Raw genomic sequence first — 72,089 nt, 5'->3', positions numbered from 1 at the left:
GCAGTCCCTTGATTTGCTTAGCATAAGTGGATATTTTGGTGCTAAGTGAGGAACACAATTATTCTAAAAGTCTCAGCTCCTGATAGCTATAGGATTATATTCTAAAAAGATATTATACATATTCATCAATTTTGTGGATAAAAATAAAAGCAGTATTTTTAATTTAGCATTTTTTAAATTAATATAACTTACATAGACTGTTTGTGCTTATGGAATTATTCATTGCAGGATGCATTCAGGAAAATATCAGTGTCTGTCAGACAAGAATTTCATGATAGAACCACTGCAGAAAGACAGATTACCGTTTTAGATGACCCAAGAGTGAGAGCATTCAAAGTTTGAAATCAGAGTTCAATCACACTGGACAAAGGTTTTAGGAAGTATGCAAATAAATCAAGAGGCTAATTAAAAAATTCTTTATAGCTAAAGAAATACTTGTACTATTTCATTGGAGTGTGATGATGTTAGATATGATGGATATCAGAATAAAAGCCACCCCCTTTTATTTTCTAAAAGTGTGCAATGAGTATGTGTGTATATATGCATGTTCTATCCTACAAAGTGAGGAGTTATGATGAATACGACATAAGATAATGAGTGCTATAGTTACACACATGCTTAAAAGAACAATCTTTTTTGTTCTGTCAACCCATAAAGTCCAACTTGAAAATGAAAACTGTAACCTATTGTTCCTGCCTTGGTCCTTAAAAATCTACCTTCTACATTAGGAGTTGGAAGTTTTTTTCTGCAAAGATCTAGATAGTAAATATTTCAGGCTTTGTGGACCATGTGGTCTCCATTGTAACTACTCCTCTGCTGTTACAGTATAAAAACAGTCACAGACAACACAGAAATGACTGCTACAATGTTCCAACAAAACTTTATTTTCAAAAACAAGTGGCAGGTGGAATTTTGCCCAGGGACAGTAGTTAGCTGACCCCTGTCCTAGGTTTTTGATTTCTGTTCATTAGGCAGCTCTGTCTTTTTTTTGCAGACACTTAGATTATTTCAAATTCTGCTTTAAGGATATTTTTAGAGGAAATTTTCAGTCCTTTTCAATCTATGTCCAGCCCAGAAGAGCCTTATTGCAGTAAGTTTTCCTTCAATGCCAGATAGTATCTCATTGGGAGAATGAGGTACTACTTTTCTTCCTTAAGTGCTAGAATTACTCCCAGAGAAGGCCTGCCATGAGTGGCAGAAAGAGGAGTGGCAAAAGATTCAGGAAACTTGAGAACCACAGACCTTGGTTTACTCCATGGTAAAGAAAGATATTGGGACTAGATGTTTTCCAAATTCTCTAACAGCTCTAGGATTTTATAATGTTAAATTAAGATTCTTGGCAAAGCTGATTCTGTACGCAGTCTTGGATCACTGTGTTTCACTCTTGAGCCACTTTCCTCAGACAGAACAAACTGTAGACACTGGTAACTTTTGAAGTGGAACACATTTCTTGTTTCTACCTCAGGAATTGATAAGAGCGGTCAAATTTGTTGGCAGGTTTTAACACAATTTTTGAGTCCATCATATATATTTTACTTACCTGCATGAGACTAACATCTCCCTCGAGGATACCTGTAGGTGGACTCAAACATTTTTCTTTTATTTATTATTATTATTATTATTATTATTATTATTATTTCGAGACTGCATCTTGCTCTGTCGCCCAGGCTGGAGTGCAATGGCATGATCTCGGCTCACTGCAACCTCTGCCTTCCAGGTTCAAGCGATTCTCCTGCCTCAGCCTCCCAAGTAGCTGGAATTACAGGTGCTGGCCACCACGCCCAGCTCATTTTTGTATTTTTTAGTAGAGAAGGGGTTTTGCCACATTGGCCAGGCTGGTCTTGAATTCCTAACCTCAGGTGATCTGCCCGCCTTAGCCTCCCAAAGTGCTGGGATTGCAGGAATGAGACACCGCGCCCGGTCTGCATTTTTCTTTTTAAAATGTGTAGCTATAGGCCGGGCGCATTGGCTCACGCCTGTAATCCCAGCACTTTGGGAGGCCGAGACGGGCGGATCACGAGGTCAGGAGATCGAGACCATCCTGGCTAATACGGTGAAACCCCGTCTCTACTAAAAATACAAAAAATTAGCCAGGTGCTGTGGTGGGCGCCTGTAGTCCCAGCTACTCGGGAGGCTGAGGCAGGAGAATGGCGTGAACCCGGGAGGCGGAGCTTGCATAGAGCTGAGATCCCGCCACTGCACTCCAGCCTGGGCAACAGAGCGAGACTCCGACAAAAAAAAAAAAAAAAAAAAAAAAAAGTGTAGCTATAATGCATATTTTTAAAAAGTTGGCTTGCACTTTATAATGTGATATATTTTATCATTTCTAAGAAGCACATTTATTTTTACATTTTAACATGTGAAAAATCAGAGTGTCATACAATTACTGTGATTTAAGTAGATATTGTGATGTAGTTCTTGTTGCCTATACATAGACATACAAACTGTGTATTTATACATTTTCTGCAGCTTGTAAGGGAATCCGAGAGACAATAGTGACGCACAATTCTTACAAATGCCATATCACTAAGGCTCTTGATAGCTCAGAGAATAATTTTATATAGAGAATTATGGATCTCAGTTACTCTGATTTATCAGTAATTTGGATTCTGAAGGTGAGAAAATTTTAGAAATACTCAACTAATTTATTTTGTTATTTCTTTTTACATACATGCTAGTGAGTGAGGTATGAAAAATATATGTTTAAATAATTTCAAATGGGCATTTTTAGTAATATAAAGTTAAACTGCAAGTAATAAAAAATATTATGACATAACTTAATTGGCATTATTTTGTCACTCAGTGGTACATAAAATAAAGTGTGTTTTTATAATTGGTGGCATGTTAGATTTATAAACACAATATTATTGAGTATAGTGGGAAATGTTTGACAAGAATTAGTGAAAAGAAATACAAAAAAGAAATAAGTAAATTACAGCAGAAAGCATATTTTATTTTTTACTTCAGCATTGAGAGAGGTAAAAGACGATAAAAATAAATTGAAATCTTTATATATGTCTGCGTTGTAAAAAATTGTAACAACTGTGGAAAAATGAATTTTCCTCTGCTCTCGCACGATAGCAATCAACAGAGAAAACTTCTGTGACCATATGTATGAGGCTTTTTCTGACCAACAAGAAAGAGATCAATTCTGTAGCAGATACTAGATGGGTATTCTCTAATTCAATTCACTTCTGAAACTTCTACCTGGAGATAGTGTGTGATCCCCAAAGTTGAGCGTTCATCCCCAAGACTGCCCCCTCAGTTCAGATACCAATCAGAAGGTCCAGGTTGTTTTGCCTGTGCTTCTAACCAGCTGGCTATAAATTGAGTCTTCTATGACCCCTTTCCTTAGGTGTGACTCATTTGTTAGAGCAGCTCCCAGAACTTAGGGAAATGCTTTTGTTTACTGGTTTATTATAAAGGATATTACCAAAGATACAAATGAAGAGATGTGTAAAAGTAAGTAAATCAACATTAAAGCTGTTGGAACTTTAAATTATTTTGAGTCTTAAAAGAGTGTGATCAGGGGACCTGAGTCACATGACGGGCAGCTATAACCTACACAGCTGTATCTTTATTTATTTATTTATTTATTTTGAGATGGAGTCTCGCTATGTTGCCCAGGCTGGAGTGCAGAGGCATGATCTCAACTTACTGCAACCTCTGCCTCCCAGGTTCAAGCAATACTGTCTACCTCAGCCTCCTGAGTAGCTGGGATTACAGGCACCTGCCACCATGCCTGAGGGGCTAATTTTTGTATTTTTGGGGAAGAGATAGGGTTTTGCCTTGTTGGTCAGGTTGGTCTTGAACTCATGACCTCAGGTGATCCACCTGCCTCAACCTCCCAAAGTGCTGGGATTACAGGTGTAAGCCACTGCTGCTAGGTAACTTTTGTTCCCCTGAGTATGGATTAGCCTTTTCTTTACCTACATTGTTTTGTAAAATGTGGTAAAAGGCTAAGGAGCATCAGACAAGATCCTTTTCCTCTTCACTGTTGATCTTCGTTATAGATTAACTTCCCTCTTCCCTTATACAAAGACCTTATGACTTTCACATTGTTTAAGATGAAATGTTAAATATACTCTTTTAAATTGGAAAAGGAAAACAGCTATAAGTAATCAAATTGCTGTAACTATAAAGCAGGCTTGTATGAAAAATGTAGTATAGTAATCTGGATAAATTTCTTTGTTTTCTGCCTATATAAGCAAGATCTTAACTTTGCAACTTTAGATCATTGACCCCATTCCTTTGGAGTATTTGCTACCTGAATGGTTATTCTCAGATTTACACTTGAATAAACTCTTCTAAGCTGGATTCTGATCATTTTGATTACTTCAGGTTGACAGACGCATAGCGTGAGGGACAGAAAGTGGCACAGAGCTTCCATGCTCTTCCCATGGGTGCTACTCTTCAGGAAACTTCATGTGTTTGGCTATCCAGAAGCTCTCCCAACCCTGTCTTCTTTGGGTTTTTATGAAGGATTTATTATGTAGGCATGATTGATCAAACCACTGACCATTGGTGATCAATTTAACCCTCGGTCCCTCTCTTCTCCTTAGATTTTGTGAGGTGAGGCGAAAAGTTCCAACCCTCTAATTATACCTTGGATTTTTTCAGAGACAAGCCTCTATCCTGAAGCTACCTAGAGGCTGCCAGCCACCATTCACACACATTCACATACATCAAAATATCACTTTGGAGATTCTAAGAATTTTAGGAGTTGTATATCAGAAAAATGGGGTCAAAGACCAAATATGTATTCTACAATGTCACAGAATGCCTCTATCAATGACAGACAAATAAACTAAGATTGCCAGAATTATGCATTGACGCCTCCTGAAGAACATGGACCTTGCCTGTATTTGCATCAATGTCCTGAGTGTACAGAACAATGCCTGGCACAGAGCTGGCTGCCCATTATGTTTTGTTGAATGTGAGTGAGGATAAGAGGACCTCTTGAGCAAAATTGGTACACAGTAGATGATAAATCTATGCAGCCCTTCATGATGACATGAAGAGTTGGGGAAAAGAGCCCTGGCCACAAATGTAAGTCTTCTTTTGGCTCTGAAGGGTTAAGAAGGTTTATAAAAAAGTTACTCTTACCCTTGAGCTCCGAATTCACATTTGACAAAGAAACATGAGTCAACAGCACTGATATTCAGAATTGTATGCATTTGTACTGAAACTGTGGCCTTGATAAAAGAAGTTATCTAACTTGAATTAAATGAGAACCACGTATGAGTTAGCATTGAACTTTTAAAAATAATTCATCAATTCAAATTCAAGCAAAACACTTTCTAATGGTATTGTAATGATTAAGCAATCCTTTACACAGTAGCCTTAGAGAAGAATTAAAAAGCTTCAGGATATCAGTTTCGATATCAATTCTGATAGAAGCAGATGGTAATGCACAGCATTCTTGTAGAACTTTTTCCATATGGTCTCCAGTATGTTTTGTTCCTGCAATTTTTAGAGTCTGGAATACTTTGGGAAGCTTAGGTGTCATCACCACCCAAGCAAAACCAAATTCTTACAAAACTCACAAAAGAATACGTATATAATAATAAAGAATATATATATATATATATATATATTGCTAGAGCAATACATTTACTTTAAAGAAGATGTTAAGATGTTGAGATAAAAGTCTTCCTGGGGTATTCAGAAGTTTAGTGTATGCATATAGGTCTTAGCTTCCTCCAATATAAAATTATCTAATTCTAAATATTTATTAAGCTTCTGTTTTGACATTGTATACTCTAGGAATAAATACATAAAAACACAAAAATATGTACTTGGGGTTTAGTTGAGAAGATGATGGTAATATGCATTAAGAAATTAGAATATTGTTCTATATATAAGGATTAACAGTTTGTGGGAGAAATTTTAAGTGAGATGGAAATGCTAAGGTGTGAAGGATTAGTGAGGGCAAGCGTTTTCACTGAAGTCTTGGAGGAGGTGAATCTTCGTCATAATTTTGATAGACCAAGATAGAAGGGTTGACTATGTCTATCAAGGGGGCTGAGTGAAATATCACAGATGGAGATAGTTTACATTGATGTAAATGGCCTGAAGGCAGTAGAGGAGAAGGATCTGGGAGTAGGAACAAATATTTAAGTGAGTAAAATAAAACTGTTGATATAATAACATTCCACAAGTAGAAATGACATGGATACCAACCTCCCCAGTGCTGGTGAGTCAATGGTAGACAAGACAGATGTGATCCCTTTCTTCATGCAACTGATATTCTAGTTGGGTTAAGCAAACAAAACAAAAACCCAGTAAGCAAAGAATGAATGGAAGCAAGTTTGTGGTGAGTCATTGTAACAACAACAACTAGGTGCTGCAGCAGTCAGTATTGGAGCTGAAGGACATTTTAGGTAGGGTGAGGAAAGCACCTCTAAGGAGTTGACTCTGAACCAAGACCTAAAGAAAGAAAAAGAGCCAGATAAGGAAAGCAGTGGGTAGGGAAGAGGTATCAAATAATTTGATGGGTTCTACAAACTAACAGAAGTTGAGAGCCTGGAGCAAAGTAAGAAAGGGACACATGGTTCAAGGTGAACTAACAAGTCAGACAGGAACTAGATCATGCAGGACATTGAGAAGCAGAGGAGAGAATCTGAGTTTTGTTTGAAGTGAAATGAATGGGAATTTTTTGGGGACCAAATATGACCACATATAATTTATGTTTTTAAAAGGTTACTTTGGTTTTTATGTGTAGGAAATTAGGAGATAATGTTTTTCAGAACCACCACCCCCACCATCATCATCATCAAGCTACCTACCATACCATACATGATAGCACTTACCATGTATCACATAATATTCTGTGTACTTAAAAAATGCTGACTCATTAATCCTTAAAACAGTCCCATGAAGTAGATACCATTATTATCCTCTCAATTTAGAGACAAAAGTAGAAAGGCACTAGGAGGTTAATTATTTTGTCCAGATTTACACAATTAATAAATGAAAAGTCTAAGCTTTGCACTGAGGCAGTTTATGCTCCTAATCACTGTGGTGTTCTAGAAGCAAAAACTGAGAAATAATATAGGCTTGACATAGTCTATGAGAAATACATTAGTATCTTGAACTTGGCAGTTGAATGGACAGGACTTGGTGATAGATTAAAGGTTAAATTTTTAGGCAGGGGTGGCAATAATAAGACAGAAGTCAAGAATGATGCCTAAATGTGTCAAGCTGGGTTACAGGAAACCCTAAAAGTGAGATAGAGAAGGTTTGTGTTGATGAATAGGAATATGGTGAAACACAATAATTTTGAGAAGTGTAGTGACAGAATATGCTTGTTTAAGAAGGATGCATTTGACATGGGGTATAATGAATCAGAATTTTAAAGGAGTGAAGGATATGCCATCTCAATGCATGATAATTGGTAAATTGATTATTTTGAGTTGAAAACCTTGGGAAAATTGTAGTTACAGAAATAAGTAGATGACCTATCTTTTCTTCCATACAGCAAGCCATAAAGATTCCTCTGGGAGATGTACCCTCACAGTACCAGGGAAAGAAAATAGCCCTTATCATCAGAGACTGGGAATTGGGGGCTGCAATGGACCTGAATAAATATACTTCCCAAAGTACCCCTTGTCTTCCAGGAGTTTTATACCCTTCTGTAGAGCTTCCAGTTAGATACCACTTCGTCTGTCATTTCTTCCCAAATTTATCATTCTTTGTCTAAGAAGCATAAAGGCATCTTGCTTTGGTCACTCCAGACTTCACTCTCTTGTGAGGATGCCCATGTACATGTAAAACTCATAAATTGTGTATGTTTTTCTCTTGTTAATCTGCCTGGTGTCAATTTGGTTTCTAGATTCAGCCACAGAGCCTAGATAAGAGCTAAAGGAGAGATTGGAGGTGATCACTCTCACTCCCCTACAATTACAAAATCTGAGAGTCAAGACATTTTGGAAGGAGACTGCTGCAAATAACTCTTCTGTGAGAAGTTGGGGGGCTTGCATCATGGAATTTATATTACATATACAATTTCTGCAAATATCCCTTAAATGTCAAGCCAACAAAGTAAAATATCCAGGGCCTTCATCTTAAGAGGGGGCCAGGTTTAGGATAATTTTTCTAACAGTCTCTTGAGATTTATTTCTGTTTGCATTTTGAGCAAAATGATTTCAAAACATGACATTAAAAAGTACCAAATAGCAACAAAAATTAAAATGTTTGCTTTCCTTAACACATATTGAGTGTTCATTTTCTGTGTTCTACAAAGTACAGATAATTATGCTTTGTCACTGCCCTGCAGGAGTTTGCTCTCCGCAGCAGATAACATTAACATGCCATTTCCAATTTCACACAGGACTAGGTCACATAAAGTCAGAAGCTGGGAAAAGTGCTTTTTTGAGGGGGACTTTAAATGTTTTTTAAATAAAGCTCGAGCAGAAGAAGCTGGAGGCAGCGTTGGGGGTGGTGTGTGAAATGAAATGCATTTGTTTCCATATCAGACAGCTCATGAAACCTCAGGGCGGGGGCCGGGTAGGACCAGAAAAGGGGAAGACTGTAAATGAGCCAATAATAAACTAAGTAGGAGTGGTCAGACCTGAGTGGGGTGGCACAAGACACATACAATCAGAGTCTTTTTTTTTTTTTTTTTTTTTTTTTTTTTTTGAGACGGAGTCTCGTTCTGTTGCCCGGGCTGGAGTGCAATGGTTCCCTCTCGGCTCACCGCAAGCTCCGCCTCCCGGGTTCACACCATTCTCCTGCCTCAGCCTCCCGAGTAGCTGGGACTACAGGCGCCGCCACCTCGCCCGGCTAGTTTTTTGTATTTTTTAGTAGAGACGGGGTTTCACCGTGTTAGCCAGGATGGTCTCGATCTCCTGACCTCGTGATCCGCCCGTCTCGGATAATCACAGTCTTTTTAATGAGACTCTTGGGAAAAGAGGCTGAACATTTTGGCTATGATCCTAAGAGCCGGGAGCTCTCAGAGAAGAGCGTGACATGGTGAGAGTGCTAGATGGAGAAGACAGCTATGCTTCCTGCTCCCTGAGACTATTGCTGTCAGGTAAAGAGAAATTGTAGCTGCCTAGGTGAGAAGTGGTCAAGTTTTAGGCAAAGACAGTGGCAGACAAAGGAAAGGAAAGGAGGGTATGCAATTGTCCAACTACAGCATTTTAGAGCTGGATGATAGATTAATCATAATCTTCTGGATGAGAAGTTGTGATTATATCATTTACTATTTGAGTGACATTGAGCCAGTTTCCTAACATCACTGACAACCAGTTTTACTAATTTGTAAAATAGTGTCCTGGGAATGTTGTGAGGCTCCACTGAGATGATGTATGTGTGTTGTAAACCACAATAAATAGTAGGTAGGAAAGGTATAATTATAGGAGTCATTTTGAAAAAAAAGAAGTGATAGGTTTTGGCAATAGATTCCGTGTGTGGAGTGAAAGAGATGAGTCAGAGTTTAGTCATTAACACATTCTGTTCTATTTTGGCCATATGTATTTATGAGACTCTATAAATGAAGATTAGCATTCACTAAGAGGTATATTGGTAAAACAGTTTTCTGTGTCGGCCTTTTGTACTATAACTCTCAAACATTTCATAGCTGGAAAATCAGTCATTTTAGTTAAGTTTGATTATTGGGTTCCATTAGTTTAGCACAAACTGATATACATAGGGTTTGAATAAGGGATTTGATTTTGTATGAAGACCTTGGTCTTGCTCTTCAATGTCATCCTTGGATACTCTTGTCACCTTCAGCAGTTATGGTTTACTGGTGATTGCCTTGCATAGGGAGCTTATTTATTTATTTATTTATTTAATTTATTTTTTGAGACAGAGTCTTGCTCTGTTGCCCAGGCTGGAGTGCAGTGGCTCGATCTCGGCTCACTGCAACCTCTGCCTCCCGGGTTCAGCCTGCCTGCCTCCCAAGTAGCTGGGACTACTGGCATGTGCCACCACACCTGGCTAATTTTTATATTTTTGGTAGAGACAGGGTTTCACCATGCTGGCCAGGCTGGTCTCAAACTCCTGATATCAGGTGATCCTCCCACTTCGGCCTCCCAAAGTGCTTGGATTACAGTTGTGAGCCACGTGTCTGGACAGGAATTAATTTATTTTAGCAGAGTATTTTATAGAATCATTATGTAGCTCTTGTTTCAAATCCACCATTACAAAAAGAGTTCAAATGCTGCATTACAGTTTGCTCAAAGAAACCATGAAACTGGATCTCTCCCACAGATAGGAACCAGAAGACAAAGTTAACTATTTAGGTATACACACTGGTGCCAATGTAGCAAAAGGATGTTTTATTTCCAAAAGAATACAAAAAGAAATTCCAGTTGATTGGCTGATAAGCCTGTTCACAGTTTACTTTCACTTTTGCTAAAGATATATTTAAGTTTCATCAGTTCTGAAATCTTCTGTATTCATCCTCACAAACCCCTACTACCTACATATCATATTCTTACAACGTTATGGCATCATTCCTCTTGAATAGGCAAAAGAGAAATAGGAGAGTCTTGTGACAACTATTGGTACCCTGAATATCCTGTTAAGGCCTAACTGGAAAGGACAGCTTGTAAGAGGCAGATATACTCAAACAAAGCTGTATGTGCCCACTTCTTAGATTTAGAAGCAAGGTTAACAGGTTCATATGCGCCACCCTGCAAATCTCACACAGCATCCTGCCTCTGTGGCATTTTAATGAACCTGAGTATTTGACTCTCCCAGTTGGATATATATTTTTTCCTGACTCATTGTAAATTTATGGAGGCGGAAGTATTATTAGGAAAAATAATTTTGTTAAGTAACAGTAGCAGTGGAGCTCCCTGTTGCTCTACCCAAATCTGCAAAGGAAGAGTGCACCTAGTTTGGGGAATATTTAACAACATCTCTTAAATATTAAGTAAAAGAGCAAATCATTCTGGTTCCTATAGAAACCTCAGACTGATGGAAGACCTTAAAGTTGAGCTCAAAAAGGGCAAACTTGTTTCTCTTAGCTACATCTAAGAAACTGATTTGCCTGCCTGACACAGTACTGTCTATCAGGATCCTGTCACTTAAAAAAATTATTTTTCCTGACAACACTTCTGCCTCCATAAATTTAATACATTCATAAAACACTTCTTCTGCCTTCCCTGCCTGTGATTATTCTACTTAATTTCATCATACAGGTATGCTCATTTGTTCTGTCAGCAATCTCTTCGTCATCCGAGAGATTGTTTTTTTTTTTTTTAGTTATTCATTCAACAAACATATGCGTGTTCCCTCTGTGAGATTCTCTGTTAGACTCGGTGTTTAAATTATAATTGGCTCATAATACTAGTTAGTAAAATAGGAACCATCTGCCATAGACACAGAGAAAAAAATCGAACTATACAACTGTGAATTTGTAATTTGGAAAAGGTGGGATCCATTCATGAAATGGCAAGGGGTCCGATACAAATACATTGTAATTATCAAGTGACCAGAGATGAGTTTTCTGATTTCCGTGCCAGAACATGTGGGTCTTCTGTGCCATGTAAAGCAAACTCTCACCTTCTGTCAGCCTTCCTGAGTTCACCTGCAGTTGCAGAATGAGACAGTTTCTGTAACATTGACAACTTTCCACCTTAGAAGTACCTGCTTCTCTCTTCTCTGCCTGAGATCTTTCTCTAGTATCATGGGAAATGATTATGTTTCAAGTAGCACAAATTGGAAGTGGTGTTTATATGACTAAGAGCACTCTCAACAAAAGGAGTTGGGAGTCAATGCTCCATCCCCAAGGCAATTGTAAGGTGTGTTTCAGACACAAGGGCCTATAGTGTATTTAGCTGCAGTTGCCTGTAGTAGTAATCTACTTACTAAGGCAGCATTTGTAGACTTTTCTCCCTTCCCTGTCAAACCTTTTTCATGCCATCATTTGTACTTCCGGGATCACCCTCAAAGAACAAACCTACACCCAGATCATTGTTTCAAACTATGACATTATGATAGAGTGTGGCCCTAATCCTTAGGTTATTAGGAGGCAGTTATGAATTGTAAATCAGGGAAAGATGTGAACTGAAAATCAGGGAAAGATGTGAACTGATTTCCATTTAGAGACAGAAAGTTCACGGTCTGAAGTGTGGAGAGTCTGTTGCAGCTAGACAGGACTGGAGGCAAGAACAGTACATGGTTGAGTAAATCTGGGCAAGAAATGAATAACTGTTTGGGAGAAGAAGACAAAGAAGATAATTCTTTTTTTCTCCCAGCTTCATTAAGGTATACAAATCAAAATTGTATATATTTAAGGTATACTATGTCATATTTTGAAATCCTTACACATTGTGAAATGATTACCACAATCAAGCCAATGGACATATCCATTACCTCAAATAGTTATTATTTTTTCGTGTGTGGTAAGAACGCTGAAGATCTACTCTTAGCAAATTTCAAATATAGGATTCAGTATTATTAACTATAGTCATGCTGTATGTTAGCTCTCTAGAACATATTGATCCTGCATAACTGACACTTTGTACCCTTTCACCAACATCTTCACATTTCCCCCACCAGGCAGCTTCAGCCAACTAATATTTTCCTCCTTGCTTTTATGAGTTCAACTTTTTTAGATTCCACATACAAGTGAGGTCATGAGGTATTTGTCTTTCTGTGTCTGGCTTATTTCAATTACCGTAATGTTCTTCAGGTTCATTCATATTGCCAAAAATGGCAGGCTTTTATTCTTTGTTGAGGCGGAATAATATTCCATTTTCTTCCACTTATCCATTGACACGTTGTTTCCATGTCTTGCGTATTGTGAATAATGCTGCAATGAACATGGAAATGCAGATATCTCTTTGACATGCAGATTTCTTTTCCATTGGATATATACCCACAACAGGGATTGCAGGATCATATAGTAGTTCTGTTTTTATTTTTTTGAGGAATCTCCATACCATGTTCAAGAATGACTGTACCAATTTACATTCTCACCATTAGTGTGCAAGGGTTCTCTTTTCTCTACATTCTCACCAACAGTTGTTGCTCTTTCTTGTCTTTTTGATAATAGCCATCCTTACAGGTACAAAATGATATCTCATTGTGATTTTCATTTGCATATCCCTGATGACTAGTGATGTTGAACATCTTTTTATATACCTATTGGCCATTTTTGTGTCTTCTTTGGAAAAATGTCTCTTCAGGTTCTTTGCCTATTTTTAAATTAGATTATATTTAAATTGGGTTAAATTTGCTATTGAGTTGCTTGAGTTCCTTATATATTTTGGATATTAACACCTTATTAGTTATACAGTTTGCAAATATTTCCTCCAATTCTATAGGCTGTCTTTTTAACTGGATTGTTTCCTTTGAGATGCAGAAGTTTTTAATGTAATACAATCTCTTCTTTTGACACCTGTGCTTTTGATGTCATATCAAAAATTGGTATGATGCTCATACCAATGACAGGAAGGTTTACCCTATTTTTTCTTACAAAAGTTTTATGATTTCAGGTCTTATATTTAAGCATTTAATCAATTTTGAGTTTAATTTTGTATATGATGTGAGGTAAGGGTCTAATTTTATTCTTCTGCATGTGAATATCCAGTTTTCCCAGTAACACCTCATTATGGTTTAACAGCATCTCCACCAAAAACTTACCTTAAATTGTAGCTTCCCAAATCCCCAGGTGTCATGGGAGGGATCTTGTGGGAGGTAATTTAATTATGGGGGCGGGTTTTTCCCATGCTGTTCTCGTGATAGTGAATAAGTCTCATGAGATCTGATGGTTTTAAAAAGGGCAGTTCCCCTGCACATGCTCTCTTGATTGCCACCATGTAAGACATGCCTTTACTCCTCCTTCACTTTCCACCATGATTGTGAGGCCTTCCCATCCATGTGGAACTGTGAGTCCATTAAACTTCTTTCCTTTATAAATTACTCAGTTTTGTGTATGTCCTTATAGCAACATGAGAATGGATTAATACAGTAAATCGGTTTCAGTAGAATAAATTGGTTTCAGTGCTGTGTAAAGATACCTGAAAATGTGGAGGTGACTTTGGAACTGGGTAAGAGGCAGAGGCTGGAACAGTTTGGAGGGCTCAGAAGAAGATAGGAAAATGAGGGAAAGTTTGGAACTTCCTAGAGACTTGGAGGACTCAGAAGACAGAAAGGTGTGGGAAAGTTCGGAACTTAGAGACTTAGAGGCTTGTTGAATGGCTTGAATGAACTTGGAGACTTAGAAACTTGTTGAATGGCTTTGACCAAAATGCTGATAGGGACATAACAATAAAGTCCAGGTTGAGGTGGTCTCAGATGGAGATGAGGAAGTTGTTCGGAATTCGAGTAAAAGTCACTCTTGCTATGCAAAAAGACTGGTGGCATTTTGCCCCTGCTCTAGAGATCTATAGAACTTTGAACTTGAGAGAGATAATTTAGGGTATCTGGTAGAAGAATTTTCTAAGCAGAAAGTGTTCAAGAGGAAGCAGGGCATAAAAGTTTGAAAAGTTTGCAGCCTGACAATGCAGTAGAAAAGAAAAAAAAAGAAAAACAATTTTCAGGGGAGAAATTTAAGCCAGCATCAGACATTTGCATAAGTAATGAGCAGCCAAATGCTAATCATGAGGAAACTGTTTCCAGTGCATGTCAGAGACCTCAGGGCAGCCCCTCCCATCACAGGCCCAAAGGCCCAGGAAGGAAAATTGGTTTCCTGGACTGGGTCCGGGGCACACTGGCTGTGTGCAGTATCAGGACTTAGTGCCCTGCATCCTAGTGGCTCCAGCTGTGGGTAAAAGAGGCCAAGGTACAGCTCAGGCCATGGCTTCACGGGGTGCAAGCCCCAAGCGTTGTCAACTTCCACATGGTGGTGTGCCTGCAGGTGTACAGAAGTCAAGAATTGAGGTTTGGGAACCTCTGCCTAGATTTTGGAGGATGTATGGAAATGCCTGAATGTCCAGGCAGCGGTATGCTGTAGGGGTGGAACCCTCATGGAAAACTTCTTCTAAAGCATTGCAGAAGGGAGATGTGGGGTTGAAGCCCCCACACAGGGTCCCCACTGGGGGACTGCCTAGTAGAGCTGTGAGAAGAGGGTCACCATCCTCCAGACCCCAGAATAATAGATCCACCAACAGCTTGCACTGTGCGACTGGAAAAGCCGCAGACACTCAACACCAGCTCATGAAAGCAGTTGGGAGGGGGCCTGTACCTTGCAAGCCACAGGGGCAGAGCTGCCAAGAATCATTAACCCACCTCTTGCGTCAGTGTCACCTAGATGTGAGACATGGAGTAAAAGGAGATCATTTTGGAGCTTTACAATTTGACTACCCTGCTTGATTTCAGACTTGCACGGGGCCAGCGGCCCCTTCATTTTGGTCAGTTTCTCCCATTTGGAATAGGTGTATTTACCCAATGCCTGTACCTCTATTGTATCTATTACAATGGGAGAAATTAACTTGCTTTTGATTTTACAGGCTCATAGGCAGAAGGGACTTACCTTGTCTCAGATGAGGCTTTGGACTGTGGGCTTTTGAATTAATGCTGAAATGAGTTAAGACTTTGGGGGACTATTGAGAAAGCATAATTGGTTTAGAAATGTGAGGACATGAGATTTGGGAGAGGCCATGGGCAGAATGATATAATTTGGCTGGCTTCCCACATAAAACTTATTGAATTGAAGCTCCCCAAATCCCCATGTGTCATGGGAGGGAGCTGGCGGAATGTAATTGAATCATGGGGGAGGGTTTTCCCCATGCTGTTCTCATGATAGTGAATACATCTCATGAGATCTGATGGTTTTACAAAGAGCAGTTTCCCTGCACACAATCTTTTGCCTGCAACTATGTAAGATGTGCCTTTGCTCCTCCTTCACCTCCCACCATGATTATAAGGCCTCCCCAGCCATGTGGAACTGTAAGTTCATTAAACCTCTTTCCTTTATAAATTACCTAGGTTTGGGGATATCCTTATAGCAGCCTGAGAATGGACTCATAGACACCTATTGAAGAGACGATTCTTTCCTCAGTGTGTGTCTTGACACTCTGGTCAAAGATTAGTTGAGCATAGATTGATTTATTCCTAGGCTCTCTGTAATGTTCCATTGGTCTATATATTTTATATCAATACCATAATCTTTGATTGCAGTAGCTTTGTAATATATTTAGAAATCAGGAAGTGTGATGCCTGCTGCTTTGTTCTTAGTATTATTTTGTGTGTTTTGTGTCTTTTGTGGTTTCATGTAAATTTTTGATTTTTAAAATTTCTATTAACAATGCCATTTGTATGTTAGTAGAGATTGTGTCAAATGTGTAGATCACTTTGGAAAATATGGACATTTTAACAATTGTAATTATTTCAGTCAATGAACATGGAATATGTTTTCATATATCTGTGTCTTTAATTTCCTTCATCAATGTTTTAAATTTCCACTGTAGAAGTCTTTTACCACTTTGATTAAGCTTATTCCTAGGTCTTATAATTTTTGTGCTATTATGAATGGAGTTGCTTTCCTAATTTCCTTTTGGAGAGATTGTTGTTTGTGTATAGGAATGCCACTGAGTTTGTATGTTGATTTTATATCCTGCAACTTTACTTCATTCATTCATTAGTTCTTGCTTTTTTGTTGTTGTTGAGTCTTTAAGATTTTCTACATATATGATGATATAATCTGTGAATGGAAGTATTTTACTTTTTTCCAATTTTCTTTCTTTCTTTTCCCTTCCTAAGTGAGGAAGGAAGGTAGTAGCCTTAATTCCTTACTCACTTCCTTCCGTCTCCTGCTTCCTGCGTGATTCCGTCCTGCCTCCTTCCTTTTTTTCATCTAGTTCTCTTTCCTTCCTTCCTTCCTTTCCTTCCTTCCTTCCTTTCCTTCCTTTTTCTTTCTTTCTTTCTTTCTTTTTTTTTTTTTTTTCTTTCTCTCTCTCTCTCCCTTCCCTCCTCCCTCCCTCCCTACCCTCCCTCCCTCCTCCCTCCCTCCCCTCCCTCCCCTTTCCTTCCTCCTTCCTTCCTTCCTTCCTTCCTTCCTTCCTTCCTTCCTTCCTTCCTTCCTTCCTTCCTTCCTTCCTTCCTTTTTTTCTTTCACTTATTGCACTGGCTAGGACTTCGAGTACTATGTGGAATAGAAGTGGTAGGAATGAGCATCCTTGCCTTTTACCGGATCTTAGAGGAAAAAATGTTTAGATTTTTCTTATTGATTATGAAGATTGCTGTTATCTTTTCATATATGGCTTATATTGTGCTAAATTCCTCTTTGCCTATTATTCTTTTTTACCTATTTTGTTGGGAGTTTTAATTATGAATCAATTTAAATTTTGTCAAATGCTCTCTCTATGTCTACTGAGATGATCATGTGGTTAATTTTTTTTTTTAAAATCTCATGTATCACGTTGGTTTGCATATATAGAATAAATGTTGCATCCCAGGGAAAATCTCACTTGGTCATGATATATAATTCTTTTAAGGTGGTGTTGAATTCTGGCTGTTAGCATTTTATTGAGGATTTTTGTGTCTATGGTAATCAAGGGTATTGGCCCACAATTTTCTCTTTTTCATGGTGTCTTTGTTTTGCTTTTGTATCAGGGTGATAGCAGCCTCGTAAAATGAGTTTGAAAGTACTCCCTCTTTTTCTATTTTTTGGAAGAGGTTAAAAAGGATTGATATTAATTCCTCTTTGAATGTTTGGTAGAATTTACCCATAAAGTCAGTTGATTTTGGATTTTTCCAGAAGGTTTTTGATGACTGATTCAATCTTCTTGTATTGGTCTATTCAAGCTTTCTGTTTCTCTTTGATTCTGGTTTGGAAGGTTGTATGTGTCGAAAAACTAATCATTTCTTCTAGATTATCCAAGTTGTTGGCATATAATCGTTCATAAAGGTAGTGTATGGTCTTTTTTATTTCTGGGGCATCTACTGTATTGTAATGCATCCCCTCATTTCTGATTTTATTTCCTTTTAATTTGTTAACATCTTTATTGAGATATAAGTCACATAATATTTTCCTATTTGAAGTCTATATTTCAATGATTTTTAGTATATTCAAAGTAATACCATCACTAAAATATAATTTTGGAACATTTTCATCACCTATCACCCAAAGAAAACCCATATCCATTAGCTGTTATTTTATATTCATTCTACCCCAGTCCCGAGCAAGCACTACCTTGCTTTATGTCTGGAGTAGGATTTGCCTACTCTAGACATTTCATATAAATGAAATGCTCTATGTGGCCTTGTGTATTTGGCTTCTTTCTACTCACCATGTTTTCAAGGTGTATTCTGTTATATTATCACTTCATTCCTTTTTCCGGCTGGATAATATTTCATTGTAAGGTAATACAACTGTTTTTTCATTCTTTAACTTTTGTTCAGGGGTACATGTTCAGGTTTGCTATATAGGTAAATTGCATGTTGCAGGGGTTTGGCGTACAAATTATTTCATCACCTAGGTAATGAGCATAGTACCCAATAGGTAGCTTTCAACCCTCATTCTCTTCCCACCCTCCACCCTCAAGTCAGCCCTGGGGTCTATTGTTCCCTTCTTTGTGTCCATATGTACTCATTATTTAGCTTCTACTTATAAAAGAATATGTGGCATTTGGTTTTCTGTTTCTGCATTAGTTTACTTAAGATAATGGCCTCTAGCTCTGTCTATGTTGCTACAAAGGGCATGATCTCATTATCTTTATGGTTACATAGTATTTTATGACATATATGTACCACATTTTTAAATCTAGTCTCCCATTGATGGGCATGTAGGTTGATTCCATGTCTTTGCTATTGTGAGTAGTGCTGCAATTAACATATGCATGATTTTATTTATTTATTTTTTTGAGTCTTTTTCTAGAGGCTCATCCCAAAGGCTTTAAGAACTGGAAAAACAAACAAACAAAACTTCAGAAAAGTTTCAGAATACAAAATCAATGTACAGAAGTTGTGGCTGGGTGTTGTGACTCACACATCTGAGGTCAGGAGCTTGCCACCAGTCTGGCCAACATACTGAAACCCTAGCTCTACCAAAATACAAAAATTAGCTGGGCATGGTGGTGTGCGTCTGTGGTCCCAGCTACTCAGGAGGTTGAAGCAGGAGAATCACTTGAGCCTGGGAAGTGGAGTTTGTTGTGGGCTGAGATCATGCCAGTGCCCTCCAGCCTGGGTGACAGAGCGAGACTGCATCTCAGAAAAGAAAAGAAAAAGTCACTATCATTTCTATATACCAGTAATGTATAACTTGAGAGCCAAATCAAGAATGTAATTCTATTCAAAATAGCCATGAAAAGAATAAAATACCTGTGAGTACAGCTAACCAGGGAGGTGAAATATATCTCCAGTGAGAACTATAAACCACTGCTGAAAGAAATCAGAGATGACAAAAACTCATGGGAAAACATTTCATGCTTACTAATAGGAATAATCGATATTGTTAAAAGTTATATGGCCAAAAGTTATTTGCAGATTCAATGCTAGTCTTATCAAACTACCAACCTCATTTTTCACAGAATTAGAAAAAACTATTTTAACATTTATGTGAAACCAAAAAATAGCCCAAATAGCCAAAGCAATCCTAAGCAAAAGGAACAAAGCCAGAGGCATCACACTATCTGAATTCAAACTATACTACAAGGCTACAGTAAGCAAAACAGCATGGTACTAATACAAAAACAGACACATGGACTGATGGAACAGGTTAGAGAATTCAGAAATAAAGCTAATTACGTACCAACCATTTGATCTTTGATGAAGTTCACAATAATAAGCAATAGGGAAAGGACTCTGTATTCAGTAAAGAGGGCTGGGATAACCGGCTAGCCATCTGCAGAAGATTGAAACTGGACCTTTTTCTTTCACCATATATGAACATCAACTCAAGACAGATTAAAGACTTAAGTGTAAGACCTAAAGCTATAAAAACTCTAGAAGAAAACCAAGGAAATACATTTTGGACACAGGTCTGGGCAAAGATTTCATGATGAAGTCTCCAAAAGCAAGTGCAACCAAAACAAAAATAGAGAAGTGGGACCTAATCAAACTAAAGAACCTTCGCAAAGCAAAAGAAACTATCAACAGAGTAAGCAGACATCCTAGAATGAAAGAAAACATTGTGAACTATACATCTGACAAAGGTTTGATATCTAAAATCTTTAAGAAACAAATCAACCAGCAAAAAACAAATAGCCCCAGTGAAAAAATGGGCAGAGAACACGAGCATGTAATTCTCAAAAGAAGACATACATGTGGCCAATAAGCACATGAAAAAATGCTCGAATCACTATAGAGAAATGCAAATCAAGACCACAATGAGATACCATTTCACACCAGCCAGAATGGCTGCTACTAGAGTAAAAAAGTAACAGATGTTGGAGAGGTTGCAGAGAAAAGGGAAGGCGACACACTGCTGGTGGGAAGAGAGATTAGTTCAGCCACTGTGGAAAGTAGTTTGGAGATTTCTCAGTGAACTTAAAACAGAACTACCTTTTGACCCAGCATCCCATTACTGGGTATATACCCAAAGGAATATATATCATTCACCAAAAAGACACATACACTTGGATATTCGTTGCAGCAATGTTCACAATAGTAAAGATGTGGAATTAACATAAATGCCCATCAGTGGTGGACTGGATAAAGAAAATGTAGCACATATACAGCATGGAATACTACACAGCCACAAAAAAGTGAAATCATGTCCTTTTCAGCAACATGGGTGCTACTGGAGGCCATTATCCTAAGTAAACTAGCTCAGGAACAGGAAAGCAAATACTGTATGTTCTCACTTCTATGTGGGAGCTAAACCTTGAGTACACATGAACATAAATATGGGAACAGTAGACATTAGGTCCTACTTGAGAGGAGATGGTGAGGATTAAAAACTACCCATCAGGTGCTATGCTCACTCTCTGTGTGACAAAATTATTTGTACACCGAACTACAATGACACATAATTTATCCCTGTGACAAACCTGTACGTGTACCACATGAAACCTAAAATAAAGACTGGAAAACAGAAAAATAATAGTTGTAGGATGACACCAGCCCTTTCCCTTTCATTTTGCCTTGAATGTGTGGAGCTGCAGTGGCCATGATGTCAGCACAAGGTAACAATCATGAAGATGAAAGGTCTGGCAGAACAGAAGTATGGAAGATTCTGAGCTCTTGTTTGAGATGTTGAACTGCTGAGCCAACTGAGAGAAACGCCTCTCTCTAAAATTCTTGTTATGTTGGAAAAATACATTCATATTTATTTATAAATTTTTTCTTTGTGGTTCATTGTTAAAGTGTGTTATTTAGTTTCCATGTATTGCAAATTTTGATTTTTTTCTAAATGTTACTGATTTCTGGTTTCATTTCATTGTTGCTGAAATTCCCCAAAAGCCTTATGAGCACTTCCTTATACGTGATAAGTCATTTTTCTCTTGCTGCTTTCAAAATTCTTTCTTTTTCTTTTTGAATTAATCTTTTTTTAAGCAATTACTCTTTAATAGCTATTGACAGATACCAAAAAGGACAATGTGGGCAGAACCATGGTACAGATCACTGCTCTGTTGTTAGTCCCAGGAATAGAAAGGAAGATGTAATGATTTCTTTTCTTTTTTTCTTGTTTTATTTATTTATTTTATTTTTTAAAAATTATACTTTAGGTTCTGGGATACATGTGCAAACGTGCAGGTTTGTTAGATAGGTATATGTGTGCAATGGTGACTTGCTGCACCCATCAACCCATCATCTACATTAAGTATTTCTCCTAATGCTATCTCTAACCTAGACCCCTACCCCACAACAGGCCCTATGGTATGATGTTCCCCTCTCTGTCCATATGTTCTCATTGTTCAAGTCCCACTTATGAGTGAGAACATGTGGTGTTTGGTTTTCTGTTCCTGTGTTAGTTTGCTGAGAATAATTGTTTCCAGCTTCATCCATGTCCATGCAAAGGACATGAACTCATCCTTTTTTATGGCTGCACAGTATTCCATGGTGTGTATGTCCACATTTTCTTTATCCAGTCTATCATTGATGGACATTTGGGTTGGTTCCAAGTCTTTGCTATTGTGAATAGTGCTGCAATAAACATAAGTGTGCATGTGTCTTTATAGCAGAATGATTTATAATCCTTTGGGTATATACCAAGTAATGGGATTGCTGGATCAAATGATATTTCTGGTTCTAGATCCTTGAGAAATCGCCACACTGTCTTCCACAAAGGTTGAACTAATTTACACTCCCACCAACAATGTAAAAACATTCCCGTTTCTCCACATCCTCTCCAGCATCTGTTGTTTTCTGACATTTTAATGACCATCATTCTAACTGGCATGAGATGGTAACTCATTGTGGTTTTGATTTGCATTTCTCTAATGACCAGTAATGATGAACTTTTTTCATAAGTTTGTTGACTGTATAAATGTCTTCTTTTGAGCAGTGTCTGTTCATATCCTTTGCCCACTTTTTGATGGGGTTGTTTTTTTCTCATAAATTTGTTTAAGTTCTTTGTAGATTCTGGATGTTAGCCTTTTGTCAGACAGATAGATAGCAAAAATTTTCTCCCATTTTTTAGGTGGCCTGTTCACTCTGATGATAGTTTCTTTTCCTGTGCAGAAGCTCTTTGGTTTGTCAAATTTGTCAATTTTGGCTTTTGTTGCAAATGCTTTTGGTGTTTTTGTTATAAAGTCTTTGCCCATGCCTATGTCCTGAATGGTATTGCCTACGTTTTCTTCTAGGGTTTTTATGGTTTTAGGTCTTATGTTTAAGTGTTTAATCCATTTGAGTTAATTTTTGTATAAGGTGTAAGGAAGGGGTCCAGTTTCAGTTTTCTGCATATGGCTAGCCACTTTTCCCTACACCATTTATTAAATAGGGAATCCTTTCCTTATTGCTTGTTTTTGTCAGGTTTGTCAAAGATCAGATGGTTGTAGATGTGTGGTGTTATTTCTGAGGCCTCTGTTCTGTTCCACTGGTCTATATATTTGTTTTGGTACCAGTACCATGCTGTTTTGGTTACTGTAGCTTTGTAGTATAGTTTGAAGTCAGGTAGCATGATGCCTCCAAGACTAAACCAGGAAGAAGTCGAATCCCTGAATAGTCCAATAGCAAGTTCTGAAACTGAGGCAGTAATTAATAGCCTACCAACCAAAAAAATTCCAGGACCAGATGGATTCACAGTTGAATTCTACAAGAGGTACAAAGAGTAGTTGATACCATTCCTTCTGAAACTATTTGAAACAACGGAAAAAGAGGGACTCCTCCCTAACTCATTTTATGAGGCCATATGAGGCCAGCATCATCCTGATACCAAACCTGGCAGAGACACAACAAAAAAAGAAAATTTCAGAACAATATCCCTGATGAACATCAATGTGAAAATCCTCAATAAAATACTGGGAAACCAAATACAGCAACACATCAAAAACCTTCTCCACCGCTATCAAGTCAGCTTCATCCCTGGGATGCAAGGCTGGTTCAACATACGCAAATCAATAAATGTAGTCCATTGCATAAACAGATCCAATGACAAAAAACACACGATTATATCAATAGATGCAGAAAGGGCCTTTGATAAAATTCAACAGCCCTTCATGTTAAAAACTCTCAATTAACTAGGCATTGATGGAACATATCTCAAAATAGTAAGAGGTATTTATGACAAACCCGCAGCCAATATCATACTGAATGGGCAGAAGCTGGAAGCATTCCCTTTGAAAACAGGCACAAGACAAGGATGCCCTCTCTCACCACTCCTATTCAACATAATATTGGAAGTTCTGGCCAGGGCAATCAGGCAAGAGAAAGAAATAAAGCGTTTTCAAATAGAAAGAGAGGAACTCAAATTGTCTCTGTATGCAGATGACATGATTGGATGTTTAGAAAACCCCATTGTCTACGTCCAAAATCTCCTTAAACTGATAAGCAACTTCAGCAAAGTCTCAGGATACAAAATCAATGTGCAAAAATCACAAGCATTCCTATACACTAATAATAGACAAACAGAGCGCCCAATTCATGAGTGAACTCCCATTCACAATTGCTACAAATAGAATAAAATACGTAGGAATCCAATTTACAAGAGATGTGAAGGGCCTCTTCGAGGAGAACTACAAGCCACTGCTCAAGGAAATAAGAAAGGACATAAACAAGTGGAAAAACATTCCATGCTCAGGGATAGGAAGAATCGATATCATGAAAATGGCTGTACTGCCCTAAGTAATGTATAGATTCACTGCTATCCCCATCAAGCTACCATTGACTTTCTTCACAGAATTAGAAAAAACTACTTTAAATTTCATATGAAACCAAAAAAGAGCCTGTATAGCCGAGATAATCAGTTTTTCTTCTTTTTGACTTTTGATAATTTAGTTATAAAGTGTCTATCCTCAATATAATACCAGTAGCTGGAATTAAACTCATATTAAAATGATTATACATCATGAGTAGTTAAGATTGATCTCTGGTAAGACTAAATCTAGGATATGATCGAGTGAAGCTGGAGCTGAGTTATAGGGCTGCTTCAGGATCTGTAGTGAGGTAAAGATCTCCAGGCCTATTACTGGGGACATGAAGAGGTGTGTCTCTCACCAGGTTCCTAGGTTGGCAGGACTGACTCTGGATTATGGTAGTGAGGACCTGCTTCAGAATCCTGGATTGGGTCTGAGGTTGGAGGGCCTGTTACTAGGGGACATAAATTGCAATGGTGGAAGGAGCAAGTTTAGAAACTATAGCCAAGTAGGGATCAAGCGGAGTCCAGAGGGAGGTGGGACTACTTTTGATCTGCAGCCAGAACTATGCTCAGCAAGCCCGCCACTCATGTATGGGTCTGCCTTCTCCACATGGCTATCCTCGGTATTGGGCTTCAGGAGGGTTTCACAATCTACCTGGATTCAAAAGCTCCCACAAAGGCACTTTTGCCTCTGATAGCTGTAGTTTGTCATTCATGTGGGGAGAACATGAGCTGGGAATCTTTCGTTATCTTGCTAAAGTCACTGAGAATATGTTTCTTTAACCCTTAACACATTAGCCCCACTGATGAATTTTGGGCATAGTCTTTGTCATGGGTGTGAATAATCCAGCTTTGTTCCTTGGTTAAGTCTCAACTCTTTTACTCTCATTTATCATTATTCTATTGCTTAGTTATTCTTTCTCAAAATTGTTATATGATTTGTGTTTGTGTGCAGTCTCTCCTCCATGTCTAAACAGAATGGTCAATGCTTCAGCAGAGTCCTAACATGCTTGCAATCCCGCATAGAACAGAAAGAAGGGTTTGGCACACCTTTTCCAAGAGGTTGCAACCTGGTTATTAGAAGATCGTGGCTCCATTACTAGGATTTACTCTTGGGAGGTACTCATTATGCTTGCAAATTATGTAACCCCCCCTTGATTACTAGTGCCATTTGCTGTCATTTTCTATATTTACATTTACAAAATTATGCTCCAGAGGCTGTTTATTTACTTGGAGGACCATGGTCTGCAATTTAGGTAAATTGCCACCCTGAAATTTGGGTAAGTTGGTGGTGTTCAGGCTATGACTACTGGTTTTAAACAGCTGTACTTATTACCAGGTAAGAAGGCGATCACAGCTGTGATGGGAACATGTTGACTCTGTCTCAGGATGGAGTCTGTCCAGTGTCCCAAATTACTCTGTAGGTGGGTTCCAGAGGTGTAGAGTGTCTACAGTTAATGTGTTTTCCAACGCAGGTATATGTTTTCTCTTTCAAACATGAGCTCTATTTAAATAGCCAAATACAAAAATAGCTGGCATTTAAATGATACATTTTAAGGTATACTATATGTGCTAGAGTAAAATAAAATTTTCAACTGTTTTAAATCACTGCTTAATGTAATTATGACTTTCTCATGGTTCAAGTAAATTGAATTATCTTGAAGTTTTCTTGACACTTTCTTAGAATTTCTGAGGACATTACAAAGAAGTATCTGGCATATTCTTTTCCTCTTTGATTTCTTTTTGGAGTTGCCCATAGTGTTTGGAAATTAAGCAACTGTGCTTTTGTTGTTTTTTCTTTTATGCTGATGAGGAGAAAATAGTATGTGAGTCTCATAGTTCACAGAGGCTTTCTCCTGCATCAGAAAATGATAAATAACTTGCATTTTTGTGGCCTAACTCTTCTGTGACCAAGATCATGCTGAGTTTACATAAGCTTCCTCAATATGCCTGTGAAAAGTCTCGTAGTATATAACAAACAAATAAACCCTGTATTGCCCCCTTTCTACATATTTTGCCCATTTATTTATTGGTTCAGGTGGGAGGATAAATACAGTTTCTGTTACTTTATCTTGTCCATACCTGGAAGTTCACGTTCTCTTTTTATTTAATCTAAATCAGGCTTTTGTCTCTACCAGTCCACTATAACTATTTCAAAGATTCAATGAGCTTCACTTTGCCATCCAATGATCACCTCTCAGTCCTCATCTAATTTGATCCATGAGCAAACTTGATCCATGACAAGTTTTTGTCTAACTTGTCTAACTTGACCCATGACAAGTTTGATTATTCTTTCTGCTTTAAAAATATTCTCTGCTTGGCTTTTAGGATATCATATTTTCCTGTTTTTCTCCATAGCCCGGTGGCTACTTCTTTTTAAACTCCTTTACTGGTTCCACCTCATCTTCTTGACCTCTAATGTTGAATTGCCTCCAAGCTTTGTCCTCACTGCTTTTCTCATTTCTCTGCTTGCTCTGTAGGTCCATTGTGTTAAGCCCAATGTCCCTTCATATAATCAATATTTTGTGACTCTTTAACCTTCTGAAATGAAGTTCATGGATAATTTGATCTATCTATACATGCGCTTTCAAAAGAAGCTCTGAATCTTAAATGAAGTTGAGAAAAAAACAAAATACATAATAAAATTTTATGATTCAATTATAAATTCAGTTGTAAATTCTCAAGCACAATTATACTAGAGAACGTAATAAAATATTCAGACGCTTGCACCCATTCTAATAAATGCAAGCTAATAAAGTCTGTTGTGCTGTTAGCTCAAAACCATGTGTTACCTGCAATTGGTGACATAGTTTTCCAAAATTGGGATCAATGGTAATTTGCTGAATAAAATAAAATTTAATCTTCTGTTGATACCCATAGTAGTTGCATTTATGGAAGAAAATAAAAATATACAGTAAACCTGTACAAAAATATTTTGTGTGTATATGTGTATTAATCTGTTCTCACACTGCTGATAAAGACATATCTGAGACTGGATAATTTATTAAAAAAAAAGAGGTTTAATTGACTCATAGTTCCACATGGCGGGGGAGACCTCACCATCATGGTGGAAGGCAAAAGAGGAGCAAAGTCAGGTTTGACATGGCAGCAGACCAGAGCACGTGTGCAGGGGATCTCCCCTTTATAAAAGCATCAGGTCTTGTGAGACTTATTCACTATCATGAGAACAACACCAGAAAGACCCACCCCCATGATTCAATTACCTTCCACTAGGTCCTTCTCATGACACATAGGAATTATGGGAGCTACAATTCAAGATGAGATTTGGGTGGGAGCACAGCCAAACTATATCAATATATAATTGTGATTTGGATCTAGGAACAAATAATTACAAACAAGCTTTCTGCTTATATGGCATTTCAGTCTAGTAATCTTTGTCATCCACTAAATTTCAGGAGCACTCTTTAAATAGTGAAAGATCCTAAAACTTCTCTAGAAATTTCCAACATTCACTAAGGATGCAAATACTCCAGTTATAAAACATAGCCCCCTATGTGCTGATGACTCCAAAATGTGTATTTCCAGCTCTCAGCGGTTTGTTGAATTCCAGATTAGAATATCCACCTGATCACTGAAAATCTCCAATTGATCTTTAATTGACATCTCAAGATTAATAAATCAAAAATAAATCTTTTGATTTCATTCTCTAAATATGCTTTTCCTACAGATTTCCCCAACTCTGAAGCAGCATCACCATATATCCAGTTGCTCAAGGCAAAAACCATGGAATCATGTTTAATTCATCTCTTTCTCTCACATCTCACCTCATCAACATTCTGTTTTTTTTCTATACTCAAAATATGAATTGGCTCTACCTTAGAGCCATTATATTTTGTGTGCACTATTGCATTTTTCTCCTACTTACACTCTTTAATTCCATTATTGCCCTAATGAAGCCTACTTTTTCACAGTACAGTCAGAGTGAGGGTTTTTAAATGTATAGCATCTTATGTTTCTTCCTTTCAACTCTTCACTTCCTGCTTCCAAATACACTTGGAATAAAATTCCTACCAGACCCTACCTGATCTCTCTTTTTTGTCAGTCTCTGTGAATGACCTTTACACCACTTTCCCCATTTTTCACTGAGCTTCCACCATATTGGATTCACTGATGTTGTACAAACATGCCAAGCCCATTCCTTTCTTAGGGTCCTTGACTCTTCTCTTCACACTCACTGAAATACCCTCCTAAGGAGAAGTCACATGGCACTCTCTTAATTGTCACATCCAGAGAGCCTCTTCTTACCATCCCCTCTAAAATAATACTTCATTATTCTATATTCCTTTATCCTACTTGCAATTTTTGTAGTCTTCCTATGAGATTGTTCATTTATTGATTTGTTTACTTTGTTTTCTAATACTAGCTCCAAGAGAGAAGTCTTTGTTTTGTTTACTGCTTTGTCCCTAGACTTAGAGCCATATGTGATTCATTGCAGGTACTTAATATTTGTTGAATCAATGAATGGATGATGCCTGTGTTAGGGCAACAATAACAACTTCAATAAACAAATAAAAACACACACACATATATATATAGGCTTAAAGAAAAAAATACTTCTTGTTCATAAATTTGAAAATGTATACAACTATCAGTGGTTCCTCTCTAAGTGGTGATTTGTGGACCCTTTAACTTGTAGCTCTAGTGGCTTCCACAAAAGGCATTCATGGCAATCTGATTACATCTAGACACAGCACAAAAGAACATACTTCTAATTTGTGAGCCACGCCTGGAAGTGACACCCAACTTCCTCTCATATTCCATTGGCTAGATGCTAGAACTCAGTCACTTGGACACGTTTGACTGCAAGGGAAATTTGAAAACATAGTCCCTTGCTGAGCAGCTGCAGTAACAATTCTACATTAAATAATGGAATGCAACATATACTTTTTGGACAATGAGTTGTCTCTCTGAAAGTGAATGAATAAAATGACTTAATGAAAATAATTCCAAGAATATTTTATGTTTTATATTTAAAAGACATTCTGTTGCTATTTTTGGAAGTTTTGTTTTCCTATGCCTTATCATTTTATGTAATTATTTGATAACATAATTATCCTTTGGGTAATTTTGCCCATTAATTATATTCATGTGTAATTATACTAATAATCTTTTGTCTTCTATAACTTATCTGAGATGCAATTGGAAGCAAACTGATGGGATTTATGTGGTATTATGAGAAATTATGTGACTGAAAATTGGTAATATAGATTCCTTACATTGCTTTGCGGTTAACTCTGTTCCTGTATTAGTTTTATTTTCTTTCTTTCTTTTTTTTTTTTTTTTTAATATGGAGTCTTGCTCTGTCGCCCAGGCTGGAGTGCAGTGGCATGATCTCGGCTCACTGCAAGCTCCGCCTCCCAGGTTCACGACGTTCTCCTGCCTCAGCCTCCAGAGTAGCTGGGATTACAGGCACCTGCCACCAGGCCCAGCTAATTTTTTTTATTTTTAGTAGAGATGGGGTTTCACCTTGTTAGCCAGGATGGTCCCCATCTCCTGACCTTGTGATCTGCCCACCTCGGCCTCCCAAAGCGCTGTGATTACAGGCTTGAGCCACCGCACCTGGCTGTTCGCCTCGCCTCTCCCCTCCCCTCCCCTCCCCTCCCCTCCCCTCCCCTCCCCTCCCCTCCCCTCCTCTCTTTGGAGAGGGTCTCACTCTGTCATGCAGGCCGGGGTGTAGCGGCGCTATCACAGCTCGACCTCCTGGGCTCAAGAAATCCTCCTGTTTCAGCCACCCAAAGTAGCTGGGACTATAGGTGTGCACCACCACACCTGGCTAATTTTTTTTTTTTTCTTTTTTAGTAGAGAGGAGGTCTCACTATGTTGCCTGGGCTGTAGTTTTCTTACATTTTCCAGATTCTGGAGATGCATTCCTTGGCTCCTGGCCTCTCCTTTACTCTTCAAATCCAGCAGCAGAGCATCTTCAGATCTCTCTGTTATCCTTACATTGCCTTCTTCTCTGTAGTCAAATATCTCTTTGCCTCTCTCTTATAGACTCTTGTGATTGCATTTATGCCCATCCAGATAATCCAGGACACTCTCCCCCAAACAAGATTGTATCGACATAACAAGATCATATCCCCAATCTCTCTGTTGCCACATAAATTTGCAATTACAGGTTCTAGGAATTAGGATCTAGATCCAAATCATTATTCAACCGACTACAATCTCTTTTCTCATGTAATTCCTCCAGGCTACAGTTTTTCTTAATCACAAATTTTGATGGATCAACTAAATCTTTACTTCTGTCAGTTTTTAAAAATTTGCTGAATTATGCGTTATGTGGATGAATAATAAATTATTTACAGTTACAATATCACTTTTTGCTGTTTTTTCAAATAATGGCACAGACACTGTCTAGTTTCATATGGTGAAAAGAGCTCACAATTTTGGTTGTAAGTTAGAAATGAATTTAAATCCTCCTTCATCTTTTTTTTTAGCCACGTAAACTTGGACAAATTACTAGGTTAGTCTGAACTTATTTCCCATATCAACAAAAGGTTAATAATACCTCACAGGGTTACAGCAATAATTAATTGAGCCAATAATACATGTAAAATGCTTTAAAATAATGTATTAGATAAATGTGGTCTGCACTATTTATTGCAGAAGTAAAATTAAAGGTATTTTCTCTGTAATATTTTAGTTCCTTTGTAACAGTAGGTAGCTAGTCAGGTAGAAGCAGGGCGGGTGAAGTCCCCGCTCCACACACCGGAAGTGGTGGGTGATCATCAGGTGGTGGTCAGGCGGTTGTTAACTGTTTCTCTAAAGTAATAATTGGTCACAGCTGGTGCTAGGAAAAACATCGTCTCCTGATAGATAGAAAACACCTGAAACTGATCTGCAGCTTCCCAATAAGATCTCAGGAGTGGGGAGAAGTAATGCAAGATCCCGGAAGTAGGCCAATGTATAAGGCCCCAAGTCAAGCGGTCAAGCTGCGCACTTGGTTTTTCATGTCACCCGCTTAGCCGACTTCCAAGTTGTACTTTCCTTCTTTTCTTTCCTTTCCTTCCTGTTCTAAAGCTTTTTAATAAGCTTTCACTCCTGCTCTGAAATTTGCCGCGGTCTCTTCTCTGCCTTATGCCCCTCAGTGGAATTCTTTCTTCTGAGGAGGCCAGAGTTGAAGTTGCTTCAGACCCGTATGGATTTGCCGCTGAGGTAAATCAGATCTCTGCCACCGCTAACACCTTTATGCACCGAACTTCTGAGGAGAAAGATGATTCAAAGAAGAAATGGCCCTGAAAATCTGACGAGTCCCCAGTAGGTGTGGCTGTTTAAAACTGCTTCATAGGCACTGCTGACTACAAAGGTAAGTTTGAGAGCACACCTCTAGCTTGCTCTTTTTATTTATAATACTTGTGGCTGCTCAGCAGGTTTTGTTTTGTTTTTCTTTTTTTTTTCTGGTTTGTAAGCATGCGTTCTTAAAGTATTTGAAATTGTGTGCAATGTGGTGGGTCTAAGTTTTTTTTTTCTTAAGGTTCTCCTTTTTTTTACTAACATTTATGCCATTAGACCTTAGTGAATGGGTAGTCAGAATATATATCAACACAGACAGAAAAAAATGTGGGTGCTGTTCCACCATCCTGCTTGCTGGGCCATTCCAGTGTTAGGATTTGAGATGACCGGAGGGACCCATCGAATAAAGACTGTGTATTCTTTCCAAAGAAAAATACTGGCAATTTGAATTTGGATTTGAGTCACTTCACTGGGCAGGAGGAGCAGAGAATCAGTCATTAAAATGTATTACTTATGTATTTGCTTTAAAAGTTCATAAAAATTCCTTCACTAGATGTAAAATCCATGAGAGCAGGGGCCTTGGCTCTGTGGTTTATAGTTTCTTGTAAGTTACCTGACTCAATACCTAGCTCATAAATATATTGATGACCAAATCATTAAATATTTGTTGAATGAATAAATAGATGGAAGAATTCAGGTCTTAGTGGCCTTCTGTTTCATGGAAATAGAGGTGCAGATGCTGGATCATTATCTCTCTACAAGGAATATTAAATGTAACGGCATCTTCTGCAATCTCTATGGAAGTGTGAGCAGTCAGGACTTGTGGCTTCATTACGATTCTCTCAAAATTGTCTCTGGTATAGGATATTGGTAAGTTTTAAATTTGTTTTTTAACTAACCTTACACACTACACTATGCTTTTATATTTCTATTCAATTACATTGCTTTATAATATATTTGTTGAAAATGACAAGTATAAATGTATCAGCAAACATTGATCATAATACACTCATCAGGCTACAATTGCACTCTCTGTATTGCACAATTGTAGAATATTTATGGAAATATAAAAACGTCATTACATATAGGCTATTTGCTTAGTTTGCTTAAAACAGAAAGGAAATAGGTGACTTCTCCAGGGTAGATCTCTTGTGGTATAGGCCCCCGTGATCAGGTGAAAGAAAATCCCTTAGAAAATAGGCTGTGTGTTCGTGATGAATGTGAAGTAAAACAGAATGAAATGAAATAAATTTCCCAACTGCAAAATACAGAACGTCTCTATTTCAGGCTCCTTTTGCTATTTGGTCAAAGAATGACAGTCATCTCACAAGGAGAAGCTTTCTCTTCCTCTGAGCAATTTAAATCTATTCATGAATGACTATTTCTTTCCAAAGTACCACAGATTGAGATTTATTCTTCTCTATAAAAACACACACATACACCCTTAAACATATTGTATTCAAATTTTTAAAATAAAAAATAGTGAATATTTTGATGACAACCAGAGAGAAAAGATACTTGACATACTGGGGCAAAAACATAACAATAATAGCTGACTTTTAATCAGAAACTGGAAAAACTAGGGAAAAATGGAGTGATGCCTTTAACTGGTTAAAAATCATTGATACTCACCACACCTGTAATCCCAGCACTTTGGGAGGCCAAGGCAGGCGGATCACAAGGTCAGGAGTTCAAGACTAGCCTGGCCAATATGGTAAAACCCGGTCTCTACTAAAAATACGAAAATTAGCCAGGCATAATAATGGGCGCCTGCAGTCCCAGCTACTCAGGAGGCTGAGGCAGGAGAATCACTTGAACCCAGGAAGCAGAGTTTGCAGTGAGCCTAGATCGCGCCACCGCACTCCAGCCTGGGTGACAGATCGAGACTCCATCTAAAAAATAAAAAAATAAAATAAAAATTATATCCAGGAAAAAGACCATTCAAAAAGAGAAATCCGTGAACCTACGTAATTTATACAATTGTATAGAAGTTAATATCCACACATAGTCATATACGCAGACATACAAAGGAGTATGTAGTAGCCCAGGTGATGGTAAGATGATCATTAAATTGAACTAATTTGATGGAATCTGAAGACTAGAGCCTGAGGTGACTAAGTAAACTTCCAAATGCATGGTTTTTGTTTGGTTTTAAGAAGTAGAATGATATCAGCTGACATGTGGCTTAAATGAGGATAAGAATAATAGAGAACTATATGAAAAAAGTAGATTCAATTATTTTACATTTTTATATAACCTACATCAAAAAAATTAAAAGATAAATGACAAATCTGCTGTATTTGGCAGAATAATTCTCATAGATTATTGTTGACAATAATAAAAACCTGAACATCACAAGTGAACAAATGGGCATGGAATATGAAGAGGCAATTAATAAAAGGAAAATTACAAATGGATAACAAATATTTTGGAAAATTTTCAGTTTCAATAAAAAATAAAATGCAAATTAAGATAATGGATACCATTGTCACTTGACCAATATTAAAATAAGGATAATACACAATTTTAGACCGAACAATTTTTATAATGTTGGAGGAGTGTGCATTGATATACTTAAATTTGTCAATCTGAATATCAGTCTTTACCTGGAATTCATACTTGAGTCACCTGGGGAACTTTTAAGTACAAGGGAAACTTGGGTCCTACCTCAGATTGATCAAATTAAAACTTTAATAGTGCACACCCAGATAATATTTTTTAAAATCTTTTCTTCTGAAATAATTATAATGTGAAGCTAGGATTGAGAAAAGCCAATATACATCCAAAACTTTAAAATATCTATTTACTCATTATTTCTAATTTTCCAATATTATAAATATAAAGTTAGTACACAAAGCTTGATGTGTAATAGTGTTCATTAATGTTATAATTGTGCAAATTAGGAAATTACCCAATACCCAATAATTATAGTATACACTAATTAAAATCATATTAAGAAACTATCACATACAAATCTTCATTATTCATTGACAGTAAATACAAAACTGTATATAGAGCATGATTTAAAATCTGTGAACCATTACATACACATTCTATTCTTTACTAGAAAAACTATTGAATGACTTATTTTACATACTTAATATAATGTATTTCTGGGTAAACTGCAAATAAACTTTACAGTGTTATTATAAATATGTAATTAACATAGGTGGGTTTAAAATCTTGCATTGGGATTCATTGTATGGGGGTGTTCAACCTATGAAAAAGACAGACAGGAAAAATGAAAACACTTTTTTTTATGTGTGTGCTAAACACTTTCAGTGGATCAGTAGTCCAAATGCTCTTAACAGCTCTTTCCTCTCTTCATTTATCCAGCCTAAGTGTTCATTTCAGTCCTGACCTCTAGATTCTGTTCAGATAGATGACTTCTTTAGCCTAAAAAATGAAAGCCAGGTTGCTGAGCAAAACATTGTACTGTGCCTCAGTTTTTGAGTAAATTAAGGAAGTGGAAGAAGCAGAAAGTATTTCTGGTTGTCCAAGATGAAATTTTTAATATACTTCCTAAAGAGAAACATGCTTACACATGATGGATGACTTGTGGAGTGTTCTTCCTCACAGATTTCTCTACAATGTGATTCAAATAGGCTTGTAGTGACTGAACTGGCAACCCAATCACTAATGTCTATTTGATGGAGAAATACATTTGCAAATAACACATGTGGCATACAGTATGTTTGAAAATTGAGAATTGCTTTTAATGAATTTAAACTGTTTTTTGACACAGTATTGAGTTTTAGGAGACATTCAATCACTGCCACTAAGAGTAATCTGTAATGTTGTCTGTGTAAATTTGGTTATATGTGAGAGTTAGAAAGCCAGCTCACTTTTCTCTCACTTTATATCATTCTTTCCTTTTCCCTTTCTTTCCCTGAGGCAAGGGAGAGTCACATCCAGTTTAGGCTTAATTACTTTCTGCTGTCATAAGGTTAAAGAGAAAGATTTGTTCTGAAATTCTATTTGGATTGCCGATCCTATTTTTAGATATCTGGAGGTTAATTAAGGAACTGAAAAGAAGGATCTTTATTTCACCTTCATGTCTTTATCTGCATAGTCTCAGGATTTCAATTGCATGTTTGGTCAGGGCCAATGACATTGTAGTTCCAAGAAAGTTTAATGAGGGATATTATCACTACTTAGTTCAGAATGTCTGGGTAAAGAAAAGTGATGCCAGGTTGCATTGTTAGATATCATAGAACCTTGTTCCAGAAATTGCATCTTTAGGAGACTCTTTTCCTGAGGATGCCATTTTTCATTATGATACCATGGTGATAAGTAAGTTTTACCAGATGTTTTCTTCACTAGAAATTTATCACTAGAAGATGTACTAGGCAGGAGCAGTTTTTCAAAGCAAGATTATACATATGATATCAAAGAATGCTTGCTAATTTTGCTGTTTAATATTAGTCAATCTCTCCAAAGTGACTAATATTAGATTGATAGGGGAAATGATATTTTAAAAGCTATTGAATTAGTTCCATACATCTAAGGGAAATTTGTCAGTTTAACAGGTGTTCTTTACACATTAGGTGATTCAAGATTGGTTTGATCAGGACTTAGAATTAAGTATGTTCCTGTTTCCATAGTATGCCTAGATACATTCATTACTGTAACAAAAGTGCTTAGCCCAGTCTTGAGCCTACACAATTATGTTGACAGATAACTGTATTTAAAATGGACAGCAAGCTATGAGCATGAGATCATTTAGTAGGCAACATGGCAAAACATTATCTCTACAAAAAATACAAAAATTAGCCAGGCATGGTGGCATGAGTCCGTAGTCCTAGCGACTCAGGAGGCTGAGGTGGGAGGATGGCTTGAGCACCGGAGGTTGAGGATGCAGTAAGCCATGATTGCATCACTGCACTCCAGCTTTGGTGACAGAGAGATACCCTGTTTGAAGAAAAAAAAAAGAAAAAAAGAATAGTTAATTTGACTTTCATATACAAATATAAAAAAGCAAGAATAGTTCGATCTCTCTAAGACCTAAGAACAGAAATGCCATTCAGCCAAGCAATCTCATTGCTGAGAATATAACCAAAGGAATAAATCGTTCTAAGTGCATGTCTATGTTCATTGCAGCACTATTCATAAGAGCAAAGACATGGAATCAACCTAAAATGCTCTTCAATAATAGACTGGATAAAGGCAGTGTAGTGCATATACACTATGGAATACTATGCAGCCATAAGAATGAGATCATGTCATTTGCAGTGACATGGAGAGAGCTGGAGGCCATTACCCTTTAGGAAAATAACACAAGAACAGAAAACCAAATATCTTATATTCTCACTTATAAGTGGGAGCTAAATGATGAGACCACATGGACACACAGAGGGGAACACCACACTGGAGCCTATCAGAGGGTGGAGGGTGGAGGGTGGGAGGAGAGAGAAAATCAGGAAAGGTAACTAGTAGGTACTAGGTTTAATACCTGGATGGTGAAATAATCTATACAAAAAAACCCCTTGACATACATTTACGTATGTAACAAGCCTGAACAGATACCCCTGAACTTAAAATAAAAGTATTTTTCTTTAAAGGCAAGGAGGTTAGAAATTAATGACATTTGCATTTGCTTTCCAATCTGACTACTTGGAAATTAGATGTAAAATGCTGTAGAGAATGCCTTCATATAGAGTGGATACAGCTGTTTCCATTTGAGATTTGGGGTTACATGATTTCCTAATCTCAAATTACTAGCACTATAAATATAGAATGAGTAGTCCAATTCTCTCTATGTATGTGTGTGTATGTTTGCCAAAATATAGAATCACTTGTCCTTCTAGGGTAATTTGTCTGAGGAGAAAGAATTAAAACTAAGTAAACTAGATACAAAAATGTGTTGTTTATATCAGAAGAAAACAAGGTTAGAGACAGACTGATTTGGTAGAATAAAACACTGAAATGTGAGAGCTAAATTATCTAGGCCTAAGCTGAGAGCAAAAAACAACTGGGAGGAAGTGTAGGGGAAAACTGAGAAGAGTGCTGATGGTATCAGTTGGAAACCAAGTGTTGAGTTAGGTTTCCTCAGGTGAATCAGAGTCTCAATAGGTGCATATTTGGGGCTGAATTGGACAAGGATGGATACAGATCTACAGACATTACCCTTAGGAGAAAAGGGTTATGTCAATATGTAAGAAGACACAGTATTAAGCATTAGGACTTGTTGATGCATTGTTTGATTAGTTTTTTTTTCTGATGAAAGATGTTTCCTTTAGATAACTTCAAAAATGGTATTTTAAAAATAAGATAGAAATAACTTACTGCACTAGCCTAAACTAGCTACTATGTGTATTTTGTATATGTCCTTCCAGAAATTTTGTAGTTTATAAATAATAAACACATATATGTATATTATATACATATATTTGTATTTCAATGTATACTCTTATTTTAAAATAAACTTAAAATATACTATATGTAAAGTTTTCATCCCCTTTTCATAAACATTTTAGCGAGTAACTAAATATTACATGATGAAACATAATTCTAATTACAAAAATTATTGCAACATATGGAAATTCATATTTTTCTGGATTATTTTAGTTTTTAATTGTAAAATTATTTGGAGTTTGTATCTGACATTTTTAATATTAATTTCTAAAAATAGGTACATACGCACAGTTTTAAGGTCCTTGATATTTTTGACAAATTGTCTTCCAGAGAGTTAGTTCCATTTTATACTTTTACCATCAGTTTTTAATAAAATATTTCAAATATAGAAAATATATTTTATTATTTAATCTTAGGTATATTTTCTAAGAAGGACAAGAACTAGTCCTCAACTAACTCAATTGATATTCAAGAAACTCTTTCATAGAAGCTATAATATGTTTTCCAAGTTTACCTTGTTGAGTTCACAAGGTGATTTGGGACTTTATTTAGCTTTAGATGTTAAAGTTGAGTGAAATAGGACAATCAGACTATAAAAACTTCCATATTAAATAGTCCGATGGGAATAATTTCAACCTATTACTTTCATAATAATAAACAATAGATTAAGAAACATTGACAGGATCTTTTGAATACTAGGAATATATTGGAGGCATCTATTTCAGTGTAGAGTCTGATTTACTATCTATATTTTGATTATTTTAAAAGACTTAAGATACCTATTCAACTTTTTCTTTAAAAAAAAAAAAAAAACAGCCTTTCAGAAGCCTTTATGAGTATGGCTTTAATTAATCTTGGTCAAAATTTAAATGAATTAAAAATGATAAAAATGGATACTGATGTTCATAATTGACCAATGTATTTGCAATGTTGTTGGGTAAATGTGTTCTGCTTTATAACTCTGCTCAGCTTTCTTTCAGCTGTACTTCCAGTTTTCTTACAATTTAACTTATTATAATTCAACTTTAACAGAATTCAGCTTTGTAATAATTGCTTTGTAGAGGATAGAGCAATTTCTAATGTTTATATTGGAAAATGTGAATGAACTTTGATAGTTTGAGTGAGCAAGATATGGAAAGAATATTAAAGTTACTTAAATACAAGTGCTGATACTTACATTTTACATATTCCTTACAGAGAAGTTCATTATTCCTGAAAAGGGGAAATGAAACACGAATGAAATATCAGTAGGAAGGCAATATGAGCAATGGTGTTTGCTGTAATTAGCTGGAATACCAGTTTTATTGCTTCCCTCTTCATTCCTGCATCTATCAGAGGATCTCTAGATTCCTTTGGATCTGATCTTAGAGGTTTAAACTCAAAAAAAGATTTACTGAGAACTGTTTTACAGAGTAATTTGATATTAAAAATCTTTTGTTGAATAGGGAGGAATTTGTTTTAGCTGCAAAAAAGGAAACAATAGAATTCTAAGAAAAAACTCAGGACTTTGAATTACAGAGGTTTTAACAATGTCTAATATCTAGTAATTATTTTCTTTCTGTACATAGAGAAAAACAGGATATTCTCCCTGAAGAATACTACTGTATTTTCTACATCATTAAAATAGTAATAATATGTACATTAGGAAGTGGAAGAATGTTATGTAATTGGATAGGCTTATAGATGAAAAGAAACAAAAACTTACAAAAACAAATTAGGGCGGGGATATGCAAATTTTCCCAATTCAGAGAGTAAAGGAAAGGCAAAAAAGAGAGGAGATTAAAATATATAAATATAATATTTACAGATGATCAATAAAAATATTCCATACTTTATAAATATTTTAAAAATAGTTATTGTATGTTGTAGTTTCTTTGGCTGACGTCATAGCTGAAGTAATGGCTTTATCTTGGTTTATTAGCAAGACATAGGAAAATGGTGTAATTTTAAGCAGAACTAGTTATGTAAAGCAGGCTTTTTGGAAATCCCTTTTGAAATCCTTTTGAAACTTGCTTCTTTTATTCACACCATTATGAAACACAAACTAGATTATTACATTTTATAATATTCTACCATTATTATCTGTGTAGATTTTTGGCTCTTCAAAATGTTCATTTATCTCATCTGAAAAATAGAATTAAAATACCTATCTAATAGGGTTTGGGTAAGGATTAATTGAATTAATACATTTCAAAGCACTAATACTAAAATTTTCAATAAATATGAGGAGTAATAAAAACTATTATTGTTATAGGTGTCAGTTTCTAAGATGGCTCCAATGATCCCACCTTCTGGTATTCATACTCTTGTGTGGTATCCCCCAGCATCATACACCAGGGAGGTTTGTGTGACCAATAGCATTCTGCAAAAGTGATAATATTTTACCTCTGAGATTATGTATGCAAGATCCTATGGCTCTGATTTGATGATTCTCTGACTCTGTTGGATTACTAACTCAGGGAAAAAGAAACCATCATGTTGTGAACATCTTTAAGGAATCTTCTGCATGGCAGGAAACTGTAGCCTCAGGTCAGGATCCAGGCAGAAATGGAGGCATGACAACCATGTGAGTGAGCTTGGAAGGAGATTCTCCAACTCCAGCCAACCTGTTTGACTATAGCCATGGTCCACAGCTTGATTGCAACCTTCTGAGAGATTGTGAGATAATAAATGTTTGTTGTCTTAAGATGCTAAATATTTGGATTATTTTTTTATGACCAATAAATCAGTAACATGTTTTATAATTACAATAATTATAATAAAATAGCAATTTGTATAATAAGGACAGATTTAACATTGAAAATTCACCTATTGTTTCAGATACAAAGCAAGCATATTTTTCTAAGTTATTCCATGTAGTCTCCCTTTCCCAAAAAACCCTATCAAGGTTTAAATTAAGCCAATATTATGGGTGAAGAAATGGAAATATCTCAAGAATACTCAATTATTTGGGTATATAAGTCATATTTCCTTTGGTCCTCATGTCATAGTATAGAGTACAAATAACCCTGATATGTTGCTCTTGCCTCCTTAATATAGTACTACTCTGCAGACCCATTAATAATAGAGCAAAGGTGTGGCTCAACAGCTATTGCTTAGAAGCTTAGAAGAAAATGCAGGAGAATATCCTGTTTTTCTGTGTTGAGAAAGGAAATAATTACCAGATGTACGGTGAAGACAGTATTTTCCTAGGATGAAGAGAGATGGAATTACATGGAATTCTGCGCTTGGGAGAATAATCAAAGTCAAGTGACATTAGTGTTTTGTTTTCCTCAGTATCTCCATTCAGAGAGGTTTGTCAGGTAGTAAGGTGTACAGCTGCAGAAAAACTTCAGTGTTTCAAAAGCCTTGTAAATAATTTTATATAATTGGTGTTTAGGTTTGATCTTTGTACACTAAAAAGTGTGGAAAGTGAGATCCCTTTGTAAAATGGTGTCTTTATTAATAAAAGGAAAACCTTGGAGATACCCCTATATCTCTTAAATGTGACCCAATTCTAATTACCTCCCAGTAAAATCAACAGCCCTTTGTTTTATTTGAAGAGAAACACAGGGAAGGTAATGTATGTTGCCACTGAAAGAAGTAGGAGGGCATAAATAAGGCAAGATGATTTATTCTAGTTTTTCTATAATGGAAAAATCTGTCATGAAGCAGAAAGAAAATGATGCTGAATAATTTTTAGTCCTCTATATAGACGTTTGTTATTTCTATCAGATGAATGACAGTTCAATTACATTATTTCAAATACAAAAGTATTGTTCAAAGTACATACAGCACAATTGTATCACCCACTCGCCCTCGACTTTAGAAGTGAACATACTAGAAGTCAAAAACAATTTGCTTGAATATTTACCTATCATTAATCATGTGAGTTTTATAAACTAATCATTTAAAAAAAATTTATACACCAACATACTCAGATATGAAAATATAACAGGAAAAGAAAAGTAAAACAAAACTTAAGTAGCTAATGCTTTTTTGAGTACTTTCTATCTGCTAGAAACTGTAAAAAGTGGCAGACTGGTCAATAGTTCAGTAAAATAAATACAGATATGAGAGTTGCCTCAGATGTCATAGCCTAATTTTGGCAAGGAGAAAAGGTATTTGGTTTTCAAATACTACATAAGAACATTTTCCAATATTAGAACTAGTGTTCAATGACTCTAGGGCAAGTGTACTTGAAATTACTTATCTGTCTATTCCCTCGCTATAAATTTTGTTGAAGAATTACATAGGTAATGAAAAGTGCATATGTCATTTGCTTAATTCTAACTCTGTAGTTTTGCAAGTCTTTTACATTAATTAAATATACAGTATGCAATGTTCTGTTTCTTTTTTCCTTTCAACATTAAATTTGAGATATTTATCTTTTTCTTTTGCATATGAAAATACATATTAGTTTGCTTTATATATCCCACTTAGGAGTAGAATATCTGGATGATAGAACATGCATATTTTTAGCTTTAGTAGAGATTTCTAAGCAATTTTTCAAATGGATTGTACTAATTTATACTCCAACCAGCTACGTATGAAAATTAGTTTCCCTAAGTGCTAGCCAACACTTGGTTGTATCTAGCTTTTGTTTTAGATATTCCAGTGGTTGTGTAGGGTCCCTTATTGTGATTTTAGTTTATATTTTCTTGTTATTTACCTGGATTGAGTTGCATTTCTTATGAGTATGTGCCACTTGGATATTTTCTTTTGTGAAGTGCCTATTCAAATATTTTATACCTTTTTATACTAGTTTGATTGTCTTTTCTTCCCTATTGGTTAGTAGGAAATCTTTACATATTTTGAATCTTTATATATCTTTGAGTTCTTTGTCAGGTACATATGCATACACATGCATAGTTAAAATCTTCAACTCTGTGTGTTACAATTTCACTCTTTTACTGGTATCTTTTGATAATTTGAATATTTTAATTATAATCTTATCTAATTTACTGTATTTTTCTTTATAACTATCACTTTTTATCTTACATAAGTCAAGAAAGCTTTGTTTATCCTGATGACATATTTTTTTCTCTAAAAGCCTTGTTTTATCTTTCACTCTGAAATCTATAATCTTTTTTTTTTATTTCTTTCTTTAATTTTTCCATAAGTTATAGGGGTACAGGTGGTATTTGGCTACTTGAATAAGACCTTTAGTGGTGATTTGTGAAATTTTGATGTGCCTGTCACCCAAGCAGTATACACTGTACCATATTTGTAGTCTTTTATCCCTCACCTTCCTCCCACTCTTCCCCCCAGGTCCCCAAAGTCCATTGTGTCATTCTTATGCCTTAGCATCCTCAAAGCTTAGCCCCCACATATCAGTGAGAAGATGTGATGTTTGATTTTTCCATTCCTGAGTTACCTCATTTACAGTAATAGTCTCCAATATGATCCAGGTCGCTGCAAATGCTGTTAATTCATTCCTTTTTATGGCTGCATAGTATTTCATCATATATATATATCCTATATATATGTATCTCATATATATCCTATATATGTATCTCATATACATCTTATATATGTATCATAACATATCATATCATATCATATCATTCTGTTTATTTATCCAATCATTGGTTGATGGGCATTTGGGTTGGTTCCATGATTTTGCAATTGTGAATTGTGCTGCTAACAACATCCATGTGCAAATGTCTTTTTCAAATAATGACTTATTTTCCTCTGGGTAGATACCTAGTAGTGGGATTGCTGGATCAAATGTTAGTTCTACTCTAAGTTCTTTAAGGAATCTCCACACTGTTTTCCATAGTGACTGTACTAGTTTACATTCCCACCAACAGTGTAGAAGTGTTCCCTGTTCACTGCATCCATGCCAATGTCTACTGTTTTTTGATTATAGCCATTCTTGCAGGAGTGAGGTGGTATCACATTGTGGTTTTGATTTGTGTTTCCCTGATCATTACTGATGCTGAGCGTTTTTTCACGTGATTATTGGCCATTTGTGTATCTTCTTCTCAGAATTGTCTATTCATGTCCTTAGCCCACTTTTTTGATGGGATTGTTTTTTTCTTACTGATTTGAGTTCATTTTAGATTCTGGATATTAGTCCTTTGTCAGATGTATAGATTGTGAAGATTTTCTCACACTCTATGGGTTGTCTGTTTACTCTGCTGAGTGTTCTTTTGCTGTGCAAAAGCTCTTTAATTAGATCCCCGCTATTTTTCTTTGTTTTTATTGAATTTGCTTTTGGGTTCTTGGTCATGAAATCCTTGCCTAAGCTAATGTCTAGAAGGGGTTTTCCAATGCTATCTTCTAGAATTTTTATAGCTTTAGATTTTAGGTTTAAATCTTTAATCCATCTTGAGTTGACTTTTGTATAAGGTGAGAGATGAGAATCCAGTTTCATTCTCCTACATGTGGCTAGCCAGTTATCCCAGCACCATTTGTTAAAAAAAGTGTCCTTTCCCCATTTTATATTTTTGTTTGCCTTGTCAAAGATCAATTGACTATAAGTATTTGGGTTTATTTCTGGGTTCTCTATTCTGTTCCATTGGTCTATGTGCCTATTTTTATACTAATACCACACTATGTTGGTGACTATGGCCTAATATAGTTTGAAATCAGGTAGTGTGATACCTCCAGATTTGTTCTTTTTGCTTAGTCTTGCTTTGGCAATGCAGGTTCTTTTTTGGTTCCATTTGAATTTTAGAATTTTTTTTTCTAATCCTGAAGAATGATGGTGGTATTTTGATGGGGATTGTATTGAATTTGCAGATTGCTTTTGGCAGTATGGTCATTTTCACAATATCAAGTCTACCCATCCATGATTACGGAATGTGTTTCCATTTGTTTGTATCATTTATGAGTTCTTTCGGCAGTGTTTTGTAGTTTTCCTTGTAGAAGTCTTTCGACTCCTTGGTTAGGTATATTTCTAAGTTTTTTGTTGTTGTTGTTTGTTTTTGTTTTTTTGTTTTTTTTGCAGCTATTGTAAAAGGGGTTAAGTTTTTGATTTGATTCTCTGCTTGGTCACTTTTGGTGTATAGAAGAGCTACTGATTTGTGTACATTAATCTTGTATTCAGAAACCTTGCTGAATGCTTTTATCAGTTCTAGGAGCTTTCTGAAGGAGTCTTTAGGATTTTCAAGGTAAACGATCGTATTATCAGCAAACAGTGATGGTTTGACTTCCTCTTTACCAATTTGGATGTCCTTTATTTTTTTCTCTTGTCTGATTGCTCTGGCTAGGACTTCCAGTACTACGTTGAAGAGGAGCGGTGAGAGTGGGCATCTTTGTCTTATTCCAGTTCTCAGTGGGAATGTTTTCAACTTCTCCCCTTTCAGTATTATGTGGACTGTGGGTTTGTCATAGATGGCTTTTATTACATTAAGCTATGTCCCTTGTATACTGATTTTTGCTGAGAGTTTTAATCATAAAGGGATGCTGGATTTTGTCGAATGCTTGTTCTGCATCTATTGAGATGCTCTTGTGAGTTTTGCTTTTAATTATGTTTATGTGGTGTATCACATTTATTGACTTGCTTATGTTAAACCATCCCTGCATCCCTGGTATAAAACCCACTGGATCATGATAGATTATCTTTCTGATGCATTGTTGGATTTGGTTAACCAGTATTTTCTTAAGGATTTTAGCAACTATGTTCATCAAGGATATTGGTCCATAGTTTTCTGTTTGGTTATGTCCTTTCCTGGTTTTGTATTAGGGTGATGCTGGCTTCATAGAATGAGTCAGAGAGGGTTCCTTCTTTCTCTATCTTGTGAAAGAGTGTCAAAAGGATTGGCACCAATTCTTCTTTGAATGTCTGGTAGAATTCTGCTGTGAATCCATCTGGTCCTGGGCTTTTTTATTGCTGGTAACTTCTTAATTACCATTTCAATCTCACTGCTCGTTATTGGTCTGTTCAGGGTATCTAATTCTTCCTGATGTAAACTAGGAGGATTGTATTTTTCCAGGAATTTATCCATCTCTTCTAGGTTTTCTGGTTTATGTGCATAAAGGTGTTCATAATAACCTTGAATGATCTTTTGTATTTCAGTGGTGTCAGTTGTAATATCCCCTGTTTTGTTTCTTAGTGAAGTTATTTGGATTTTTCCCTCTTTTCTTGGTTAATCTTGCTCATGGTCTATCAATTTTATCTTTTCAAAGAACCAGCTGTTGGTTTCACTATCTTTTGTGTTGTTCTTTTGTTTGTTTCAGTTTCATTTAGTTCTCTCTGATCTTGGCTATTTCCTTTCTTCTGCTGGGTTTGGGTTTGTTTTCTTCTTGTTTCTCTAGTTCTTTGAGGTGTGACCTTAGATTGTTTGTGCTCTTTCAGACTTTTTGGTGTAGGTGTTTAGGGCTATGAACTTTCCTCTTAGCACCACCTTTGCTGTATCCCAGAGGTTTTGGTAGGTTGTGTCATTATTATTGTTCAGTTTGAATAATTTTTTAAATTTCCGTCTTGATTTTGTTTTTGACTCAGTGCTTAGTCAGGAGCAGGTTATTTAATTTCCATGTATTTGCATGGTTTTGAAGGTTCCTTTTGTAGTTGTTTCCAGTTTTATACTACTGTGGTCTAAGCGAATGCTTGATATAATTTCAGTTTTCTTAAATTTACTGAGGCTTGTTTTATGGCCTATCATGTGGTCTATCTTGAAGAAAGTTCCACACACTATTGAATAGAATGTATATTCTGCAGTTGTTGGATGAAATGTTCTGTATATATCTGTTAAGACCATTTGTCCCAGGGTGTAGTCTAAATCCACTGTTTCTTTGTTGAGTTTCTGTCTTGAAGACCTGTCTAGTGCTGTCAGTGGAGTATTGAAGTGCCCTACTAGTATAGTGTTGCTGTCTATCTCATTTCGTAGGTCTGTTAGTAATTGTTTTATAAATTTGGGAGCTCCAGTGTTAAGTGCATATGTTTAGGATTGTGAATGAAATCTATAATCTATCTGGAATTTATTTACATGGAGTGTTACAAAAATAAAGATTCATCTTTTTTTCTGATGCTGATGTCAATTGACTACAACCCACTGCACTGAAATGCCATTTTTGTTGTGATTCAGGTGACCACATCTGTGTGAGTCAATTTCTGGGCTATTTATTCAGTTCTATTAACCAATTGGTTTGGCTAATACCACACTAAATTAATTTGTATGATTTATAATAGATATCTTGTAATGTAAATTCTTCAGTTTTGATAGTTGTCAAGAGTTCATTGCAATTCTTGGTCATTTGGATTTCTCTATACATTTTTTAAAACAAGCTAATAAGCTTGCTTAATTTCTTTCTTTCTTTCTTTCTTTCTTTCTTTCTTTCTTTCTTTCTTTCTTTCTTTCTTTCTTTCTTTCTTTCTTTCTTTCTTTTTTTTCTTTTTTTATTTTTATTTTATTATTTTTTTTTGAGATGGAGTCTCACTGTGTCACCCAGGCGGAGTGCAGTGGTGCAATCTCGGCTCGCTGCAAGCTCTGCCTCCTGGGATCACACCATTCTCCTGCCTCACTCAGACTCCTGAGTAGCTGACTACAGGTACCTGCCACCACACCCGACTAATTTTTTTATATTTTTAGTGGAGATGGGGTTTCACTGTATTGGTTAGGATAGTCTCGATCTCCTGACCTCATGATCCACCCACTTCAGCCTCCCAAAGTGCTGGGATGACAGATGTGAGCCACCACATCCAGCCAAGCTTGCTTAATTTCATGAATAACTCTTCTAGGATTTTGGTTGAGATTGCAACAAATCTATAGATTTTGAATCTTCCAATTCATGTTCTTGGTATGTCCTCTATTGTCTTTCTAAATTTTCTGTCAGGAATGTCATTTATTCCTCAAATGTTTGAAGAATTCACTAGTGAAGCCATCTAAGTCTTTCACTGTGGGAATAATGTTAATGCTGAATTCAATTTGTTTAATAAAGAACTAGTCATATCTTTTAAAATTATTTTATTTTCACCTTATCAAGGAGCTTGTATTTTCATCTGAATTATTAAATTTATTCATATAGAGCTGTTGATATATTAATGTTTTAACTTTTAAATGTCTTTGAAACCTGTGGTAAAATATCTTTTTAATGTATTTAATTGACAATATATATTTTTTTCCATTTTTTCTTAAAGTTTAAAATTTTTTTTAAACATTAATGTTTTCACATAATTTTTGGTTTTGTCAGTTTTTCTCAAGTGTTTTATTCCTCATGTTCATTATTCTACTCTACTTAATTTGGGTTTGATTTGCTCATTCCACATAAACATCTTCAGACGAAAGTACATATTGTTTTTTTAACTTTTGTTATTTTCTAACACATGCTAAATTTAGGACTCTATGTTTTTCTCCATGTGTGATTTTGGCAGAATACCACAAATTTTTGCTATGTTTTGTTTTCACTGTCACTTAGTAATTTTTTTCTAATTTTTGCTGGGAGTTTATTATTTGACCCATGATTACTTACAAAGATATTTACAAGTAATTATAGATTTTTAAGTTATTTGTTACTGCTTTCTTGTCTAATTCCTCTGTGGTCAGAGGTCACACTCACAACATATTAACCTTTGAAGTATTTTGAAGTTTATATGTATCATAAAGTCAATTTTGTGCACTTTAAAAATGTGAATTCAGTTGCTCTTGTATAAAGTGTTCTGTATTAGCCTTCAGGTCAAGTAAGTAAATTGTATTGCTCAGGTCTTCTATTTTTTATTACATTTTAATTTTATTTTTCATTTTATTTATTAAAAATTTGTTTTCAATAGATTTTGGGGGAACATGGGGTGTTTGGTTACATGAATAAATTCTTCAGTAGTTTGTGAGCTTTGGGTGCACCGATCACCCAAGCAGTGTACACTGTATCCGATGTATAGTCTTCTATCCCTCACCACCCCAACTCTTTCCTCCGAGTCCCCAAAGTCCAATGTATTATTCTTATGCCTTTGTGTCCTCATAGCTTAGCTCCCACATATGAGTGAGAACATACGAGGTTTGGTTTTCCGTTCCTGAGTTATTTCACTTAGAATAATAGTCTCCAATGACATCTAGGTTGCTGCAAATGCCATTTTTGTTCCTTTTTATGGCTGAGTAGTATTCCATGGTGTGTGTGTATATATATATGTATACCACATTTTTTTTTTTTTTTTTTTTTTTTTGAGGCGGAGTCTCGCTCTGTCGCCTGGACTGGAGTGCAGTGGCCAGATCTCAGCTCACTGCAAGCTCCGCCTCCCGGGTTTACGCCATTCTCCTGCCTCAGCCTCCCGAGTAGCTGGGACTACAGGCGCCCGCCACCTCGCCCGGCTAGTTTTTGTATTTTTAGTAGAGACGGGGTTTCACCGTGTTAGCCAGGATGGTCTCGATCTCCTGACCTCGTGATCCGCCCGTCTCGGCCTCCCAACCACATTTTTTAAAACTACTCATTGATTGGTAGGCATTTGGGCTGCTTCTGATTTTGCAATTGCAAACTGTGCTGCTGTAAACATGCGTGTACATGTGTGATTTTCGTATGATGACTTCTTTTCCTCTGGGTAGATACCTAGTAGTGGGATTGCTAGATTAAATGGTAAGATCTACTTTTAGTTCTTTAAGGAACCTTCACACTGTTTTCCATAGTGGTTGTACTAGTTTACATTCCTACCAACTGTGTAAAAGTGTTCCCTTCTCATCGCATCTCCACCAACATCTATTATTATTTGATTATTTATGGCCGTTCTTGCAAGAGTAAGGTGGTATCACATTGTGGCTTTCACTTGCATTGCTCTGATCATTAGTGATGCTGAGCATTTTTTCCATATGTTTTTGGCCATTTGTACACCTTCTTTTGAGAATTGTCTATTCACATCTGAAGCCCACTATTTGATGGGATTATTTGTTTTATTCTTGCTGCTTTGTTTGAGTTCCTTGTAGACTCTGGATATTAGTCCTTTGTCAGATGTATAGTTTGCAAATATTTTCTTTTAACTTTTAAGTTCAGGGGTACAAGTGCAGGTTTTTTACAAAGGTAAACTTGGTGTCACTGGGGTTTGTTGTATAGATTATTTCATCTCATCACCCAGGTATTAAGTTCATTATCTGTTAGTTGTTTTTCCTAATCCTCATCCGTCTCCCACCCTCCATCCTCCAAAAGGCCTGAGTGTGAGTTGTTCTCTATGTGTTCATATGCTCATATCATTTAGCTCCCATCATCTTCATACTAAAACCTGGCAGAGATACAACATAAAAAAAAAAAAAACTTCAGGCCAATATCCTTAAACATTGATGCAAAAATAGCCAACAAAATACTGGCAAACCGAATCCAGCAGCACATCAAAAAACATATTCACCATAATCAAGTTGGCTTCATCCCCAGGATACAAGGTTGGTTCAACAGGCGCAAATCAATAAATGTGATTCATCACATAAAGAGAGCTAAAGGCAAAAACCACATGATTATCTCAATAGATGCAGAAAAGGTTTTTGATAATATCCAGTATCTTTTCATGTTAAACATTTTCAATAAACTAGGTATTAAAGGAACATACCTCAAAATAATAAGAGCCATCTATGACAAACCCACAGCCAACATCATACTGAGTGGGCAAAAGCTGGAAGCATCCCCCTTGAAAACCGGCATAAGTCAATGATGCCTTCTCTCACCACTCCCATTCAACATGGTATTGAAAGTTCTGGACAGGGCAATCAGGCAAGAGAAAGAAATAAAGGGCATTCAGATAAGAAGAGAGGAAGTCAAACTGTCCCTGTCTGCAGATGACATGTTCCTACATCTAGAAAAGCCCATAGTCTCAGCCCAAAAGCTTATTAAGCTGAAAAGCAACTTCAGCGAAGTCTCAGGATAGAAAATCAATTTGCAAAAATTGTTAGCATTCCTATACACCAACAGCAGGCAAGCAGAAAGCCAAATCACGAACGAATTCCCATTCACCATTGCCACAAAAAGAATGAAATACCTAGAAGTACAGCTAACAAGGGAAGTGAAAGATCTCCACAGGAGAACTACAAAGCACTGCTCAAAGAAACAGGATGACACAAACAAATGGAAAAACATTCCATTCTCAGGGATAGGAAGAGTCAATATTGTTAAAATAGCCATACTGCCCAAAGCAATTCATAGATTCAATGCTATTTCCATTAAATTACCATTGATATTCTTCACAGAACTAGCAAAACTACTTAAAAATTTCATATGGAACCCCAAGAAAAGCCCAAATAGCTAAGGCAATCCTAAGCAAAAAGAACAAAGCTGGAGACATTGTGCTACCTGACTTCAAACTATACTACAGGGCTACAGTAACCAAACCAGCATGGTACTGGTACAAGAACAGACACATAGACCAATGGAACAGAATAGAGAATGCAAAAATAAGATCACACACCTACAACTATGTGATATTTGACACACCTGACCAAAACAAGCAATGCAGAAAGAATTCTGTATTCAATAAATGGTTCTGGGATAACTGGCTAGTCACCTACAGAAGATTGAAAGTGGACCCATTCCTTCCACCATATACAAAAGTTAACTCAAGGTGGATTAAAGCCTTAAATGTAAAACTCTAAACTACAAAAGCCTTAGAAGAAAACCTAGGCTATACCCTTCAGGACATAGGCATGGGCAAAGATTTCATAATGAAGACACCAGAGGCAATTGCAGCGAAAGTAAAAATTGACAAATGGTACCTAATTAAATTAAAGCGCTTCTGCACAGCCAAAGAAACTATCAACAGGGCAAACAGTCCACCTATAGAATGGGAGAAAATTCTTGCAATCTATGCATCCTACAAAGGTTTAATGTCCAGCATCTATAGGAAACTTAAACAAATTTACAGGAAAAAATGAAACTGCCCCAAAAGCAAAGGGCATGAACAGAAACTTTTGAAAAGAAGACATACATGCATCCAACAATCACATAAAAAACCTCAACACCACTGATCATTAGAGAAAAGCAAATCAAAACCACAATGAGATGCCATCTAACGCCAGTCAGAATAGCTACTATTAAAAAATAAAAAAATAACAGATGCTGGAGAGGTTGTGGAGAAAAAGGAATGCTTGTATACTGTTGGTGGAAGTGTAAATTTGTTCAGCTATTGTGGAAGACAGTTCAGCAATTCCTCAAAGATCTAAAGACAGAAATACCATTTGACTCTGCAATCTCATTACTGGGTATATACCCAGAGGAATACAAATCATTCTATTACAAAGACACATGCAGGCACATGTTCATCACAGCACTACTTGCAATAGGAAAGACACGGAATCAACCTGAGTGTCTATTAATAATAGACTCGAAAAAGGAAATGTGGTACATATACATTATGGAAGCCTATGCAGTCATAAAAAGAGATTGTATCCTTTGCAGGTGCATGAACTGAGCTGGAGGCCATTATCTTTTGCAAACTAAGACAGGAACCGAAAACCAAATAACGCATGTTCTTCAGTTTTTATATTATTTTTAATCAATTGTTGAGATATTTTCATGTCTTCCATTATGATTGCATATTTGTATATTTATCCTTATAGTTCTGTTAAATTTTGCTTTAACCATTTTAAACTTTGTTAATTATTGCATACAGACTTAGAATTGTGATACAGTCCGATTAAACCTTTATCATCAGAGAATATCTTCTTTACCTTACAAAATGCTTTTTACCCTAAAATCTGTAATATATTGATTTAACTATACCACCATTCTTTTGGTTAGTGTTTTAAAATACATATTTTCTGTTCCTTTCAGTTTTACTGGTCTTTATATTTAATGTGGATCTTTTGTATTCAGTATATTATTGAGACTTTCTTTTATATAGCATGAAAATCGTAACCTTTTAATTGAAATACTTTTTTATGATTCATATATTTTAGTCTATGTTTATGTATTTGTAAATCATGCTTTCCATTTTACACACCTGGGTCATTCCTTTTTTCTATTTTTTGTCATCTTTGGATAATCTGTGATTAAAAATTTATCAATTTTCTTAATTTTATTTACAGTACTTTTTACTTCTAATGTTTCTACTGAACTTAGTGCACAGCTTTTTACATGGCCAAGTTTTTTTTAATAGTCTAAAAATACATATTTTCTACTGTTCTCAAAATAGTTAACATGATGAAAGTTTCCATACAACAAATGTTGTAGTTTTCCAAAGCGTTTTGTATAATTATACATACAAAACTAGAATGCAGAAAATGAGGAAGATTTCAATTCCAAATTCTGTCTGTGATCCATGATACTCTGGGATAGAACATGTTTTAGAAATCAGAAATATACATAGGTAGCAATATATAGTAGGAATAAGGACTAAATGTGTGTCTATATGTGTACATATGTTACATGTAATCTCAAAAGGAAAATACATATATGTGTTTACACCCAGAGAGATTGAGAGAATGGAAGAAAAAAATCAAAAATACCTAACTGGAGAAAAAAGACATTGTGAAAGAAATAATTTAGACTTATAACACATTTCATGTTAAACTGTGTGCATAGTACAGTACACAAACTTAATACAAAGCTAAATTTATCATCTTTCTTGAGTAAAAGCCACAGAGACACAACTGGCATAACACTGTTATTCTTTACTATAAAAAAATTGATTTTCATTTTTTTATATAACTGCTGCCACAATAAACTCATATAATTTTTATAAATAGACATCTAAAATTGATTATTTTAATTTTATATTAATATATTAATTTAATATGACACAAATTTCAAGTACCTGATGCTTTGTTATAAAATGTATTTTCAAACTCTTTGATTTCAGTGTCATTTCAGAAGTCTTTTAATTTCATGCTATAATGTTAATAAGAATGTCAGTTTCTTTCAGAAGTTGTCACCTAAGCCATATAAAAATCTTGGTTTCTTAAGCGCGAGAGCTTAAATTGATAGTAGTTTTGTTTGTTCAGCCAGTCAATGAACATCTTTATAATCTCAGTGAAATATATCATCAGCTCCCCTTTCCTTAAGAGAGCAAACCTGTTAGTAAAATACATTTTTAGAGACATTATTTTTAACATTACATCTTAATCTGACCCAAGGGTTATGTTGACAAGCCTATTACATGTCATTTCTGTTCTTCATCTTTGCCAGTTCATTTTTACTAAGTAATTTCTTTAAGTGGAAACTTCCTATGAAAGATTGTCGTTTTGAGGTTATGGGAATTTAGAAATTCTCTGTAACTGAACATCAAGTTGTCAGTTTGTCAAAACTTCCTATCTCTTATCTATCAATCATATGCTTTTGAATCAGTTTGAGATAAAGCTTTTCCTGGCTGTAATGACTTTCTGATTTATTAGAATCTGCATTGTATATCTTTTGTTAGTAACCATGTGACTTGATATGGGAGCAGACTCATTTTCAAAAACGTTGGAAAGATCTATTCTGGAGAACTGCATCTTATTTGTCACAGTGACAACCCTGAGATTGTGGGATTTGCCTTTGGTATATGAATCAAAATTTAACTTTAGGCAGCCAATCCAACATGGCAGAAATACAAACATCTTCAGGGCTCTGCTGATTGCTGCTACTCGTCTTAAACTCATAGAATGAATTGACGCCAACCATTATGTGAATGGTACTCAAGAGCTGTGGGGACTTGTGATAGAGCCCAGGTGACATTTTTGTCTCTGTATATAGAAATTAATAGAAATATTCCACTTATGATTCCTTTAATCAACAGTGAATGTTCCTTACCCCTGTGCTATAAGAAAATGATTAAAATTTGAGAGAGCATGCCATTTAGAATCCTTTGTAGAGAGCAATGAGACTCCCTTTCTTGGCACCATGAGATTACCTAAGCATCCCACAGCCTTCTTAGAAAGGACAAGGAGAAGCATTGGGGCTTTACATAAAAAAGTCTGGAGGAAACAGTTTTAACTGGAGAGGACTGCAGCATCTCGTTAAGCAAACTTCGATTCCATCCATCCATCCCAGGGGGAAGAAGATTAGGGCAGTTACAAAAACTAAAGAGGCTTTATTATTCCATCTTTCCTTCACATTTTCATAAATGCTCTTTTATCCTGTTAACACTTTACAGAACATACAAACCTTTTCATTATAGATAGATAGTGACCCACCAGGTGCAGGAAAACATATTTGGGAGTTTTCTGCCAATGTCTATGAAGTGTTGGACACAAACAGTGTCCTGATCTCCAAAGTCTTGGAGTCCATGGCGTACTTCAAACTGTAGGGTGCTGAACGTTCCACTGTACACATCTATGTCCAAAATTTTATTTGCCATGTTCCTGGAACTTTCACATTTCTGTCAGACACTAGTTATTCATTTGTTTACTTTTTTGGCTGTCTTGAGAAACTAAATTACATTTACATTGACAATCTTCTTTACTTTTTTCTCCCTACTTCCTCTTTTTTTTTTTTTCAACTTAAGTGTAGTCACTGTTTCTATCTTTCCACTGAAAAGAGTTATAAATATGCCTGGCTTTTTCAAAGACAAAAATGCAGACTTATGTCTTAAAAGTAGTACAAACTTGCCGGAGCAAATTTTAATCCAGATGGGGTGTAAAGTTATGAGAAGGTTCAATTCTGTAAGAATATCCTATGTTTGTAAAACAGTAGATTCCCTAAAATATTTTTTTTGAGATTTTTCAGACACAAGATATTTAGCAAAATTTACAAAAGCTGATATTTCAAATTCTATAGAACTGAATTTCATCATTATTTATTTGAAAGCAGTATTATTCAAATTAAGACTATTATACATTTCCTATTCTATTTTATTTATAGATTTCAATGAGTAGGTCTTCGTACTGCCAAAATTAATCTCAGAGTAATATGAGAAAAATGAACATGTTCTTATATCAGCCCAAGAATAATAAGGGTATTTTAAGCAACCGGAAGGCCATTTGGGATAAATGAAATATGAGCTTCTGTTCCTGGGCATTTTGTCAAAGGAATTAGGCTGAATATGGCAATAACTGTTTCTCTTTGCTTAAAATTGGTACAGGATAACCTTTTGGTGAAGGATAACAACAAAGTAAGTTTAAGTTTTTCATAATTTCCTTTATCTGCTTAGAACAAATACTCTCTCATAATTTTAGCTTAAGTTCATATGGCCAACGAAATGTGTTAAAAATAATATTAAAAATATTTATAAAATTTATCCACAGATTTTTAGTAATTAATTAAATATTATAAGTATTAAAATGCATCTGCAAGGATGTTATTAGTTTTAGGTATAATTTAGTATATTCCAGAAATACGTGTGACTGTTGAGCATTTGTTAACTTCAGAGACATCTATACAGTGCTAGCAGTTCTAGTTCTAGCAGTTCTGCCATTAGCTGATGTACAGTAGCATCACTTATTTTATTCATCGTAGGACTAAAAGCAAATTTCCTAGCCATAGTTATACAGATGAGGTTTTAAAATATCCTGATTCGTCTGGGCGTAGCGACACAAGCCTGTAATCTCAGCACTTTGGGAGGCCGAGATGGGTGGATCATGTGAAGTCAGGAGTGTGAGACCAGCCTGACCAATATGGTGAAATCCTGTCTCTACTAAAAATACAAACATTAGCCAGGTGTGGTGGTGCACACCTGTTATTCCAGCTACTCAGGAGACTATGGTAGGAGAATCTTTTGAGCCCGTGAGGCAAAGGTTGCAGTGAGCCGAGATTGCACTACTGCACCGCAGCCTGGGTGATGGAGTGTGACTTTCCTCTCAAAATAATAATAACAATAATGATAGTAATCATAAAAATAAAACAAAAATAAAATAAACTGATTCCCAGGCTGTGTTCCAGACCAAAGAGATGAAACTGCTGAGTAGTACCCAGCAGTAGGATAATGCCTTTTTTTCAGCTTAATCTAACTTTCAGAATTGTTGATTTGAATCTTACTTCAGTTATAAATAGAACGTTATGATTAATACATATAATTCCTTAATCACATGGAAATTTCTCATCACTTCTTCCTCTATACCCTACAATATTAGTAAAATATACCTTATTGCCATTACTGGAAACTGTAAAATTATGTGTAAATTCTTTAAAAACTTATAGAACTGTGTAAGAACTGTGTAGAGAGTGTTTAAAGTTTTGTCTTAGGCATAGTTCATTTTCATAAGTTTTTAATGTTGTGATACTACTTTTGGCATTTATGAATTTCTGAAGATTATGGGAAATGTCTGAGCCCAATGTTTGTGATCAAGATAATTTTCTTTAGTAAACAAAGAAGTTTGAACCAAGAAAATTCTGTTAGTTTTAATAACTAACATATTTGATTTTCCCAGACATCTGTAAAGTGTGTCACATATAGTAAAAGAAGACTAATATAATCCAGTACAACTGCATGCATATGCACTATGGTATACTAGAAAATCAAACTGCCTGAAATTAGATTATAATCTGTTACTAGATTAATATGTCATTTTTTGGTACAGGAAAATTAATAACATTGATAGAGGAGAGTGTTCTCATTTTTCATGGTTCTTGAGGGACAACTGGTAACAGCATAGTAGTTTTTTCAGCCATATTAACTCAAGCAGATAGTAATCACTAAAAGCCTCAGAATTTATATCAGCGTTATTTTTATACAAACACAAATGTATATATACACATATTTGCATTGTGTCTAGGCCTGGCTACATAATTTATGGGGCCAGTACAAAATAAAAATGTGCATTACTGAGTTCAAATATTACTAAGCATTTCATGATGGCAGAGTCAGAGCTTAACTAAACATAAGGCCCATCTGTGCAGGTTCTTGTGAGACTGTACTGGTTACAAGCCCATGAAGCAAACTGAGATCTTGATTGTGACTTCTACTGTGCAAAGATCTGAGATGGCAAAATAAAAAGTAGAAGGATATGGGCTTCAAGTGCTTGTACATTAGTGAAGCTACCATGGCATTACTAGGGAGCAGTGTGCAGTCATATATACCTCAGAGATGAGCTCTACAGCACTATCTAAAATGACAGTAGAAATTTGGAGTTTGGAGAAATGAGTATGAGAAGTCATACACATCCTGGGAAATGCCATTGGTTCTTTGCAAGAGGGTGAACTGTGGGGTCTTGCGCAAGTAACTTATCACAGACTATCCTTATTTATAAATCTTTGTAATTATGTTTGAGGCTGCTTAGGGCCTGCTGGCCATTAATTATATTCTCCAATACCAAGAAGTGAAAGTTCTGCCATGAAACTCTGTATGATAGATATATACATTCAATTTTAGTTGATATGTTTATATTTCTGCATATTCTCATCAAATAGTATAGTTTGAATTATATAATATTTTGGTTTTAGGCTAAATTACAATAATACAGTAATAAAAGAAACAAAATATTTTATCCTCTTAGTGTAAGTGATGGAAAATTCTTATGTTTGAAAATTATACTGCGTTCCAAATTTCTGAGTCAAATCCAGGGTATTTTTGAGCTGGCAAAGTCAGTAAATGGCTTGTTGAAAAATGATGACAACTTAAGGTACAGTTTGAGTTCTTTGTTGGCACCAGATACAGAAATTGCAGTTACTTTTTTGACAATTGTTAGTGCCACTTATTCTATTATTCTGTGTCCTGGCACTGTTGGTAGAAGGGAATGAGAACAATAAACAATTCCCTTTAGAAACTGCATGCACTGCTTTTGCAGGAGCAGAGAATGGAATTGTTATATTTTCTGGAGGACAAAAATCTCAAGGGCCTCTTCTGATGTTTTCCACAATTTTATAGTGTAGTTCTAGTACTTTGCAGTCAACATCGCAGTTTCATACGTAGCTAGGAGGAAAAAAATTCTGCCATTAAGTAAAGTCTTGGATACAGAAATAATTTTCCAAATGTTGAATTTCTTTGGATGTAAGCGTCCAAAAACATTCTTCATAACAGAGTAAAAAGTAGTTCAGTGAAATTCTAATTTCCTTTATTTAAAAAAAAGATTTTTAAGTAGAAAAATTAACATCTGTACATCATTAAAGAAGCAGAATAAAAGTGTTTATGATTAAATATACATATCATTCATCCCACTCTAGATTCTTATCCCCTCCCCAAAGCATTTTATTTTGTAAAAGCTTTTCTGTACACATATGCATACACACATTTGGATGTTGAATTGTTTTTCCTACACTTTTCGAATTTTTAACAAAGTTTTTAAACTGAAAATGAAGAATAAGTATTTAGTTTCTAAGAAATATGCTACAATATTATCTCTGCTCGTTTATTAAAATTAGCAGAACTGTTCCATCAACTATCAACCGCATACCCCCACCTTCAGGGTATGTAAGAGTAGACTCAACTTTGATAGATGATGAGAGATAGTCTGTATGATAGAGAGTGGAGAGATTTAGGCCTAGTGAAGAATGATGCACCTTTTTTTTTGTCCTCCTCCTGTGAGGAGGGAAAAGGCCTCTCTACCCAAACCTACCTATGTGTTATTTTGAGAAGACCTCTCATACTTATTAGGGGGAGTCTGCAAGAAGGGGAAATCAGTATCTTACTCCCCTGCTGGATGTTTCCTAGATAGGACCTGGTTCCGCCATGGGACCAGGCTTAAGTTTGATAAGAAAGTTTGTATGGCAAATCACTACTTGTCCCCTGAAGATAGGAAGGACACACACATGGACCCAAAAGCCTGATTCCTGCCTGGAGCATCCCAAAGGCAGATTAAGGAGAGAGAGAAGCCATAAAACAAGCCCACACTACTGCCACTTGGTGTGGGAAGGTGTGTGGTACTACAGGGGACCCTACAGAAGGTAACTTGGCTTGAAGTATATCAATGAACTTTTCCCCCAAAATCAGCTGGGCATAGTGATAAGAGGACTCTCATAATGGGATATTTGGGGGCACATCACTGGGGCCACAAGTGAGAGTATTTCACAAGAGACAACTGGAGGAAGCAAGGCTCACATCAGGGATGACATAATGGGAAGGTTTACTTGAAAGAACCACCGTTCATCCCAGATTACTTCTAGCACTTGGTTGCCTGCTATACTGACAGTATGGATAGACTGCATCAACTGCATGAGATTGTAGCCTCTTTTCTTCCAATCCCACTTCTGACAATGGAGGAGACCCTGAAGCAGCAGGGTGAGAGTGAAAGAGGAGGAGATCTGATAGAACAAAGTAGAAGCGGAAAAGAGATTCACCTTTCTAAGCCCCATTGTATGTTTCCAAGCCATCACCCACACCTGGGTTGGGGGATAGGAAAATACTGCAGTACATGTGATTTGGAGGATTTAGAATGGGATTTTTTTTAGTATCTGAAAATGAAAAGAGACTCACCCTTCCATCTCCACTGCATGTCTCCTAGCCATCACCCACGCCTGGACTAGGGGATGGGGAAATGTTGCAGTAGACATAATTTGGAGGATTTAGAATGGGATCGATATTTTTTAGTATCTGAAAATGAATCGTAACTATTAAAAGAAAAGACTATTCTTATGAGTTGAAAGTGACCCAAAAGCTATGGGCTCTTTCCTGTGATGGGAAAGGGCACTATAAAGTCAGGAAAGCCAATTTTATCCAATGTTAAACTCTCAATAAGTAATTTGTATGTAAGAAAACTACATATACTTTATAAGCAAATGTGAACATACTACTTGTGATGCTATACACTTTTACCCCTTAATATATGGAATATATTGAATATAACTGGATATATGATATATAATAAGCTGATAAGATAAGCTGATTAAAAGCTTATTCTTTGCTCATATGATCAGCAGCAGGCTTTTCTCCAAGTGGATATTCAAGACTCTGGGCCTGGGCTCTCTCTTTAGAAGCTTTGCACCTTGAACATAACAGCATCCAAGCTAGCTATGTTTCTTTGCATTAAACAGGGGAAAAGAACATAGAGGTGGAATTTGAGAAGTTTTTGAGGGGTAGGCTCATATAGCCACACACCATTTCTGTCCACATTCCACTGGCCTCTGTAGATGACCATACCTGCCTGCCAGAGCAACTTGGAAAATAGTCTACTTCTGTGACTACTGTGAAAAATAAAGTGCTTTTCTTTTCTGCCTAAAAACTAATAAGCTAGTATATCTACATTGACCTTCATAGTAGCTACAGAATATTCTTTTATGGCTACTCCATAACTTATGAGAGCTGATCTCTATTGGTGGACATATACATGTTTCCATCATTTTTCTGACTTCAAACAATGATGCCAAAAAATCCTAATTTGGGCACATATATATCATTCTTATGTAAGATTCATTCTTAGAAGTGGAATTACTAGTTAAAAGGTATATTAGTCCATTTTTACGCTGCTGATAAAGACATTCCCAAGACTGGGCAGTTTACAAAATAAAGAGGTTTATTGGACTTGGAGTTCCAGTGGCTGGGGAGGCCTCACAATATGGTAGAAGGCAAGGAGGAACAAGTATATCTTTTGTGGATGGCGACAGGCAAAGAGAGCTCGTATAGGGAAACTCCCATTTTTAAAACCATCAGATCTCATGAGACTCATTCACTATCATGAGAACAGCACGGGAAAGACCCACCCCCATAATTCAATCACCTCCAACCGGGTTCCTTCCCCAACACATGGAGGAATTGTGGGAGCTACAATTCAAGATGAGATTTGAGTGGGGATGCAGCCAAACCATATCAAAAGGATATAAGCAGTTTTAATTTATTTTATTACAGCTGCCTTCCAAAAAGATATCAATTAGACATCTAACAATAATAGCTAATGATGTTGTTTACTTCCCCTGCAATCTTGCCAACATCGTATGCATATTATTAATGATACTTGTCTATGTCAGTCTTACAGAGGAACTAGTGTTTCACTAGTAATTTGCATTTCTTCCTTTTAGTAAATGAATATTTTATTTATTTGTATTTGTTAGTTGCAATTATCCATCAATGTATCCATTACGGCTAATTTTCTCGTATTAAAGCAGTGGGTAGTAGATTCATAATCTGCCACTTAATCATAATCTGTCATTCTATGGCTTTGGATAAGTTGTAACTTGACATTACTTATCTAAATTGCTTACATTTCTCACTTGGAAAATTAGAATGCTAGATTTTATTTTTTAAAATAAAGATCTCTAAGTTGCTGCCACTCTGTCAATATCTACAAAAAAAGTTTCATAAGCAGTGAGGCTTTCTGACAGGAACATGCAACTTGCAAGTAACAGATGTCTTAATGAAGTGAAAGACAGATCACTGGTGGCATTCAATGAATTTAAGAGTTGGTATGTTTCCCAGAACATTGGTGTGATACCTAATAATGCAGCAAAACCCAATGATTCTATAATTTTATACAGTGAATACTTTTAAATTCCAAAAAGAAAAAAAGTAATTGAAGTTTCCAGTTTTTATATTATCTGCTTTTATATTCTTTATATTTTATATTCTTTTATGTTCTTATAGATCTTTCTATTGGACAAAAGCATTGAAAAGTAAAATATTTAAACAAATTTTTGATGGAAATAAGCAAGTATAAAACCTAAAATAATTTGTATTGATGATCATTTCTAAAGACGTTTATTGCTTAATTTGCTTAAACTAAAAATTAATTTGCATATTTCTATAGCCAGGTTCTTAGGACTCAATTTGCACATATAGGCTCAATTTACATATACACATATATGTATATTGTCTTTGTGTATATCTATTGCTTTGGATATTTGAGAAATAATTTGGATTGTTACCAAAACTCCTTGGTATCAGTTCAACGTAGAGCTTGGTTTGTTAGAAGGCAAGTATGATCGAATGATCAAACTTGAAGATCAGTGGTTAAGGTTGAGTATCCCAGTAATAGAACTTCTGAGCCAGTGACTCCAGATTGTGTGTGTGTGTGTGTGTGTGTGTGTGTGTGTGTGTGTGTGTGTGAGAGAGAGAGAGAGAGAGAGAGAGACACAGAGAGAGAGAGAGAGAGAGAGAGAGAGAATGAGAACTGGGGAGGTGGAGTGGGGGTGAGAGGATCCTGTGTCTTAGAGGCTCCTGATTCTGAAGTCCATTGGGAGCCAAGATTCGCCTCACAGGTGAGGAAGGAGAATCCAGAGATGAGTCTGATCAATCAAGACAATGAAGGTTTCAGGCAAGTTTCCAAGGGAAGTTACAACCATCTTTGCTTTATGTGATCTCTAGTGGGTTCCGAGGTAAAGCTGTGAGGCACACAGGGTTCACGTTTGTGATTTCTGTTCCCTAACTCTTACTTCACTTCCACCTCTCCATCCACTTATGAGGCTCAGAAAGCTGAAGTTTCAGGGCTTAAATTGGAGAGCAGTGATGGTAACATAAGGGAGATCTTCTGATTTCAGACGGTGTTCTTTTGCAACATTTTCGAATTGAAGTATTGTCTTTATATTCACCTCTCATTTCCCTGACTTAATTCCATGCAGATGGTGGGTATTTAGCAGTTAAAAAAAAAAAAAAAAAAAAAACAAAAAAAACAAAAAACAAATGCAGTGACTCATGCCTGTAATCCTAGCACTTGGGGAAGCCAGGATAGGAGGATCACCTGAAGCTAGGAGTTCGAGACCAGCCCAGAGACCCCCTGTCTCTACAAAAAAATAAAAAAATTTAAAAAATTTAGCTGGGTGCTATGGAGTACACCTGTAGTACCAAATACTGGGGATGCTGAAGTGGAGGATCATTTGAGCCAAGGAGTTCAAAGTTGCCCTGAGCTATGGTCACACCACTGCACTCTAGGCCAAGTGACTAAGCGAGACTCTGTCTCTTAAGAAAATGTGAATAAACAAATAACTGAGGCCAGGAACAGTGGCTCACACTTGTAATCCCAGCACTTTGGGAGACTGAGGCAGGTGAATCACCTGAGGTCAGGAGCTACCAAAATGGCTAACATGGCAAAACCCTGTCTCTACTAAAAATACAAAAAAAAAGTAGCCAGGCATGGTGGTGGGCGCCTGTAATTCCAGCTACTCAGGAGGCTGAGGCAGGAGAATCGCTTGAACCTGAGAAGCAGTTGTTGCAGTGAGCTGAGATCGCACCAATGCACTGTAGCCTGGGCGACAGAGCGAGACTCAAAACCAAAGCAACTGGATCAAGAAAGTATAAACCCCACTCTTTAACCAGTAGGCATGAATTGGTATCAATCTCTTTAATGCATTATAAAATGCATTAATGCATTATATGACATTTTTATGTGAAACTGAAATGCACATATTGAGCCTGAAATAGTCTTGAAATTATGTTCAGGAAGCATCATATCCAAACAAAACCAACATGTAGAATAGTGCTTCGTGTCTTAGAGGTTTTAATAATCAAATCTGTATTTTGCATAGTGGCTTTTATACATGTTTAAGTGTTTTCCTGTGGATTGCCTTAAAAGCTCATGAATTCAGTGGCCATTGGGAATGCAGACAGTAGCTTTTCATTAGATTGCCCTAAAGCCACAGGCATTTAAAGTGAGCAGCACAGAAGTCAATGTTCAGAATTCCTCTTGCCACAAAACAGTTCTGAGCGTTGTGTAGAAAGAAGAAACACAATATCGATAAAAGAGACCAATTAGAAAACAACATTCTTATCTCAAGAGAACAACATTCCCAGATGGTTTCTCAATGGTTAGAAATTGGTTGTTTGTTAAATGAACCAAAACTGTCACCTTGTCACTGAAAAACAAATTGCCAATGAGGTGTACAGGCAAGTCTTCATTAAGTGACTCACAAAAGGGAGGGAGGTGACACTGCATGATAGCTATTTACTTAGTAAAGGTGAAGAGAAATTCAGGAAGGCTTAAAAAGAGGGAAATTAAATCGTTCTGTGTCACATTATTTCTTGCACAGAAAACAGCAATAACTCCTGAGGCTGGTGTCATCTCCCGAGTCCATCTTCCTTGAAATATACTCTCCATGAGAAGCCTGGCGAGGAAAGATGGTGAAGCTAATCATGAGCATATACTCCTGGCTCTAACCACAAACAAAATATATCTTGAATGTGACCACTTATGACCACTACTAACACCCTAAGCTAAGTCAACATTATCCCTCTGGATTGCTGTGATTGGCTTCCTATTTATCTTGCATCTATTTTTGTCCCTTTGCAATCTTTTTGCCTTACTACAGACAGAATGCTCCATTTAAACAAAATCAGGTGCTTCTAGTCCCCTTCCTTTTCAGGCCTTATATGATCTGACCTTGTTTCTTAACCTCTTACCAAACTTCCATTCCAATTTCTCACAATTTCATGAAAAATGTTCTCTTTTGGTCATCTCTGTGCTTTGCTTCTTTTCTTTTCTTTTCTTTTCTTTTCTTTTCTTTTCTTTTCTTTTCTTTTCTTTTCTTTTCTTTTCTTTTCTTTTCTTTTCTTTTCTTTTCTTTTCTTTCTTTTCTTTCTTTCTTTCTTTCTTTCTTTCTTTCTTTCTTTCTTTCTTTCTTTCTTTCTTTCTTTCTTTCTTTCTTTCTTTCTTTTTTTTTTTTACTTCAAATCCTCTTTCTTGTTTTTGGCTTCCTTCAAAAGACAAATCTGAACAGAGTTTATTCCTATATTGAAACTGGTGACTCTTGCATGCCAAGCTATTGTAACTTCATGATTTCTAATGCAAAACAAAATTCAGCCACAAACACTACTACTGCTGCTGCTGCTGCTGCTACTGGTCTCTACCTACTGTAACCGTCTATTTTTAATACAGCAAATGGAGAAAAGTAGTCATTTTTAGACCAGAGTCTTGGGCTCCCAAACTCTAAATCACATGTATTTGGCTTAAAAAAGGAAAGGCCCTATTGGCTGAATTTCAGAGACTGAGAACTAAAATTAAAGGGTATATCAAAAACTTTGCCCTATTTTACTGAGGGTAAAACAACTACTTTCATGGGGCTAACACCTTTACTGATTATCACTAAGGGACAGAGTATGCACCCTTGCCACCTCACCCTCCCAATAAAAGAGGGACCCATTACTTTTACTTATTCAAATTCTCTAATAACCATTCCAAATACTGAAAGTATATTAAATTAATTGTGTTTAATCCTTACTTTTCAGAGGCTTTTAAAGATGCTATGTATATTAGTTTTCTATTACTGCATAAAAAGTTACCACAAATTTGGTGACTTAACACAGCAGTTGTTATTATCTCCATTTCTGTAGGTGGGAAGCCTGGGTGGTGTTGATTAGGTTCTCTGCTCAGAGTCTCAAGGCCAGAATCAAGATGTTGGGATGGCAGTGCTTCCATCTGCAGGCTTGGGGAAGAGTGTGCCTCCAAGCTCATTCAGTTTGTGGGAAGAGGCTAGTTCCTTGTGGCTGCGGGTCTCAGGTTCCTGTTTGCTTGCCGGCTGTTGTCTGGTAACTTCTCTTTGTTCTTAAAGGCTACCCACTTTCCTCTTCACCTGGCGTTGAATCCATCTCATGTATCAGATCTCTTAGGCTTTCTCTTCCATCTCCAGCTGAAGAAAGTTCTCTGCTTCTAAGGCTCATGTGATTACATTGGGTCCATCCAGATATTCTATCCTAAAGCAAACTTGTGCCCAGTTTCCAGGGATTAGAGTGGAACACTTCTGAGGGATTATTTCAGAAATTCTGCCTTCACCATTAATCTAACACAGACATTCACTACCATAATTCAAGAGATATTCTCTCATGATCACTTCGGGTTTTTTTTTTTTTTTTTTTTTTTTTTACGGATTCTCACTCTGTTGCTGGGCTGGACTGCATGGCACAATCTCAGCTCACTGCAACCTCCGCCTCCTGGGTTCAAGTGATTCTCATGGCTCAGAGCCTCCCAAGTAGCTGTGCCTACAGGCATGCGCCACCACGCCCAGCTAATTTTTGTATTTTTAGTAGAGATGGGGTTTCACCTTGTTGGCCAGGACGGTCTCGATCTCTTGACCTCATGATCCGCCCGCCTCGGCCTCCCAAAGTACTGGGATTACAGGCACCACTGTGCCTGGCCTCATTATCACTTCTTATACTGAATTTCTGTCAATACAGAAAATAGATGTATTCCACTTTTCAGGCCTTTCCAAAAATAATTACCTTTCTCAACTAATCACCAGGGAAAGTATCACTGAGTTCCTTGTCAGAGTTAAAATGGCACCTTAAAAAGGACTTCCCAGTTTTAACTGAGAAATGTCCTTATCTTATTCATGTGGCAAATAATCTTTCAATGACTGTTCACATGTGGGAGATTTCTGCATTTTCTTAAGGCAAAGATAAAACCTTTGCTGTATTCCCACAAAGCCTACCTCATGTCTGTTAACATTTTGGGCTGTAATTTATAATTCTATTTTTTCTTCTATTAGTGGGTTTGAATTCTCCGAAGGTAGGCCTATAGCACTGAGGCAATTCCTTAGAATATAGTAGGTGGTTAAAATCTTTGCTGAATGAACAAGTTGGGATGGAATGGTATACAAGGGGTGGTGTCACAGTGTAAAACAGAAGATCAGGGGACTTTATGGGGTTTGAGAAACTGGCAACTTTATTTTCATGGTAATGATATTAAGTTAATATCATTATTCTACAGGCCTAACTTGTTCTTTCAGGTACTATACTTCATTTTATTCTTACATCACCTCACTGGAGTAAGCAAGTATTGTAGACCTTTTACAGTTAAGAAAAACTCATCATAAATAAGTTCAAGTTCAAGCACAGCCAGTACTTGATCTCCAGCTGGGAGGTAACATGACAGAGCAGAAAAAAAATGAGTCTTACAAGCAGACAGGCGTGGACTTTTAGCAGCTATTTGAACATGTGAGGTTAATTACATTTTCTGATATTTAAATTTTTCATTTAAAGCTGTAAGATGCAGATATTTTGTACCTTAGGTGATTATGAAAATATTAATCAATTCGTTTATATATTTTGATATGAAAATTCTCTAGAAACATACCTGTCTTATACTAGAAACTTACTAAATGTTTTATTTCTACTTTTGATTTTAAGGCCAGTGTAGCAGACTTTGTAGTCTTTGGCACATCTCTATGTATACTTTTCCCCCCACTTCATTTATTTTCATCATTCATTTTGTTATCCACCACTGTATGCCAAGAGATCTCATGTTGCCCTAAATTCATCCAGGAATCAAGAATAGAAAATGATTTTCTCTGAAGTGTTAGAACACAATAACAGTAATAATAATAGCTTCAAGTGACTGAGTAGTGTATATTCATTATGGTTCGTATACATTGCCTATCTTTATACTGCATTTACAAATTAGAGATGATAACCTCCAGTTTTTGAAAAGAAACTGGTTTAAAAATGTAGTAACTTGTCCAAAGTTACATAGCTAGGAAGAAAAGGAGTTGAAATTCAGAACCAGCCAGAACTGACTCTAGTGTTACACTTTCTTCATTATACAGTTTTCTCTTCCTCTCAAGAAGTATAACTGGTTGACTTGCCTCTGGGATTGGATGAGAATATTCTTGGCTGGGGAAGTCCTCTAAACCTTTTCAAGTCTTATCATTTAGGTAATTCTTGGAGCTCCTGCTCTTTCATGGTTCCTAGACCCTATTATATTAAGATAGGAAACCCACATTTTTCCCCCAGGCTTTCCCAGAATTGTACAATAAATTTTTAACTGCTATGGAAATGTGTCAGGTAGCACTAAGTAGGATTAGTTGGGGTTTTCCTGGAATTGGTAGGGGTAATCTTGGACTTGGACAGGAGGGGAAAAAAGAAGGTCCTAGAAAAGAATCTGAACTCTGGACCCATAGGGAAGATAGAACAAATTCAAGTCAAATACACAATTATCTTGATGTTTCATTTGAGGTGTTGCATAGTGACTCTGGAGAGGGAGTGTTGGTTTAGGAGTAGATGCTCCTAAGCATAGAGTGGTGAATTAGAAGAGTGGAGATTATTTCAATATAAATGACTGTGTGCATCTGTGTTCTGGGCTTTGCTAGTAGGAACATAATGAATATGGGACAAGACAGTTAATATAAAAATTGTAATGAACTTTCTTAATGAGTAAGATGCAAGACAAAATTGAAAATAAAAATTCTGAGTCAGGTGCAATGGCTCACACCTGTAATCCCAGCACTTTGGGAAGCTGAGGTGAGAGGATTGCTTGAGGCCAGCCTGGCCAACATGGTGAAACCCCATCTCTACTTAAAAAAAAAAAAATTCTGATTACCTTGGTTCTGGACATGTTACATGTTTCAGTAGTCCTGATTCAGGGGCTTATAAGAGGGCCTTATGAATGGAGAGGGGCCACCAGAGGAAATCTGATGGCAAGGACATTTCCTGTTTGAAACAGGAGTTCTATATCCAATGTTTTCCTTCTAGCTGAGTCAGGCAAACTCCTACACATTTAGAAAATATATGTTGGCTAAAAAAATATACTTTGTATTTATAGAACTGTGCAGAATTTAGCAAGAGTGAGCAACTGAATACAATCAGTCATAACATATTTTTCCCACCATGAATAAAAATGCTACCCATAAGACTATTACCAAGGGGTTTGTGTGTGTGTGTGTGTGTATGTGTGTGAGTGTGTGTTTCATTTAAGGCAGTTCTATTAGGATAAATAAGATGTCATTAATTATTAAAGAAACTTTATTTCTTCTTCTTCTTCTTCTTTTTTTTTTTTTTTATAAGATGTAATCTCACTATGTTGCCCAGGCTGGCCTCGAACTCCTGGGATCAAGTGGTCCTCTCATCTCAGCCTCCTGATTAGCTGGGATTAGATGTGCAATGTTTTTGGTTAACTAAAGAATGTCTGAAATACCCAGTGGCCTCATTTTAGTAAATATGTCTTTGCTGTATTATGCCAGTTATGTTTCTGGCTTATTCATGATCTTTTTTTCTTATAGGAAAGAGGACATTTTATTCCTTTTCATTTCAACATTATGTAATGCCATTCATTAGGTTGCAGTTATCCCTTTCTCTTAGCTCTTTGATCAAATTAAGCCAAAAATAAGTAGGAGACAAAATGATAGGACCATTTTTCTAGGGAAAAATACTTTTTGAATTTAGTTTCTTTAGAGCACATGCATGCTTCAATCAACTTTATGCTTGTCTTTTCAATTTCCATACCCTACTGGGCATCTATTCAAGGCCCTTGGCAGGACAGAATGGGGTCAGAGAAACATATGCTAGAAGGATGCAGGATAGTGTTCAGGTCCAGCAAATGTTGCTGTACTTTCTATAGAAAAAGGGAGCTGACAAATGGTTATCGAAATAATTGCCTTAAATTCAGGAGATAGCACTTTCAGAAATTGATAAAAACAAGTTTGAAATATGTGTTTTGACAATTATTCTGTTTTCTTTTGGAAGTGAGACACATGTCAGGAGAATTGATAACTTAACTTGCTTTTATATTAATTTTCCACCCTGCAGTCAAAATAAAGCCAACATCTATTTTATGCTAGATAATAGGGAATGATTTAATATTTGAACAAAGTAATGCAAGTCGAATAATGTATGATGACCATAAATGTGTCATTTGCTGTAGGTTGATGAAAGAACTTGGTTCTGTTTGCTCATTGAGAAGATGAACTGGAATTATCTGCTATAAGAAATGTTTTAGGACCTACTTAAATCATACTAATGCAATGAGAAAAAATACCATTAATTTATGTTCTAGTTTGAGGCCTAGATTGGATATTGAACTTGGATAACTTTTTTATTTTTATTTTTTTTTATTTTTATTTATTTTATTTTTATTTTTATTTTTTTTAGTGCACATGCCCTGAGTTTAATATAAATTTCAGGTTCTCACAGCAAGATAATATTGCTGGGGATAAAGTAGTGCAGATAGGGTGGTGTTCCACATAAATTTTGCAGTTATCTGAAACATACCTCTTTCAACAACAAAATGCAATTGGCTTAAAAACATTATTTCAAATGGGAATACTTCTAAAACACTTTACACACTCTTCTGTCTTATTAAACAGAGCACAAGAAGCCTAAGGAGACCATTTCTTAGTGATATCAAGAAATTTTGATGAACCAATAAGTAATTCAGTGATGCTTTCGGGAACTTCTAAACTCCTGACCTCAGGTGATATGCCTGGCACATTCACGTATTTTGAAGATTTAATTCACAAATCTGTTTCCCTCTCTCTTGTTTCCTTAGCTAGAGTGAAGGCCTTCAGTGTGTTTCCAAGACACAACTCCCAAATCTTTGGTCCCTTTTTCTATTGCATATTTACACAGTGGTCAGTTTCTGATGACTTTAACCGTCAGAACAAAAATCTGAAGCCAGAAGTGACCAGGCAAAGCTTTGGAACAGCAGGAAAAACAGCCATCACAAAACCCATGCATTATATTCTGTAGGAGATCATAAACTCTTATGTGGGTATCTAGCCAGTGTTCTTGATCTAGCAAGCTTAAATATATGGTTTTCTTGGGAAAATTTTAGTTTAACTACATTATAGTAGTAAGCAGAGTAGAAGCAGAGAGTCAAGATTTCTGTGAGGGCAGATAACAAGGGAGAAGACAAGAAACATCACTTGGAAAAGTGCCACGGTATGAGGTCATTCACTGAAAGAGCAAGCTAAGCCCTACGTTCTTGGATAACTTTTTTAAAGTTCATTGATAGTGATGCGATTGAACTCAATTGCTATTGGAAATTGTATTCAGTAAATTAAATTGAAATGACTAAATTTAGACAATTTTCTTGCCCCTGTTTTGTTTCTTTAAGTTATTGATCAACTCAGATGACCTATAAATTGGACTAGAAGATACAAATTAATAACTTAGAAATACAGCTATAAACTAGAAAAGAATCTACCTTTTGTATTATGGAGAAATTTAATTCTATTAAAAATATGTTTAGTCTCATGCAGAAAACTCTGTCTTCCCCTTGTGCTAGTTAGTGCCTATGCACAGAATCTGTTTTGATTGATTGCGGACCCTGCAACACTACCAGGAGTGCTCCTCAGCCATTTTAGAGAATAATTTAAACCTTCAATAAGGCTAAATACTTCAAAATGAGAGAAGCAATTAATATACAATATCCAGAAATGAATTTGTGAATTCAGAAATATGAAATTTGTTTTTGTTGTGAGAGACTTTCAGTTTTAAAATTTTACTTGTATATTTTGGTCTAGAACTTAACCTGTATTCCTCAAAGAAAATGGTCAGTATATCCAAACATAACATATACTTGGAAACCCTGAAATGTTTTATCTCCTGATTTCTTAACTTGGATCCTGGTTATTTTCCAACCAGTAACTTGTTTCCTGCTAATTCATATGATGTAAATATAAAGTACTTCATTCTCCTGTATTTTTAGCTAGATAACATTAGCTTGAAATTTTATCTCTGATTTTGGACGAAAGAACCACTTAGAAAAAGAAAGACATGCATGTGAAAGCCAGCATCTAAAAATAATTTCTAAATATGAAGCAAAGAAGGCACTGTAGTCTTCCTTATAATTAGACATGTGCCAGAATGTTGATGTGGAGGCATGAAACGCAGTTATGAAAAGAGGAGGAAAATATGAACAAAAAATACCAAGAAAGAAGGGTTTTACAGTGTTATTTATGAGGATTTTAAGACAATTAAATACTTCTAAGTAGTCTTTATTTCCACTTTATTTAAAAGATTCCAATTTGA

Source organism: Rhinopithecus roxellana, chromosome 3 (genome assembly GCF_007565055.1).
Source record: "Rhinopithecus roxellana isolate Shanxi Qingling chromosome 3, ASM756505v1, whole genome shotgun sequence".
Taxonomy (NCBI): Eukaryota; Metazoa; Chordata; class Mammalia; order Primates; family Cercopithecidae; genus Rhinopithecus; species Rhinopithecus roxellana.
Note: the sequence above shows the minus strand (reverse complement) of the source record.